The 61,877-nt window shown below is 34.7% G+C and overlaps 5 protein-coding genes and 1 long non-coding RNA gene across 6 annotated transcripts; all 6 read right to left on the bottom strand.

Annotated features, from left to right (window-relative positions):
• Positions 1–2,981: 2,981 nt before the first annotated feature.
• LOC145952316 (uncharacterized) lies at positions 2,982–3,575 on the bottom strand. Its single transcript, XM_083064658.1, has one exon. It carries the CDS (start codon positions 3,573–3,575, stop codon positions 2,982–2,984), a length of 594 nt encoding a protein of 197 aa, XP_082920784.1.
• Positions 3,576–5,570: 1,995 nt separating this feature from the next.
• On the bottom strand, positions 5,571–21,783 carry LOC145952753 (uncharacterized). The gene is made up of 4 exons (XR_014430244.1): positions 21,740–21,783; positions 20,170–20,264; positions 18,966–19,032; positions 5,571–5,889 (listed from the first exon to the last, which is right to left on the bottom strand). It is a non-coding gene; the product is annotated as an uncharacterized LOC145952753 (long non-coding RNA).
• LOC109788231 (F-box/LRR-repeat protein At4g14096) lies at positions 20,682–24,101 on the bottom strand. The gene is given in 5 exon segments (XM_083064657.1): positions 20,682–22,852; positions 22,854–22,934; positions 23,176–23,322; positions 23,404–23,480; positions 23,756–24,101. Coding segments are annotated over 5 exon segments (726 nt in total). The 3' UTR covers positions 20,682–22,777.
• A 9,314-nt stretch (positions 24,102–33,415) lies between these two features.
• On the bottom strand, positions 33,416–37,212 carry LOC114915094 (uncharacterized). The gene is made up of 3 exons (XM_083065904.1): positions 37,069–37,212; positions 36,168–36,327; positions 33,416–36,087 (listed from the first exon to the last, which is right to left on the bottom strand). The coding sequence occupies exon 3, from the start codon at positions 36,080–36,082 to the stop codon at positions 35,705–35,707; it is 378 nt and encodes a 125-aa protein (XP_082922030.1). The 5' UTR covers positions 36,083–36,087; positions 36,168–36,327; positions 37,069–37,212; the 3' UTR covers positions 33,416–35,704.
• Positions 37,213–39,489: 2,277 nt separating this feature from the next.
• LOC114915093 (FBD-associated F-box protein At4g10400) lies at positions 39,490–40,780 on the bottom strand. The gene is made up of 3 exons (XM_029269213.2): positions 40,097–40,780; positions 39,863–40,015; positions 39,490–39,777 (listed from the first exon to the last, which is right to left on the bottom strand). Exons 1-3 carry the CDS (start codon positions 40,778–40,780, stop codon positions 39,490–39,492), a joined length of 1,125 nt encoding a protein of 374 aa, XP_029125046.1.
• A 12,416-nt stretch (positions 40,781–53,196) lies between these two features.
• Positions 53,197–55,443, bottom strand: LOC145952853 (uncharacterized). The gene is made up of 2 exons (XM_083065905.1): positions 54,077–55,443; positions 53,197–53,993 (listed from the first exon to the last, which is right to left on the bottom strand). The coding sequence occupies exons 1-2, from the start codon at positions 54,918–54,920 to the stop codon at positions 53,932–53,934; spliced, it is 906 nt and encodes a 301-aa protein (XP_082922031.1). The 5' UTR covers positions 54,921–55,443; the 3' UTR covers positions 53,197–53,931.
• Positions 55,444–61,877: the final 6,434 nt, after the last annotated feature.

The raw sequence follows: 61,877 nt of genomic DNA, 5'->3' as shown, positions 1-61,877 counted from the left end.
CCCATGATACAGCCCCTGATCCTATTATGAATACTGCTCTAGAAGTGGTTCTTCGTCTGTCATCCAAATCCCCAGCATAGTTACTGTCACTATAGGCTGTGATTTCAGTCTTTCCTCCCTTTTGATATAGAATACTGTACTCAATGGTACCTTTTACATACCTCAGAATACGTTTTGTGGCAGCCAAATGTGATGCCTTTGGAGTAGCCATGTACCTGCTAATTAGACTCACTCCGAACATTAGGTCTGGCCGAGTGACTGTTAGGTACATGAGACTGCCAATAACTTGTTTAAATTTGGTGGCATCAACTGCTCCTTCATCATCTTTGGATAGTACAGTGCCTGGCACAATTGGATTGCGAACGGGGTTGCATTCTGTCATGTTGAACCGAGCTAACATCTCATGGGCATAACGTCTTTGGCAAATGAAAATTCCCATATCACTTTGTATAACTTCAATTCCTAGGAAGTACCTCATTCTTCCCAAATCCGTCATGTCAAATTCTAATTGCATCGAACTCTTGAACTCTTCACACATTTGACGACTATTGCCAGTAAAAATTATGTCATCAACATATAAGCTAACAATTAAAATATTACCATCAAACCTTTTAATGAACAAGGTGTGTTCACTAGAGCACCGATCAAAGTGTTCTTTTGCAAAATATGCTTCAATCCTGCTATACCAAGCTCGTGGAGCTTGTTTAAGCCCGTAGAGAGCTTTCTTGAGACGATACACTTGATTTTCTCTACCCCGTTTGATAAACCCTTCAGGCTGCTGGACAAACACCTCTTCTAGAAGTTCACCATGTAAAAATGCACTCTTTACGTCAAGCTGAAAGACTTCCCATGTTCCTTGAGCTGCCAAGGCTAGTAAGACTCACATTGTATCAAGTCGAGCGACTGGGGCAAAAACCTTAGTATAGTTGATTCCGAATCTTTGAGCGTAACCTTTAGCAACCAATCTGGCCTTGTATTTCTCTATCAAACCTCTTTCATTGAATTTGGTCTTAAATATCCATTTCACACCGATAGGTGTAGCTTTTTTTGGAAGATCCACGAGTTCCCAAGTGTTATTCCTTTCTATTGCTTCGATTTCAGCGTTCATTGCATCTCTCCATTTTGGATTTGTATGGGCTTCTTCAAATGAGAGAGGATCTTCAGATGCACACATCATCATGGCTAGTAAGCTCTCTTCTTCTTCTGTTAGGTTCGTTTCATAATCGGTCATCCATGCAGGTGGTCGTCTCTGTCTTGCTGCCCTCCCTTCAGTTGGAGGATGATGAGATTCTGACCCTGAATCAAAATTAATCAGTGGGTCTAAGTTGGTGTCATGACTGACTGGAAGTTCGTGTGGGGTAGAGTCTACCGGTGTCTCTTCTAGGACTGGGGTTTCACCTTCTTGAGTATCATCCTTTGCACTGCCATGGCAGTTCCAGCTTTTGTCCTCCTCAAACACTACATCCCTGCTTATGATGACTTTGTTGTTAGTGGGATTGTATAGTTTGTAAGCTTTTGATTCTTCACTTACCCCTAAGAGTATACATGGTTGACTTTTATCATCTAATTTGTTGCGCTTCTGATATGGAATATGAACGTGACCAATGCAACCAAATATTCGAAAGTAGCCAACATGTGGTTTGACTCCACTCCAAAGTGCTTCTGGAGTTTGGTGATCTATTGCTGATGATGGACTTCGGTTTTGGACGTGAACGCACCACCGGACAGCATCAGGCCAATATGATTTTGGAACACATTTCTCATGTAAAACTGCTCGAACTGCATTCATGATGGTGCAATTCTTTCTTTCTGCAACTCCGTTTTGTTGCGGAGTGTAAGCTGTGGTCTTTTGTCTTGAAATCCCTTGATGGTTGCAGTAATTTTCAAACTCCTCAAAGGTAAATTCACCACCTCTATCATTCCTTAGACAGATAATGGAGGCGTTGGCTTCTTTTTCCACACGGGCTTTGAAACTTTTGAATGCACTAAATACTTCAGATTTTGCATGCAGAAAGTAAACCCATGTTTTACGAGTGTAATCATCAATAAAACTCAGAATGTACCTTTTGTTGCTGTGAGATGAGGGTGAAATGGGACCACACACATCAGCATGAATTAGTTGGAGTTTCTTCAAGGCTCTCCAAGGACTTTGTCTGGGTATGGTGTCCCTATGTTGTTTTCCAGTGAGACATGAGGTGCATGTTTCTTTGGACGCCTTTAGAGGTGGAAGGCCGGTTACCAAATGCTTGTTGGCAAGTGTGCAAAGTCCCTGAAAGTTCAGATGAGCAAACCTTTTATGCCAAAGTTGTACTTCTCGTTCAGAAGATTCATTTACATGAAGGCACTGTGATTCGCGAGGATTCATTGAGGATGTTAGATAAAACATCCTATTTCCTTTCATGCTAGAATGTAGAAGTAATCCACGATCTGGATGGAAAATTTTGCAAGTGCCATTTTGAATCAATACAGCCAAGTTGCCCTAAACTTAGAAGATTGGTTCTAAGTTCTGGGACGTAATATACATCTGTTATGGTATATGAGCAGCCATTAATACAAACTCGAATGTCCCCTTTTGCTTCTACCGCCATAGTGGTGTCATTTCCAAGCTTGACGGTCTTGCACAATCCCTGTTTGTGTATCTTGGTAAACCACCGTTTATTTCCGGTCATATGGTTACTGCAACCAGAATCAAGAAACCAATCTTCTTGCTGCACAGATTGATGATTTGTTTCTTCATATGCTACCAATAGTACTTCATCTTCTACCCTTGATGATTCCTCGTACATTGAATAATGCACTTGTTTTTCCACTTGTGGGCACTCGTATTGGAAGTGTCCTAGTTTGTGACACCGAAAACACTCTACAATCACTTTATTCAGTGATTGTCTTCCGTGACCTCTTCCATGACCACGACCTATTTTTGATCTACTATCATGAGTAATTTTCAGAACTTGTTCATCGGGTTGAGAGTCCTGCATTCGCTACTCATGAACCAGTAAGCTTCCATGGAGTTCATCAAGACTTAGTTTACTCAAATCATTAGATTCCTCTATTGAACAAACCACATAGTTGAATTTTGGGGTCAGTGATCTGAGTATTTTGCTAACCACAGTACTTGAGTCCATCACCTCTCCATTCGACTTCATCTTGTTGACAGTACTGAGTGTACGTTCCAGGTACTGATCAATGGTTTCAGCATCTTTCATAGTGAGTAATTCAAACTCACGTCTCAAGGCTTGGAGCTGTGCTCGCTTGACCCTGGTTGAGCCTTGGAATTTTTGTTGCATGGATTGCCAAATCTTCTTGGACGTACTCTTGTCCAAAATAGTGTCTAATACCTCCCTGTCAATGGCTTGAAACAGGTAATTTTTTACCTTCAAGTCCTTCAATATAGCGTCAGCTACAACTTTTTCTTGAGCTTCAGTGGGGTGGGTACCTAACAGCGGTATCCCATCTTGAATAATCTGCCACATATCCTTGCTACGTAAGAAATTTTCCATGGTCATAGACCAAAACTCATAATGACCATCAAATTTCGGGATGGCAGGTTGAACAAATTTCTCTGAGCCAGACATCCTTCTTTCTTCTGTTTATGCACTCACACTGTTTCCCTTTCTTTTGTATATGCACTCACACTGTTTCCCAGACCCTACACTCTTTTCACTCCTTTCACTCACGTCATACCAGTTCACACTGTATCAGGCCCCGTATGGAGCTTTGATACCAATTGTTAAAAACTCAGAGCACAATTTATGCACACACTATTTGTGAATAGAAAATATTCTGATGTTTATTCAATTGAAAGAGCACGACTTTTATAAGCCTTTACATGGATAAGATAAAGTTGCTGCAATGGCTGGAACGCATGTAGCATTTGACATGGATGATACTGGTGCAGTCGGGAATGAGTCGGCTGGTCCTAAAAATGGTGCAGCAGCTGCTGCTGGGCATGATCATGATGATACACAAGCAGGTGCGGGCCCAGGCGGTGCTGCCATTAAAGCAGCTGACGCAGTTGCTGTGTTAAATTTTCCTGCAGTTGGTGCCTTGGTGGTCACGGCTGATGCACTAAAGCATGGTGATGCAGCAGCTGTTGCTTTTGATGCACCTGCACTGGCTGAGACAGCTGCATGTGATACAGCTGGTGCTGGCGCTGAAGCTCCTGGGGCAGCACCACGTGAAGCTCCTGGGCCTTTGATCAGCGTTAAAAATCCAAGGAAAAAGAAGAAAGCAGCTGATGCCGCAAATTTGATATCGAAGCAAGGTGCTGATGCAGCAGCTGTTGAGCTTTACGCAACTGCACTAACCGTGGCAGCCACTACACCGTTAGGGGCTGTGGCAGGTGCTGACTTTGCACATAATCCGAGTCCCAATCATGCAGGATCAGTTCAGCATATTGGTGATGATGCATTAAGCACCAATTCACGGGTGCATGGGAAAGATGGAGATGGTTCTCCTGTGATAGAACCAGCTACTGGGCTGGTCGGTGCATTGGAAGAAGCAGCTGATGCAGCTGCGGTTGTAACTTTAATGACCGCCTCGGTGAAAGAAGATCTTCATGATGCATCTGGTGCCTTGCTGGTCACGGATGCTGCATTCGCCCCAGCTGCTGATCCAGCTGCTTCACAATCAGCTACTGATGCAGCCGAGATGGAAGCACTTAATGCTAGTTGGATCAAGTACTTTCAAGCTCGTGACGCTGCAAAAGGAAGAACAGCTGGCTTAAAAGCTGCTCAGCTATGGCACAAAGCTATTGAGGCTGATGCTGCATATGTGGAGCGCCAAAATAACTCAGCTGCGACAGAGGCTGGCAGTCATGCTAGTGCCTCAACAAAATCTGCAAACAGGGTCAAGGGGGTTGCAACAGTCACGAGTAGTGTTGGAACAGCAACAGAAATTAAAAGCACCCCCCGGGCAAGCCCAAGCAAACCTGTGCTGATTATCAGCTAAGGTCCAAAGCTAAGGCCGTCAAGCCTGCTAAATTCTCTTAAATTGGAACATTTAGGAATCCTGCTTGAATATACTGCTATAGTTTGAATGATTTGTTTCTTGAAATATGCATATTGCTGTGGCACTGTCTAGCTACGTAGTTTTTTCTTTACTTTGTTTGATGGGTTTTGGTCTGGTCCCCCATCTGTACTTTTACATTCTTTTATATTTTAGCTCTTTTTGATATGCTGCAGATGAATGGTGTGGGCTGAGGTGTTAACTTAGTTAGGATCTCTTGCCCACATAGTGATGCATTAGCATATCTATCTTCTTTCAAAAAAAGATAAAAACTGAATCTACGTACATGGCTATAAAATAGGCCACGCACACCTACGCACACCTAAACAATAGCTAACTGACATACTAGTTTAACCCTGAGAAATAGGGCTTTATTTAAAATGCAAAACTAATCCAACAAATTTTACCGTAATTTATGAAACCTTGAATCAAATGAATGAATTAGTCACACATCTTTATCAAGGTATTGTATTTCCTTTATGTAGAAAAATGTAAAGAGAAAACTTTGAGAGAGAGATAGTAGAGAATTTTGAAAAACTTGTAGAGGAAACAACTCTAAAATCTGAAGAAAAAAAATGAGTGTAAAGTGTATATAACAAGTCTAACAACACTTATTAATAGAGAAATATAGTGGGCCTAATCAGAATATTTACAAGGACCAATCCATCAAATCAATTAATTACATCATTAAACAAATCCTAACATTACATTCTAAAAATAAAAAGAAAATACTATGCAAGACTATAACTTTGCAACGCATTTCTGGGTCGTTTAACATCCTAAATGGCATTTACTCTCAATAGAGAAGTTCTTTAACTCTCTCTTATCTTTTTAGCGACATCAAGAATGTCCAAATCTGATTTTGGGAGCTCTAGATACAACCTGCACAAGAAATAATATCAAAATAGGAAAAACAATTATGAAAAATAACTGAAATTTACAATTAAGACCAAAATGACTCACTAGAACAAATCAAAACTATTATATCACAATGTAATACTAATAAAATTCAAATAAACAAAAAATAATGCATAGAAAGATATACAAATTTGGTCTATCAAATACCCTCATACTTATTCTTTTGCACTCTAAGGCAAAACTTACTAATAAACCTAAAACTAAAAAGAAAATAAATACAAAATTTCAACACTTTTTAATGAATTTCCAATGTATTGAAAAAGAGAAAGAGTACAATTATTCCTAGATTCAAGGCTACAAACAATCTATGAGACATAAATGACATTAAAAGCAAGCAAGTTAACAAGTCAAATTAAAGAATGATTCAAAAACTCATAGGACTGCACAAGATGATGTATAACTCTTAACTCTCAAGTGTTTAAAATTGTATTTACACTTAAACCTATCATGAAAACTAGCACATCCAAGTTTTAACAAGCCTCTAATTTCCACAACTTGAAACATATACAATTAAAGATTAGAAGGACTTTTATTTAGCTTGTAATGTGGTCGTGGTAAAGGTAGGATAAAAGAAGGATTTTTAAGCTACAAGTAGCCTCCTTGATCTTGATGAAATGCAATTAATGCAAGCATTTAATACATCAACGGATACTTCTTATTTTAAGGAACTCGTAATAGACAAATGGAGCAAGTTTGTAAGGAGCCCTTAAGGTTTTGCAATAGTGATCTTCATCCAAGATATTATATAAGGAACTTCAAGATCAAAAAGAATAATTTTGTATAAATTATTATTCCTTCATTCTTTCTATAATGACTTTTGTTCTTAACTAGTTGTATCACATCTTGTCAATAAGACAACAACATTTGTAAAACTTTACCCATAATAATTGTTGATATAGGATTGAGCCTGAAGAAGTTTGTCTATAAAAGAATACTTGTTTGAGCTTGAAGAAACTTGATTCTGAAAGAATACTTGGCGTTGAAGATTGGATAGGCTTTATGTTAAAAGAATACTTGGGTAGATTGCTTAAAGAGGCAATTCAAAGAACACTTAAGTTTAATAAAGAAGTACCTTGTTGAAAGAATAATTGTATCTTGTTTAAGATAATGGAACTCAATCTAGTTAGATTGAGAACTAGATGTAATATCGGTGGTTAAGACAAACCAACATAAAAATTATCGTGTATTTTGTCTGCCTCTTCTCTTACACTTTTTACTGTTAGCAGTACTACTTTATTGCTCAAAAAAGTGCGAGGTTTTAATTGACATTCAACTCTCTTTCTAGTGTCCGTGTTTTCTCCACATTTCAGTATAAGCTCAACCTTTGACGGGGTTGAGCATCTAACTGTCCAAAAAGAGAAAAATTTATTATGGGAAATAGTGAAAGCCAATACCTACCAAGGGGAGCTTCTCTTACAAAGTCACCAGCCGTTAATGGAGAAGCCTACCCATATTGGAAGGGTAAAATGGAAATGTTCATTAAATCCACCTAATACCACCTCTAGAAGATCATCACACAAGGAGATGTAGATTTTACTAAGCCTAAGAGCCATTACACTCAAAAGGATTATAACATTCTACAACTCAATACAAAAGCCAGATACATTTTGGCTTGCTTCTTATCTAGAATCGAGAACAACAAATTTTATAGCTACTCTACGACCAAAGAAAATGGGAAGCCATCAGAGTAATTCATGAGGGTACTATAAGGATGTCAGACTCAAATGAGCTACCATTCTTCAAAGAAATTAAGTTGTTTTCCATAAAGGAGAATGAGACCATAGGCAAAATGTTTGGAGGATTCTAAAATTTTTTTAATGGGTTAACATTCATGGAAATTGAGTTTTCAAAAGGTCAAAACAATCTCAAGATCTTAGATAGCCTTCCAAAGATCTCAAAGACCAAAGCCACCACAATCTCAAAGGCTCATGACTTGAAAGCTCTTTCTCTTGATGAACTTCTTAAAGCTCTACCAATCCATGAAGTTCACCTGAACAACAAAGATTAACTTAAAGCTAACCAATCCATTACTTTGAGAAGTGTTGAAACCAATAAGAGAAGAGATAAAGTGAAGGCATTGAAGTTTGAGTCTAAGCCCAATAGCTTAGATGGTAGCTTTGAGAACTCGATAGATGATTTTTCATGTCTAAAAATTTCAAGGACATGCTGAAAAAGAAAGGAAAACTGAGGAGTTTCCACAAGAAAAAGGACAAGTTCAAGAAACTTGGTCAAAGAGACAACAAGAGGTCGTCTACTAAATCATAAATCCTAAATCTTAAACTCTAAATGAAACGATACAAAGATTGAGGTAAATTCTGATTCCAACTCCTATTCATCTGATTTTGATCAAGAAAAGATGTCTTATGAGAATCTTCTTGCAAAATCTCATATGATCTCTCTAGAGTATAATAATTTAATAGAGAAATGTAAAATTTTACAAAGTGAGAATGATAAACTCAATATAGACATGTTAGACACTACAAGAAAGATTTAGACTTTTAAAGAAAAGATTAATAGCAGCGTCCCACTTGAGGTTACAACATTAAAAGCTAAAAACGTACAACTTAGAAGGGACCTAGCTAAATTTGTTGATGGGTCTTCTAAATTAAACATGCTTTTGAAACATAGAAGGCTTTAATAAAAAAAAAAATTGGTCTTGACTTTGACTCTTGATCTAAGACATCTTAATTCATACCTAGACTACTTTTTGCAAAGTTAGTGGAAAAGGAGGACAAGCTTGAAGTAAATGGAAAGATAAGTCTAAGGTCATGGGTACTAACAAGAAAGAACCCAAAATGATTTGGGTGCCAAACTCATAGATAATCTCCGTTACAAGTATCCTTGGTGGGAAAAAGGAAGGACTCACACTAGTACCTAGATAATGGGTGCTAACGATACATGATGGAGGTCTATGCTCCTAGACATTTAACCTTATGAGGGATTTGTCTCCTTTGAAGGAAAAGGAAAAAGAAAGATTAAAGGTATAGGTAAGATAGGTAAAAATTTTATACCTACTATAAATAATGTTTTGTATGTTGAAGGCTCAAAGTATAATCTGCTTAGCATAATAAATCAATTTTGTGACAATGGATTGACAAAGATGCATGCGTAGTCAAACAAGACAATGAGTCTTTTTTTTTTTACTTCCCATAGAAAGAATAATCTCTATAAGATTAATTTGGAAAATGTAGGAAAACAAAATATAACATGCTTAGTTTCTAGAGAAGATGAAAAATGGATTTGGCACAAAAAGCCTTGGGCATGCCAATATGAAACACATTAGAAAATTAACTAAAAAGGGTATAGTAAAAGGATTGTCTGAGGTTTCATGGAACACTTATCTTCTCTATGCAGTATGTCAGAAGGGGAAACAAATTAAACCATCTTTTAAATCCAAGAAAGTTTTTTTTTTCACTTCTAAACCCTTAGAACTATTACATATGGATCTGTTTGGTTCTACTAAAACTTTAAGTTTGGGTGATAAGAAGTATGGATTTGTCATTGTAGATAATTATTCTAGATACACATGGGTTTACTTCCTAACCCACAAACACGCGTCTTTCAAAGTATTTGAAATATTTTGTAAATATGTTCAAAATGAAAAAGGCTTTTCCATCTCTACTGTCAGAAGTGATCATAGAACTGAATTTAAAAATTATGATTTCAAAACCTTTTGTGAAAAGAATGCTCTTTAGAGAATGGTGTCTTTCACAACTTCTATTCACCAAGAACACCTCAATAAAATTGGGTAGTTGATAGAAAGAACCAAACCTTACAAGAAATAGAGAGAACTTTGCTTTGTGAAAAATCTTTGCCAAAACACTTCTAGCAGAAGTAGTGAACACGAGTTGTTATATTCAAAAAAAATTGATAAGACCATTGTTAAATAAGACTTCATATGAATTATGGAAGGGAGAAAACTTAGCATATCATACTTTCATCCATTTGAATGTGAGTGTTATGTCTTGAACACTAACGATCAACTTAGAAAGTTTGATTCAAAAGTGGAAATAGGGATCTTCCTTGGATACTCAAATACCTCAAAGGCATATAGAGTTTTTAACTGTAGAACCTCTATGGTAGAGGAATCTATCCATGTGAAGTTTAATGATGCATTAATGAATAATAGGAAATTGTCAAATTTGGAAGATGAATTTGTATATTTGTAGATTGATGCAGAGAAGTCAAAGGAGCCAAACGCTAGTAATCATATGATGACTATGCCAGAAGGGTAGATGAATCAGTTAGATGAAGTTGCCAAATATCTCACAAAGATTGGAAGTTCGTCAATCATCACCCACAAGATCAAATTCTCGATGATAAGACTGAAAGGGCCAAAACAAGGTCTACTCTCAAAGGCAGTGCCTCATATGTTTTGGTGTCAGACATTGAACCAAAAAGCATAAACAAAGCAAGGTAAAATGGTAAGAAATAAGGCTAGATTAGTAGCACAAGGCTATAATCAGGAGATGGGATTGAGAGAAAAAAATAAGTGAAAGATGTCACTTCTTGGGCAACTATCTCATTTCATGGGCCAACAAAAAGCAAAACTCAGTACCTTTTTCTACTTTAGAGGTAAAATACAATTTTGCAGTAGGGTATTGCTCGTAGCTCCTATGGGTGAAATATCAATTAGAAGACTACTCTAATCTTGAAAATCATATACCTATTTTCTATGATAACACAAGTGCTAAAAATCCTATTCAATATTCTAAGGCTAAATACATTGAGATAAGTTATCATTTCATTCGTGGTTATGTTCAAAAAAGAGTTTTGGATATAAAATTTATAGACATATATCACTAATGGGCTGATATTTTTACTAATATTTTAGTTGAGGAACATTTTAGATTCAATAGAGATCATATTTTCTTAAAATGTCTTTCAAAATATAAATAGTGCATCGTGTTACTCTATTGCATCATCTTACCATGCTTCATCTAAAATGCATCATCTTATGCATAGACAGACACACATATTAGTTTGTGCAAATTTTATATTCATATATGTACACTAACGTATCGTCTTATTCTGAAATGATATCTTTGCATTTCATGTCATTCAGTGTGTTAAAATGATTAAAGAATAGGATTCGGTAAAGTGTTATGTGGAGAAGAGAAATTGATAGAGGTACGTCATGTCAACTGTAGTTTTTCTCTCACTCTTATTTCTCTAAACCCTAATCTTTCCAACTCAAACACTTCACCTTTAAAACCACAAATGGCACCTGAGATGCAAACTATCCATAACAATAAGGTTCCCATGGAAGAACACCCTGAGTTTGCCTTTCTTTTAGGGAAGACCATTGCAACATAGAAGCTTTAGGATGAATAGTATCATGTGAAGCACTACCTAGACAAGGTTGGATGAACATCGTTCACTAAGATAGAGTGTGACTGGTTTCACGCTGCCTATGCCTACTTCTAGGCATTAACAAGACAAGACGCTTCTGCCTTTGTTGGATAGGTGCACAGAACCACAATGAGGATTAACCTTATCATAAGAGAAATCATTTTGGGTTGTAGGGAGGAAGGGATCTTCTATTCTAGTGACTGGGAGGCTACCATCATGACATGCACTTTGGATATGATACTATACTCCACTCTTTTCCCCATGGAGAAGATAGAGTTGAAGAAATACCTCCACTTGAACAACTTGGAGCCCTTGTGTGGGCTATTCCACAATCTTTTGTTCAACACATTCATCCTTCATTTTGGTTATAGGGATAATATTTTTAATATGGATAGGTTTTTCATGTATCATTTGTGCATGGGTGTGAAGATTAACTTGCCTAGTTTGGTCTACAACTATTGGAAGTCCTATCTCGACAACGAGATTAGAATCAGAGTAAGAGAGCACTCATTCCCCATGGGATGGCCACAAAGATAATCCAAGAGATCGACATGGACACCATTAGCATGGAGAAAAGGGAAAGAGGATGGTGAAATCACAACAACCACCTTGAAGAGAATGGGGATTGCCCATTTGTTTCCTCAAGTGAAGAGGTTTGTAGTGGAAGTGAAGATGGAGCCATCTAAGGAATCTCCTTTGAAAAAGGCCATAACCAGCCATAGAACCACCAGGAGCCACCCTCATCCACAACCTTTCTCCCTCAGACCCAAACACAAACCTCTCCACCACCAAAAGTTAAAACAAAATCCCACGTCCCTAAACCGCTCCACATCCATGTCCATGACTCTTCTTTGACTCAGATGACAAATCCATCTCTTTTCATCTTTCTTGCCCAGCTCCCAAACCTAAGTCACCATCATCTCCACCTTAACCATATGTAGCACCTCTTTCCCCAAATTCCAAGAAAATAAGGTTGGTTTAAGGTCTCATTGAGCCTCAAACAACAAAGGAGTAGCAAGGGTCTTTAAGCATGCCACGACATTGTCTCAAATGGAGGTAGAAGAGTAAAGATGGAAAGATGAAGAGTTGGCCACTAAAGAAGCAAAAATTCTTGAAGAAACATTGCATCTGTCCACAAAAGATCTAATCAATCCAATAACTTTATCTGATTGAGTCGGTTATAGACTCTGGTCTTCGTTTGCTCAACCATCATCTAATGAAGATGCGAGTTTATGACCAACTCAGAATGATGAGTCTACTATGTAGATGATGTTGCTAGAAGCTATACTCCTGCTTCAACAATCCAAGTTGAAGCACCAACTATCCTAGTTGTCTCTCCCTTTGATCTACCAATAATTTTTGTTGAACTTGATGTGCCCACATTCCCCATTGGTGGAAACTTCTCGCATTTCCAATGACATTGCACCTCTATCTATTGAGGTCATAATCGAGCAATGCCCTTGCAAGTATACACATCGTTGGTGGAGTTGGAAGACTATTTATCCTCTATGGCCCTAATTGAAAATCTTGAGTCTGAGAGCATAAACTCTAAGGAGGAGAGAGAACTACAACGACTATAAGAAGAGCGTACCACAAAAGATGATTAGGTACTCATATTCCTTGATGCCACTAAAAGGTCTTCTTGCTTCAACTAAAAATAGTACGTCATCATGCACTATTGTGAAGCCCTTGGGATTGGCGTTAAGCTAAACACTACCTTGCAAATTGTATTGAGGCTTATTAATCTCAATGACCCACCATATCTGGATGCCTAAACAACTCAACTTATCCAGCAACACTATCATGAAGTTTAAAATATCATCCACTCGCGAGCTATTTTGGAGCTAATTTGTGAAAGAACTTCTCATCATCTATCCCAGATGCTTGGTGACGTATACAGTCGTGGATGATCTAGTCATAGACCAAGTTTTTCATTCCTGATACTCGTCCTAAGACTACTCTCCACTCCGTCTATAAGGGTAAGGAGAAGTTGAAGCCATACTTGGAAGATGTGCGCTACATGCGATATGCTAAGTGTCATAAGTTTGGTGCCTCCAACAAAGTCAAAATAAAAAGTTTACCCTACACTATTGCAAGAAGCATGTAAACCCCCCCAATCCCTTCCAATGTTATTCCCACTGTCTCCAATACTTTTCACTCATTGTAGGATTTATCATTATTTCTCCTTTTTTTGTTCGTTAATTTTCACATATTTTTACCTATTAACATTATTTATTTGTATAGAAATTTTTTTTTTCTCCTATTTTTGAACAACTAGGTTCATCGACTCCACCCTAGACTCCTCCCCTTTTAATAAAAAATGATCAGAACAACCTTCTTGTTGGTTTCTTCAAAGCTTTTTTTTTTGCTTATAAGTGGAAAGCATGTTATGAAAGAAAAATTCCACAAGTTGCATAGCCGTTTAAACATTGAGTTGAGATTTGATTAGAAGGAAGACTACTCTTAGGGGGGACGCACTTCTGCATAATGTTTTTTCTAGTGCTAAAAGAGGGAGTAGACATTATGTTTTTGAATATTTTTTTAAAACATTTTTATGTATAATATGCTCTGATTGTTGGTATTGCTAAATTTTGTTTTACTCTACACAAATATAATGCCTTTCAAATCATGCATGTTTTCAAGAGGAGCCCCCTATGCATTTTATCTTATACTTATATATGCTCTAGTATGAATACCATTAATTAGTAATGTTCTGAAAAATAGGCTCTTCCATAAAAAAATACATGATATACTCTGAACATATGATCTAATAAACATATTAGGCTCTGATATACATGATACATAACATATGCCTTGATAGACACCTAAGGCTATGATGTGCAATGTATGCTCTAATGCAAATAATTCAATATGTCCACTCTGATAGGTTCTAAAATGAATAACCATGCTAATATACATAATTGCTTAGTCATCAATAATGCTTTGAAATGATCAATAAGATCAAAAGAACATGCCAATATACATATCTTAAATCAATGTATGTGTAAAATTAAATTGCTCGTATGATCTTATACACAATGTCTAATAGATGTGTTCTTATATTATTCTAATAGTTTTATAATACTTCCATGTCTTAAAGAAAATTAAGCAATTTTCTACGATTAAGTTATCTTCGCAAAAATCACTTCGTCTTAATCAACAAAACTATTTTCTAAGACAAGAAAAACCTTAGTTTCAAAAACGTGTTTGTCACCATCAAGAAGGGAGAGATTTTTAAGTCAAAAGACAATCTTGGATCCCTCAAACATCCATGTTTTAATGATAATAAACAAACCATTTTTTTAAAAGAAAAATATTTTTACAAAATACAAATCAAACGAAGCATAAGATGTAAACCTTTAGACAAACGAAGCATAAGATGTAAACCTTTAGACAAACGATGTGTCATTAGGCAAAGCATACATTCTTACTTAATAATGTCTTAAATATGTATGAAGCCATGATGTACAAAAGAAACAAAGACAAACAAATCCTAAAATCATGAAGAAAGTTAGCAAAAGTTGATATAGAACCTACTCTTCACCGACACATCTCCTAGAAAGTTCATTTTGTATCCTAAGGTTGATAAGTAGCCTCCTTGATTAGATAAGAAGAGATAGTTTGGTGTTAATGCAAGCATTTAACACATCAATGGACACTTCTAATCTCAAGGAACTCATAATAAAGATAGATGAAGCAAGATTGTGGTGAACCCTGAAGGTTTTGCAATAGTCATATTCATCCGGGCTACCATATAAAGAACTCCAAGATCATAAAGAGGAAGAACTTTTGTACAAATTATTATTCATTCATTCTTTGTGTAAAAACTTCTATTCTTAAATAGTTGTATCGCGTCTTGTCAGTAAGATTAAACGACATTTATAAATTTTTACCCACATATAATTGTTTTTATAAGATTTGTGGAAGGTTTTATACACAAAAGTTTTGATGATGCCAAAGTGATTATAAAGCATTGAAGAAGAATCAAAGTTGAGCTAAAGAAAGTTGATGCAAGAACAAGATCTCAAGTGTTACATAGATAAGTTTGGTCAACTTAGCTAAAAATATAAAAGAATCTTTTAGAATTGCAAGTATGTTTGGCCTTAAAAATAAGTTTTCAAAAAACCTCAATTTAATCTCTTTAAATTTAAGCAAATTTTTGAATCTTTTGGAAGTAAGTAAAAATATTTTCAAAAGACTTAACAAAAGTTTTAAAGAATAGTTCAAATCATTTCTTAAAAAAGATTTGTGAAAGAAATTATTGATATGAAGTTTTCTACATAATTTTTTTTTGAAACATTGTAACAATATGTTCTAGTAATCGATTACCAGCACTTGGAATCAATTACTAGGAGAGAGTACTTCAAAATTTGAATAATAAGATACAACGTTTCAATTATATTCAAATTTATAACTATTGTAATCGATTACCAAATCCTTGTAATCGATTACCAGTGTATCTTTTTAGAAGAACACAAATAGTTACACCTTTTCATGAAAGGATACAACCATGGGATTTTTATCTATAAATATGTGTGATTTTTCTTTCAAAAGGTTACAAACTTAAGTGTGAAAAACTATTACAAAAACTCATTGGCCATAATCACTTGCAAATTCTTTAAAAGTTCTTTTAGTATCTTTAACTTGTAATACATACTCTTTAAGAGAGATATTTACTAAAATTATTCTATCATTCAATATGTAAAGGAGAAAGTGTTTTCTCTCCTAGGTGTTGATGGATCTCAATTGACACAAGGAAAGGAAATTCCAAAGTGTTGGAGGATTCATGTCTTGTAAGGATTACAAGAATAGTGAAATCTCAAGTGGGAGACTTGAGGACTGGACGTAGGCAAGATTGGCCGAACCAGTATAAAATCGAGTTTACAATTTCTTCTCTTTACTCTTTTATTTATTCCTTTTGATTGTGTTTAAGTAGCGTGCATCTTCATTTTCTACATACAAATTTATCTAACGAATTGAATTTATAAGAAAGTAATTAGGAAAATTTCCATTATTAAGAAAACCTAGAAAACTTAATTCACCCCTCCCCTCTTAAGTTGTATGAAACTACTTGTCTAACAAGTGATATCAAGAGCAAGTATCTTGTATAAGGCTTAAAAGCTTCAAGATTAATAATGATCTCATCAAACTTTCTCTTTCCCGAAGGAAACTATGAATATGAACTGTTTAGAATGAATCAAAATGAAAGTATACAAGATATGCAAAAAGAGATTTACACATAATTAATTATCTTGCATCTCTAGGGAAAGTATTCCCAAATGAAGATATTATTAACAAAGTTTTGAGATGTTTGAGTAGGGAATGGAAACCAAAGGTGACTACAATAGCAGAATCAAAAGATTTCACAACAATGTCTCTTGCTCCATTGTTCGGGAAACTTCAAGAGCATGAAATGGAATTAATGAGACTGAATCAAAATGAAGAAAGTGATAAAAGGAAGAAGGGCATTGCACTTAAAGAATCATCATCTATTCATGAAGTGGATGACAAAGAATATAATATTGAGAAAGATGATTTAGAGGATGATGAGGATTTTGGCCTTTTTGTAAAAAGGTTCAACAAATTCCTTAGAAACAAAGGAAACCGAAGAAGATCTAATTTCAACAATAAGAGAATAGGAGAAGATTCTTCTTCAATCCCAAAATGCTATGAATGTAATCAACTTGGACACTTGAGATTAGAATGTCCAATCTATAAAAGAAAGATGGAAAGATCTAACAAGAAAAGCTTCAAAGAAAAGAAAGGAAAGAAAACATATATCACTTGGGAATAAAATGACATGGATTCTACATGTGAATCAGAAAATGTAATTGTAAACTTGGGTCTTTTAGCCAAGGATTATGAAAGCGAAGAAAACGTAACGTCTTCTAACAATGATATCTCTATTTCATTTGATGAACTTCAAGATGCATTGAATGACTTGCATAAAGAATCTCTCAAACTCGCAAAATTAGTATCATCGTATAAGAAAACAATTTCAAACTTAGAAAAAGAAATTTAAAAATTAAATAAAGAATTAGATAATCTTAAATATAAAAGAATACTTGTATTTTGTTTAAGATAGTGGAACTCAATCTAGTTGGATTGAGAACTAAATGTATTATTGATGGTTGAGACGAACCAGTATAAAAATTGTCGTGTGTTTCATCTACCTCTTCTTCTGCACTTTACTATTAACATTACTACTTCATTACTCGAAAAAGATGAGTTTTTGATTGATACTATTCAACTCCCCTTCTAGTGTCTGCCTTTTTTTCACATTTTTGTGTTAGTTCGAAAGGGGTTTAACAAGACCCTAATAAAATAAAAATCATTAAGGATAGACCCATCACATACCTAGCAAGGATGCAAGGTGACCTAGGATAGATTCCCTTAAGTTGCAAGAATACGATATCTCTAACACTTGTAAAATACTTGCTTTTGCAGGTGTTAAGGTAGAAGAAAGAGATTTAGATTTGAGGACAAATCCTTTTAGAGAGAGAGGGGTGATGGAATCATGCCTAGGGGTCCGATCCAAAAGGAACCAAGAGAATACTAGACTTGGGTTATCTTTAAGTCCATTTCCTTTTCTTTGTTAATATTTACCTATAATATAATTTTTTTTATTTTGACCTTGTACTATGGGTCAAATACTACATGCAATCTATAAAACTAAAATTAAACATCACATACAACTCAAAAGCCATTTGCAACAACATATCACCAAGGGTTAAGAATCTTTTAGGCTTTTGGCTCAGCACACTAAAAAACCCCAACTTCCACCAACATCTTCCAACAACAAGAATTCAACATAGATTCCTCTAATGGGCTAAATCTACGACAAAATCAATGTAGTACAACTTAAATGACCAACTAACAAACTTCACTTATCTTAATTGCTTTAGGAAATAGAGGAATCAATGGGGAACAGGAATAACCATAAGATCTTTAAAGGTTGACTTCTTTCTAAGATTAATTTCAAGCTCATTAGTCTTGAATATCTACTTCTACTTATTAATCTCAATCTCAGGGAAGGATAAGGAAGTTCTCAACAAAATAAAAAAGAAAAATTGACTTTGTTAACTCTAGAGCCTTCTTTCTAAAAACTTATCTTTAGAATTAAAAGAAATGAACTTATGAAATTCATATCTTTCTAAATCAAATATACTTTTTCCCATATTCTTGGTCAACTCAAATATTAACTCAAACAACTCTAAAAAGCTCAGCCCTCAAAGATTCCTTAACTCTTTGAACACTTATAAATCTCATAAAACACAAATACAACAATTTTAAACATCATAAATCATTAATACATAACATAGCATGCATAAAAGCATAAACACACAATGTTATAATTAATCACTACAAAGCCCCTTGAAAAAATTGAAATCAATCCCTTACACAACCTTAAATCAATCCCTAAACCAACCACAATCGACACTAACCACAATTACCCACAAATCAATCCTTGAAACAACCTTAATCAAGCCAAAAAAAAATGAAAGCATTTCATCAAACATATATGTGCATATATTAAAAATATGTAAACCATAACAATGTGGGCATGTTAAACTCAACCCATCCAAAGAACCAACAACAAAAGCAAATATCTAACAGCAACAATCATATATACATTTGCGAGATTGGCAAGAAAAATGAAATCGTGTGAAAACGAAAACGAGCCATACCTAGGAGCTTGAAGAAGACACCATTTGAAAAGTGCTCTCATTGGATAGATAAGTCGTCCGAGGAAACCTTATCGTTGAGGGTGCAAAAAGGTGGGTAAGAAGTTGTATCATCATTGAAAGAAACAGAAAAGGAAGTGGAATGTGAGAATAAAAATGAGAACACTGACGTGAAGTGTTCGTGTCTATTAAAAGGTTCTATATGTCGGTTACTTATTTAACCAACATACAAAAGACATTTTAAGTTGGGTAAGCTAGCATCAGACATAAAAAAAAGTAGTCTAAATTACAATTATATCATCGCCTCACATATAATGTTTGGTGGATAACATTCAACATGAAATTTTATCATTGTATCACTAATTTGCACTAGTGTTAATACCCATTTACCACATATTAGTAAAATTTTCAAAAAAAGATTACCTCATTTTTTTTGTCGATGCCTCTCTAATGAAGTTATCATTGACACTTTTTTGTTTTTTAATTTAACAACTTTTTTCTTCTAATAATGTAATTCTAACAAACATTATTAAATAGATTCTAGAAATCATCATACATCCGGTAAAAAAAAAAAACAGAAGAAATCATTATGACCAAGGTCTGTCACTGATTGTGAAACACATAAACGTAGACTTATAAAAAATGCATTGTCTTGTTAAAAAAAACACAGATTACACATAATATTTCCATGTAAAATTTTATTTTTTGCTTTAGTTTACTGGAAATCAAAAAATTTGTGGATTCCACAATTTATTTAATGAGTCCCTTCTAATTTAGTACTATGATTTATCAAAATTTGTGATTTTTAACTAATAGAAGGAGGTAGGAAGAGAGTGAGTGTCACTTACATTTTTCTTTTCCATAGTTTCCGTTAAGGTATTTTCATTCTACAGTGTATCACATTCCTAGCACCAAACAGTAATAACTAACTAGATCTTGGGATATCAGATAGAAAATTGGGATGCACACCTCTGAAGTAGATGCATAAATCTAATTTGTAGAAATAAGACAATTGACATGCCTACAACGTGATCAGATGAATTAATTCTAGCCAATCACATTTTCACCCAAGGAAAAATGCAACTGCATGGTCCAAAAGTCATGTATATACATCCCTCTGCTAGCACTAACACAATAGTTTCATCAAAAGGCATGTGAAAGAAGAAGTTGAATCAGGACAGTAGAAGAATAATTAGGAAGATCATACCTTGTAGCAGTCTGACACTTGAGTGAATTTTGACCGAGATAGGAAGAACATTCTCTGGATTCAAATAATGTGAATCAAGCATAAATCGTGTATGACTGCGGATATGAGAGACACAATAAGTGACTCAAAGGTATATCTCAGTCATAATATCTATTTTTTTGCAATTCAATAATAATTTAGTCTATTTCAATTGCCAAAAGATTATATAATTCATAATCAAATGAGTTGCTACATATATAACTAAAACTCCCAACAGGGGAGCATCAAATATGTATAAAATGTATAATATATATTATAATTCGGTAGTTGATACAGGATATACATTCACAAGTTTTTTTAACCCGTAAAGCATGACGGAATATACATTCATATCATTTAACCAAATTGCAAGTATCAATAAATACTTACTATACAAATATGATTATATGATACTAAAAAGTCAAAACCAATTCCAAAATTTCCGCCTCTCTGAACTGGAGGCAGAAATCTCATTCGAAGAAATAAGACCCATGTCAAGACTAAAACTCTGATAAAAATGGTTTTCTTTGTATGAAAACATGCTCAATGCATTTTGTACAATTTCTAGAGCTAATTCAGCTCTAGGAAACTCATCTTTAAATTCTACACATGCTAATCAGATTCAGAAAGCATTTAAATTCACCTTTAAATCATATTCCGAAACTCGCCTTAAAATTCTATTGCTAAACTCAAACAAACGAAAAATATTCTTCTCTGAGTAGTCTTTCAAACTCACTCAACCCCAACACCTTATCAGTTAAATATTTCCATACATCAAAATTATACCATTTGATGAATCTGCACAAATTATTCAATAAGAAAAAAATGAAAGTGTCATTGTTTTACGTCACTGTTTAACAGTGTTTCAGTAATATCAAATCCATGTAAAACATGTAGAAATCGATAGTTATCCAATCACTTGCAACAAATATGAAACTATATAAAGCAGCAATCATTTACAATAAATTGCAAACCATGGTCAAAGAGTCAATCACACAAGACCTTGTGACAGAAATTGAGAAGTGTGGTTCAAATGGAAGATACAATTGATGATAATAGTAGGAGTAAAGACATTCGTTTTGACAACTATAAAATACCGTTTGATTAAGGACATGAAAATATGTAATGCTTCATCTTCACAATGATCAATAAGGTGAAGTCTTTGACACAAGGAAGGGGAGAAAAAAAAAATAAACGGCAGCCACGAAAATTTCCCAAGCATGAGAAATTCAAATATTTCATGGAATCCAAGAATCGGATTCTATTTGTAGAAATTAACATGAGTATTTCTCTATCAAAAGTGGATTGTTCTAATCCAAGAAATTTCTCATGCTCTCATATTTTGTGACTGTCATGGATTATTTGACAACATAACATTATTGCGAAGATGAAGCACTACACAACTGTCATTTTCTTAATCAAATTAACACATGTATTTCATCGTGATGACTACACTCTTAGTATCATCATCATCAATTGTCTCTGCCGTTTAAACCACAGATTCCGGATTCATTTTTCTGGAAATATTCTTCAAATTTGGTTTGGTACCTACATTGTGGCTTTCTCTGATAAGAAGAGAAGAGGATGATTCATGGGTCATGGCTGCACATAGTGCAAGTGTTTTGGGAGTATATTTATAGGTAGGGATGGATATACGAAATAACAGGGCCTTTAGTCTAACCTTAATCAGGCCCAATTAGAAGATAACTCAGAACTGAACTTTCATTAAGGTCCATAAACTAACCTATTTAAATAAAAATAAATAAATAAATAAATTTAATGATCATGCAGGTGTAAAATAATTTTATATGATTAATTAATTTTTTGATATAAATTTTTATTTATTACTTATAAATGTTAATAATTTAACATAAATAATAATCTGTAATTAAAATATAAAACTACTTTATACCATTATTGTTATATTAAATTTGGTATGATTTATTACAATCTTATATTTACTTATCTTTTTAAATATTAAACATTTGTGAAACTTATAATAATAAATTTATATTTTATTTAGAATTTATACTATAAAATATTTTAAATAGGTTGATAGGTTGCACTCAACTTTTATAAAAATTTGAACATCAAATTACTACTTGTACATTGCAACTACCCAAGCTTGCTTGGGAGTATCAATTAAATGAAAGTTTACAAGTTGAACAGATTCTTGTGCACAGTAAATTAAATCATTATAATGTTTAATATATACATCATACTTAAAATTTATACAAATAAATATTGGTAAATATATAAATCATATTTAAAATAAAAAAAATATATAAAAATAAGTTATCAATAAATAAAAAAAATATTGTTTTTAATAAAAAAAAATATTAAAATTTAATTTATAAATAATTATGTAAATAAAATTCAAATAAATGAATTAAAATTTTTTAAAAACCTTCTGCTCAAAAGAAAAATTTATAAAAATTTAATATATAAGAATTTGATTATATAAAAACTTATTACTTCAAAGAAAAAAATAAACTAAGAAGTCCATTCGACCAATTCGATATATACACATTAAAATCAGATCGTCAAGCCATCAAAATGAAAACATCAAATTACTACTTGTACGTTGCAACTACCCTAAGCTTTGCATGAGAGTATCAATTAAATGATAGTTTACAAGTTGAAGAGATTCTTCTGCACAACGATAGTTCTTTTATCATTTCAAGTTTTTCCTTTTCCTCTTCATCTTCACAATTGCAGATCGTCATGTCCCGCAAAACTCTTGCATTCTGCAGGATATACTTTGCAAATTCAAACCCCCCAACAGTGCCAGTGTACTTGTTAAGGCAACATGATTTAAGGTGAAATGAGATGCATTTGGGAACACGTGGTGGACATGACCAATATTCTTTTAGACCGCGATCAGGTGCACTGTCTAGAATCTCCTGTTAACATGCATTAACAAACAACATAAATGCAAGCATGTGAAGAAAACAAAATATAAATTATTATTATAGTAACTCAACAAACCATGTCAATAGAGAGATTTCGAAGCTTGGGGCAATATTCAAGTATTTTAAACACATCAATCCAGTACCGAGTATAATCAAAATAACACAATTCAATGTGAGTTAAATTGTGAAACTTCGGAATCTGGTCTTCAATGTCTTCATCATCCTAAGAGTTGCAGCACAATCAAACCATTAGAAACCTTAATTTCCTTGAATATTGAAAGTAATTACCAAAGCATCACATTACCATTTCCTCTATTCGCAGAAATTGAACATTATAAAGAACATCCAGTGGAACTGCATCTTTGACTATGACAGCTCTAACTAATTTGGGAAGTCTTCTAAATATTTCTTTTTAGTTTCATAGTCACGAAACCTTACACCCTTGGTTTCCAAGTCCTCAAGATTAGGAGTCCCACAAAGAAACACTACTAGATGTGTACGCTCTAAAAATTTAACATTATTCAAATGCAGGATTTTAAGTGATGGCAAATGAACAGATGAAAGACCACTCATTTCTAGGAATGTCAACTTGAGAACCACTAGGGTTCTGCAGTTAAGCAAGATTGGGGGTAAGACAATTATTTTAAAATACAAACAAAGGTCGATATGTTCAACTCTGGATTGCGCAGCAGTGGTAAGCCATGCATTGAAAAAGGCAGAATCAAAAACAGAAGAGCGGCATCTGATGAGGAATTTTTTGAGGGGTTGGTTCAAATCACGGGAGAGGATAAATGTAGAGACAGACTGAACAAAGTGAAAACGGGCATTATCGTTCATGACTGAGTAGTAGCCCCAGTAGTCGAAGTCGAGAGCAGGAACTGAACGCCAAAGGGGTTTCCATCTCTTGGATAGAACACTTGTCGCAACTACTTCTTTGGTTGGAACGAAAGAGAGAATGTGGCATAGTACATCGTCCGGCAAAATGTTGATTCTGTTGCCCATATTTTGATTTTAGAAAGCTTATACCAAACACGAAAACAATGTTTCAAAATATAACAGCGAATGCAAATATTTTATACACTCAACAAAGTGATCCTAAGCGTCGAAACTCGTTTCAGAGGTTTATGTTTGCATTGAAGTTGATGCACTTTCCATGGAAAAGCCATACGTCACGAATATGAAACGGCTCATGTTGACGGTTGAATTCTATGAATACATTATGTATTAAATAAAAATATATATTTAATGTATTAAAAATTGCAAAATTGTTTAATGCATTTTTCATCTAATAAATGTGAAGATTATTAAAATATGTTATAAGTAGGGGTTTTCCACGTGAATGGATTAAATTTCTTTTTAGGGAAACGTGAATGGATTAAATAAAAACATTAATTATAGAATTAGTGTATAAATAATTTCATATATATAAAAATCCACGTAGTCATCCTCCATTTATTTAAATATGCTTTTATTAAAATAAAATATTCTTTCTCTTGACACTAAAAATCGATAATGTCGATGTTTATTTTTATTTAATTAAAAAATTGACATAAACAATGACATTGTCTGATTTGTTTTGGTTTTCTTGAAATTTTAAATCAATTATGATATTGTCTATTTTAAATATTAAAGTAGATATTAATGTAGTTCTTTATAATGTTTTAAAAATTGGACTAGTGATTAAATCGGCTCGGGTACTTAGTCATGGAAACAAAAGTCAAATTAATGGATTACTAATTGAGTTATGTGATTTTGAGTCTCTTAAATTTATTTTTAATATATATATATATATATATATATAAATTTCAATAAAATTATACTATATCTTAAATAAATTCTTTAAAAATTGTAGTCATATTAGAACAATGAAATTATAAATTGATTTAAATCAAATAAAATAATATCTAATATAATATATAATTTTAAATTAAAAATAATATAATATATATAAATTATTTAAATAAATTAATAACAATAAAATATGTTAATATTGTAGTCATTAAAACATTAAATAATTATATTCAACTAAGTGTCGGTTCAAGTCAATTATTGATGTTTAATTAATAAAATTAAATATTTAATTATAAATTTGTTATAAAATTAAATTAAGTCAATTGCATAGAATGTAATAAGCATGGTATAATGGTTAGGTGTACGAGTGTAAACAGGTATAGGTAATTCGTAAACACGAATTGATCCAAACTAATCTAATAAGTTTAGATTGAATTTTTTCGATGTTTGGGTCAAATCTGACTCAACCCGATTAAAACCTAGTACTGTGCGGGTTGGGTAATATTTTTGTGTTTTCAACTCGTTATTGAACTGATCCAACCCGGTCATATATTATTATTATTATTATCATTATATTTGAATGATTATTTGTTTATGATAATACTCACTGTCATTCTTACTAGTAATAAGTTTTGTCTTTTAGGTTGATAGTTGTACCAACCTAACTCGAGCCGAGATTAACCGAGGTCACAGGTCAACTCGACCGAGGTAATTACTCAGACAAGCTAAGGTAAATACATGAAACACTAACACGTCATATCGGACAAGAGATATTAGCAAGGCACCTCTCGACAAGTGGACGACCTCAAACACATTCAACCGCAGACTACTCTCATCAAGATAACCATACAGCAGTTACACGGTTACAGAGGAAACCACGATAGGTAATGATATAAGCAACACATGAGAGAGGATAGACAACTAACTTGATCGTCAGAGTCTTTTTTGCAGGTACATCCGAGACGCGTGAGAGAGGGATCGACCAGGAAGACTTGTTAAGCAGGCCAACTTCATCAGATTCCTTATCGGACCAACATGGACAAGGTGAATCATCCGAGCTAAAAGTCCGACCTCAGTCTTGTAAGAACATTTGGCGCTAGAAGGAGGGCCTGATAAAACTTTTCCTCCTTCACCCTTATGGTTTCGACCCGAAGTCAGACCAACAGAGCAACGAGTATACCACATTGAAGCACGCCGAATATGGAATACAACCCGACCTTACAAAGGTTACTTGAACAGATCAAATTGATGCAACAACAACATGCAGCGGCGATGGAAAACCTTCGTAAACAGCACGAAGCCGACTTGCAACAGTTACGTGCCAAACAGGCCGCATTCCGAGCCCAGTGGCAACAAAATCAACAACCACATCACACGCATCATGCTAGCCATGTTCCTCCCACCGCGGGTGAACATGAGTCTTCTCCTGATCCCACGTACCCGCGAGAACCCACACGAACTCACCGATCTGTACATACTCATATCAGCCGTCCTGAGCACGACCTTCATTCCACTCGACGACATCCTTTCGTCGATGGAATTATGGAAGTTCCTCTTCCCCCTACTTGGAAACCGTTAAACATTGACAGATACGACGGAACCACTGACCCTGATGAGAACATTGATGCATATGTTACTCAGATCAACCAGAAACTTGTTGATCCCATGGCAAGTGTACCAGAGTCAACTTGTAACAATGATGAGTAAGGTCGTCTCCTCAGGGACTAGGTAGATTGATTGATTCTCAATTAATTTAGAAAAGCACAAAATAAATATATATTATATATTCACACATACTCAACATCTGATTCATTAAACTCAAAGTTAAAATTAATAAAACTTAAAACAAGTGAGAAATATGCAAATTCAAATAAGTATTAGAGAAATTCATATATGAGATGCTTGGGACTGGATTTCACCTACTACACCTCTTTGTAATCTTAATAAGCATACGTATGTTAATCCCTCTCCTACAATATTATCTAGGATTACAATCACTCAATACTAATTCCTTAGTAAAGAGATTCTAAGTTTTCCCCTTTAAATATCAATTCCTTGCATATTTAAATAAGGGAAAACCTGCATTAAGAAAATCCTTTAAAGACTAATGATTTTAGCTCTATTCCTAGCAACTTAAACCATTAGGTGATTCATTTTAAATCATGATCTAGAAAACATTTTCCAATCGAGTTCTAAATCAAAGCTCCAAATACGAGTGATCAAAACGTAAAGGCATTAAGAACGAAAATGAATCACTAATAAGTAGAAGAGATCATAACATATATGTGAAAATCAAGAGTTACATTAAGGTGTAAGAGGTTACATCCAATCCCAAAAGGAAAAGATTAGCTATTCATTTCCATGAGAGCCAACCAACAAAAGAAGAAGAAGAAGAAGAAAAGTCCAGTAGAAATTGTAGTCGTTCCGTTCCCGAAACGTCGGAATCACCACCAAAATCTTCAACTTGGATGATCTTCGAGGCTAGAAAGAAAGAGATGGTTCAGGTGTGTTGTTTCTTCCCAAGCTCCTCATGTCTCCTCTTTTTCCCCCTTTTATATGTTATGATTTATAACAAGGGGTCATTTACTGCCACAAATTGGCTTAAGCTATTTCTAATCGGCTCAAGCCCTTTTTTAAATACTTAACCATGAAGGAATTGAAATGGATTAAGCCTTTCTGAAATAGCTTAAGCCTTTTTTAAATACTTCACCCTGAAGGAATTGAGATAGCTTAAGCCTTTCTGGAATGGCTTAAGCCTTTTTTTGGCAGATTGTAATCTTAATTTCTCTGGAATGGCTTAAGCCCTTCTGATATAGCTTAAGCCTTGTTGAATTGATAGAGATAAACATATTTTCTTCCATGAGTCTTTGTGAACTTCATTTCTTCTCTCTGTCTTGATTTCTCTTCTCTTAACCTACAAAGCAAAACCATCATAATTAACCAAAAAATTACTATAATTTGATTGGATTGGATTTCTATAACATAATTTACATATTTATATATAATATTCACATCCTTGGGCAATTTAAAAGGCGAAAAATGAAAGCATGCCAATTTTTACACAATAATATTCATGAAATTCAAGTAAAAATGACAACTAACAGTTACTCAGATCAACCTTTACACGAATGATGACGCCATCATGTGCCGTGTATTTCCAACATCACTCAAGGGAGCCGCTCTTAGTTGGTACACACAATTACCACTCAGATCGGTAGACAGTTTTTATACTCTGGTCTGTCTTTTCTTTGCCCAATACGCCACTAGCAGGCCTCATCATATCACCTCTACAGCGTTATCTAACTTGCGGCAACAAGATGATGAATCTCTCAGGCATTTTATGGAACGTTTTGCCAATGTCTCCATCAAAATCTGAAATCTAAACCCAGAGGTCGCCCTCCATTCCATGCTGATGGCACTCAAACCTGGACCCTTTGTTGACAGCCTGTGCCGACACCAGCTAGCTAGTATGGACGACCTGAGAGCACGCATCGCCGGATACATACAAATGGAAGAACATGCTGAATTCCGTAACACTATCCGAGATGGTCTCACTATCAAGGGAGAATCCAGTAACAGGGAGAAGCAAAAGAATCATTTCGATCAAAGATCCAAAAGACCTTGTCAAGCACGAGGCCCCAGGTATGATTTTTATACACCCCTTAATGCTCCTCGAGTCAATATTTTGGAGGAAGCTAACCATGTAGATCTAATCTCCCTGCCCCCTCCGGCCTACAACTCGGCTAATGCCGACAAGAGCAAACATTGCCGATATCACAGAAATCATGGGCACACAACGGAGGAATGTTGGAGCCTCAAAGACAAAATTGAAGAATTTATTCAGGCTGGTCACCTTGGACAATACATCCAACGAAGTCAAGCTTCTCGCGGAGGTTTCTTAGGACGCGGTAGAGGACGAGGTCGGTATTCAAACCAATATCAAGGACGATACTAAGGTCACCAAGGTCGATCTGAGCAAGGCAACTACCAACAAGCACCTACGCGTGAAGAAAATAAACCCAGTGCAAACAGTGCCGATCCACAACACGGAGACAAACCCTCTGCCGAGAATAACTTGTGTGGGATCATCAATACCATTTTGGGGGGCTTCGCTGGAGGAGAAAGTTCTAACTCCGCCAGAAAGCGGCATTTACGCAATGTTCACAACATCAACGATTACCACAACTCGGATTCCACAATGAACCCATCAACTCCTCCCATCGTTTTCACCGATGACGATTATGAAGGCATAAGCCTCAACCAAGATGACCCCATGGTCATCTCAGTCGAGGTGGCTAACTAGGAGGTTCAGAAAACACTAATCGACCAAGGAAGCTCTGTCGATGTGCTCTATTAGCCCATTTTCTTGAAGCTTGACATCCCTCATAACATGATCCAACCATATTCCAAACCTCTTGTGGGGTTCGCAGGTGAGCGAGTTCATACTCGTGGTTTCATTGAACTATTAACCTCTTTTGGTACAACTTAAACTTCCAGAAGAGTATTGGTGAAGTACTTGTTGGTTGACGCTGTCACCTCCTACAATATTCATATTGGGAGATCGACATTAAATTAGCTAGGAGCGATCGTGTCAACACCCCATTTGACTATGAAATTCCCAAGTATAGACAGACATATTATAACTATCAAAGCTAATCAGCAGGTAGCAAGGCGATGTTATGCCGAGAGCCTGAAAATTGCATCTTCCAATCTTTAACATGAGAAATCAACTCCTGTTGTTGTCGCCCATCTCGGTACAAAGGAAATGGCCGACCTGGATCCCTGAGTTGATATGCATGATCGCTGACCTGATCCTATTGATGAACTAATTGAGTTCCAAATTGGCAAGAAACCAAACCAGTGCACCAAAATCGGAAAGCACGTTGAAGCTCATGTTCAAGGTAAAATCATGTCAATACTTACTGAAAATGCTAATCTCTTTGCTTGGAACAGTACAAACATGCCCGGGATAGATCCGAATTTCATTTGTCACAGATTAGCTATATACAGGGAAGCAAAGTTTGTATCTCAGAAACAAAGAAAAATCGGAGGTGAAAGAAGAGAAGCTGTCAAAGCTGAAACACAAAAATTTTTGAGTGCAGGGTTTATCCGAGAAATTAACTACACCACTTGGTTAGCCAATGTGGTGATGGTTAAAAAAATCTAATGGCAAATGGCGCATGTGTGTCGACTACACTGACTTAAATAAAGCCTGCCCAAAAGATGCTTATCCACTTCCCAGCATTGATAGATTGGTTGATGGAGCTTCAGGATATGCCATGCTCAGTTTCTCAAACGCCTACTCAGGCTATAACCAAATATTGATGTATCCTCCAGATGAAGAGCACACTGCTTTCATCATAGAGCAAGCCAATTACTGCTACCATGTCATGCCTTTTGGACTCAAGAATGCAGGAGCCACCTATCAGAGACTCATGGACAAGGTCTTCGCCAATCAGATCGGTCGTAACCTTGAAGTGTACGTTGACGATATGGTTATCAAGACGAAATCCGTTGAGCATCATGTCCAAGACCTTGCAAAAAATTCTGGCCAAATACGAAAACATAACATGAGGTTAAACCCAGAAAAATGTGTCTTTGGAGTTCAAGGAGGCAAATTCTTAGGTTTCATGATCACTTGCCGAGGAATTGAACCAAACCTCGACAAGTGCCAAGCTCTGATAAACATGAGAAGTCCCAAGAATCACAAAGAAGTACAGAGGTTGGCAGGGCGACTTGCTTCGTTATCTCGGTTCATTACCAAGCTGGCAGAGAAGGCCAAGCCAATATTCAATTTACTTAGAAAGCCAAAAGAGTTCTGCTGGAGTGACCAATGTGAACAAGCCTTTACCAACTTCAAGCAATTCTTATCGAGTCCACCCATCTTGTCAAAACCACACGGCCAAGCTGATCTCCTATTATATCTTGCAGTGGTTGATAACGCTCTTAGTGTCGCACTTGTGCAAGCAAATGACAAAAAACAAACTCCAATTTATTTCATCAGCCGAGTACTACAAGACACCTAGAGAAGATATCAGACAATAGAGAAGTTAGTTTTGGCACTGGTAGTAGCATCTCGCCGACTTCGCCCCTATTTCCAAAGTCATCAGGTTATTATGAAGTCAGATTACCCGATCAAGCAAATACTCAGAAAGCCCGACCTGGCCGGACGGATGATAGCTTGGTCAGTCTAGCTGTCCGAGTACGGTATCAAGTACAAAAGCCGAGGACCATTAAAAGCCCAATGTCTAGCTGATTTTGTTGTTGAGCTCACCCCTGTTCCACCTTTGGATGAACAGATTTGGACGTTGCACGTAGATGGATCCTCCAATGTGAAAGGCAGTGGTGCTGGCATTATCCTTGAAGGGCCAAATAACATGATGCTTGAACTTGCCATTAAATTTGATTTCAAAGCCACTAATAATCAAGCTGAATATGAAGCTTTGTTAGCAGGTTTAACACTGGCCAAAGACGTTGGAGTCAGAAGATTAAAATGTTGCAGTGATTCCAAGCTAATTACTGAACAAGTAGGAGGAAGTTATCAGACCAAAGATCCCCAACTTCAAAGGTATAATCTCATGGTATCTCGTCTTATAGATTTTTTCGATGTTTTCCAGATAGAACACATCCCCAGAGCTCAGAACGTCAGAGCCGATTTGTTGTCGAAGCTTGCTAGCACTAAACGTCCCGGCCAACATAAGACTATCATCCAAGAAACCATAGCTGCCCCTAGTTGTCAAGTCACAACGATTTTTGCTAACAATCCTTGTCAGCAAGGTTGGATGGCCGATATATGGAGATACCTCAAAGATGGGATCTTGCCGGATAGCAAGGTGGAAGCATCTAAGATTAAAAACAAGTCATGCCACTTCACCATTGAAGCTGACGAACTGTTGAGGTTTCTCCATGCCTCTCCTCAAGTGCTTAGACGCAGATCAGGCTAAATACGTAATGGATGAGATTCATCGTGGCATTTGTGGTATGCATTATGGAGCTCGGTCCATGGTGCCCGAGTTATTCGAGCTGGGTACTACTGGCCAACTATGAGATCGGATTGTAAGTCATATGTACAGAGATGCAAGGCTTGCCAAGAGTTTGGAAATCTCCACCGATTACCCCCAACATCTTTACAGTCCATGCAGTCAGCGTGGCCCTTTGCCTGGTGGGGGATGGATATTCTTGGTCCTTTTCCAATAGCGAAAGACCAACTAAAGTTTCTATTAGTTGGAATTGATTATTTCACAAAATGGATTGAAGCTGAAGCCTTAGCAAAGATCACTGCGGCCAATGTCCAAAAATTTACATGGAAGAAAATTATCTGTAGGTACGGCTTACCTAGTGCCATAACCACTGATAATGGGAAGCAGTTCGTTGATAAAAATTTTGAACAATTTTTGGGACAACTCGGAATCAATCACAAAGTTACTTCAATTGAACACCCACAAACCAACGGTCAAGTTGAAGCTGCCAACAAGGTTATCTTCAGAAAACTCAGGAAAAGACTTGACTCATCAAAAGTAGAATGGGTGGACGAGCTCCCAGGTGTTTTGTGGGCTTATCATTGCACACCACAAACTACCACCCAAGAAACCCCATATAAGTTAACTTATGGGTCTGATGCCATGATACCAGTGGAGGTCGGGGAACCAAGTCACCGAAGATTGACTTTTGATACCACTCAGAATACAAAAGCGTTGAAAACCAATCTCGATCTTGTGGATGAAATCAGAAAGTGCGCCCGAGTTCAAGAGGAGGCATGCAAGGTCAGAGCTGCCAGGAGATACAACTCCAAGCTTAAACCGAGATCCTTTCGAGAAGGAGACCTCGTTTGGAGAGCTATTGGAGAAGCTAGAAAAAAAATATCAGCATGAAATTTTGCAGCTAACTGGGAAGGCCCTTTCCGTATTTCAGAATGTCTGCAAAATGGTGCATACAGACTTGTGGAATTGAGTGGCAAAGTCATACCAAGGACTTGGAATGCTACTCATTTGAAATTTTATTATAGTTGAACTGTGTAAACCTAGGTGGTGTACTCTCTTTCCTAATTTAGTCTTTTTTCCCATAAAAAAGAAGGGTTTTGGCTGAAGAGGTTTTAACGAGGCATGCCTGAGGTCAGCAAGAGAGATGTAATGCATATACAACTCTACATTATAAATTCTCTCTTTTTGCAATTTGGTTATTCTCTTTCCCTCCGATATTCTCTCTTCTTACAACTTGGTTATTTTCCTTAATCTCTTATTCTTAATTCGTATGCCAGTTCTTACTCTAAAAGTTGGCCAAGTCTGAGCCAATGTTAACGAACTCGGCCAATTTTGGCTTTTAACTTAAAATTGGCCAAGTCTGAGCCGAACTTAAAATTGGCCAAGTCTGAGCCAATATTAACAAACTCGGCCAAATTTGGCTCTCAACTAAAAATTGGCCAAGTTTGAGCCGAACTTAAAAATTGGCCAAGCCTGAGCCAAACTTTAAAATTGGCCAAGTCTGAGTCAATGTTAATGCACTTAAGCCAATGCGAATTCTAATTCGAAAATTGGCCAAGTCTGAATCAATGATAACCTCAGCCAATTTTGCGCCAACATTAGTTCTAATTTAGCAATTGACCAAGTCTGAGCCAACGATCTCAGCACTAGACCGTCAATGACTTCCATACTCGACCAAATTTGGACCTACATTATCTATATGACTCGTTCCGATTCATACAATGACTGTTATTATTTATGACTCAAGCATTTTATCTTTACGAAAGAAATCCATTGAATGTATAATAACTTGCTTTTCATTGAAACTAAAACGTATATCGTCGAAACACCATTACTCAAAATAAACAAAATATGAGATAAAATGTCTATCATCGAAGTACACCTACTTAAACTGAACAAGTTTTATGAAATCCACTATTACAACTTCATTATCACTTTACTCTTCACCGCTAAAATTATTAGGTAGATCATCTTCACTGATCAATTTTCCATCAAATACATCTTTATTGATGTCTAGATCATGGAGATCGACTTCTGGGGCCACCACTTTGATTTGCCTAAGCGCCTTGGCAAACCCTCTTCTATGTTCTGCCATTAGCTGCAGATCGGCAGTCTCCAGCTCTGAACTTAATTTACTATTTCTCTTCTCTAATTCAGTAGCTTTTTCCACATCCGCAGCTATCACTTCTTGGCAGGCTTTGTTCTGCTCCCTCAACCTTTGCAACTCATCTTGCATTTCCTTATTGATATGATCTTTCTCTTCAAGCTTTATTGATGGAAACCCTCCTTGCATGGATTGAGTTAAGAGCGTGAAAGAGGGATGACCGGACTCCTTGGATCATGGAACTCAAGGTTTCTAGCCTTGGAGATGGAGATGGGCGAATGGTGTTTATGGAGGCTAGGTGTTTGATGAAATGCTAAGGTGGTACTCTAGGGTTTTGGCTCACTTCATTGATGGATGAAGGCCACTCCTAAAGGTGAGAACACTCACGGTGAAGATGAGAAGGATAGGTGGCCGAAATGACCAAGGGGACTAAGGAAGAATATTAAGGCACAAAGGCTCTCTTAATATCATAAATTCCAAAGTATTTACAAGGTGTGGGGTGTTGGATATTTATAGGAGGGGAAGCATCTAGGGTTGCATTTGGAGTAGGCAAATGCATTCCAAATGAAATGCAAATGAACCCTAGATGCAACTTGGTGGCCAAGGATGGAATCTTTGGGTTTAGATTGGCTATATCTAGGTGCATGATAAGACCATGCAACCTTTGCCCTCCACTTGGGCCTAAGCCTTTCTAACACCAAAAATAGACCCAATGACACCAAAAACATGCGTCACCCTCTAATTAACACCCTAGCCCAAAATTAAAAACCTAATTATCTAGAGCACCCCATAATACAAGGGCAAAATGGGAAATACAAGGGAAAATAAATTCTAAGTCCTAAGCACCCCAAAATACAAGGGTAAAATTGGAAAATAAAATAAAAATAAATGCTATAAAAACTTAGGAGCTAAGGCCCAAAAGTAGGCTTACTCCTACTATGATTTTTCAACACTAACCCATTCCTCTTGCCTCCTTCAATATATCACCTCTTGGACTTCTCGGCCTTAGTGTTATTCCATCATTTATCTTCAGCTCCGCATTTTCTTTTTCTCTCTAGACGATTTTCCCCAGTTTCATCCTCAAGTCAGCATTCTCTTTTTCATTTTGTTCTCTCTTTCTCTCCATGCTCTTCACCTTACCCAAGAGTTCTTCCACTTTGGCTGAGTACGATTTGTTTGATCGAATTGATATCTCAAATGCCTTGGTGGATTCTGCCAACTTTGCTTTCACATCATTTAACCCGGCAGTCAATAACCCAATTTTTGAATTTTCCGCCTTCAACTTGTCCATTTGCTCTATGTTTTTCCCCCATCTTTGTCTTCAATGATCTTCCACCGCAATCGACCTCTGCAGAAATACTTCAACTGAATCCAAACCCTGTATGGGACCCACTTTTTCAATCAAGGCCTTGTCGGTAATGCGCGCAGGGTCGTCTTGATAAATAGCATCCGCTGTCACCTTAGCACTCCAAAATGAAGTAACATCTGGAGAAATGCTTACGTGATCTAATCTCCCAAGAGGGTTATTAGAGTCATCGCTGGTGCAATGACCGAGGTCGACTCGTTCAATCACCTTTTGAAGATCTTCCTTGTGGTATTGGAGATGAAAAACCGAGCTAGGCAATTGCTTTTTGCAGTTTGGACATCGTGTCATCAGGCGAAGTCGGATTAGCTGTTTCCTTGGACTTCAATGTCTACAAAACAAACGAAAATCAACATGTTTTATTCTATTATAGTAACTTTGTTCCCAAAAAGTAATAAAACATGCTTATTGTTTCTTCATCAAGAATCACAACGACTAGCTTGCTTCCCTCTTCACGACCGACACCCGATGTGGAGACACAGGGGATGTTCACATCAGCAACAACAATTGGATGACTTGAACTAGCAGTTTGATGAATCGCATCGCCAGCGGGCCGATTTGTGTCGGCACCCTTCTCTTCCTTAATCTCGGCTTGAAGGGGCCCCGGACGACTTGAGTCCACATCCTTATCCCCAACTCGTTGTTTTTTCTTCTTTGCTTCCAATTTTTCTTCTCCCACCTTGGCAATTTCCACATCTTTATCCCCATATTTTTCCTTCAATTCTCGCCACTTACTCTTTCCCATAATACCTACACATAAAACAATGCACAGTACCATCAGTTATACATAAACTTTTCGTTAAGCGTAAATGTTGTTTTATCACACTTACTCTCTAAATCGTCTTGCGGATTTTCTGATCCTGCAAGCAATAGAATAGCTTTACTCTCTACGGCCGAGCTAGCACTTCCAATTTCTCTATATCTTTCTTCTCTGCAACTGATAATACTAAACCCTCTAACCCAGAAAATCTCATGGGTTGTGCCTGCCAACTTAGAGGAAACCTCGCTTCACCATCCCAGTGAAAAATCGGATCCGAGGTTGCATCATTATGTGCAGATTGAACTTTGAAAAACTTTTCTTTAAAATTCTTATACGATTGCGAGAAAATTTGGAATAAACCACCGTTCGAACTCCCACTCAGTGACACCCATCCAAACGGTGGTTCCCCCAATTTTATCTGATAAAAATGCATGAAAACCCCCAAACTTGGCTTCATCCCCATTACTGAAAATAATATTTGAAACGCGCGTACAAAACCCCAGCTATTAGGGTGTAATTGACTATGCGCCACATTAATCTTTCTTAGAAATTCACATTCGAACGGGGTAAAGGGGATTAACACACCCAAATCTCTAAACAGGCATTGGTACATGTATATGTAGGGAGGCGATGTCGACACTTGGAAAAATATACGTTCATCAGACGAACAGGGTTCAATGGAAAGGTGCTCTAAATACGGAGGAAGACAAAATTTCAATCTATGCTATAACACACTCGCCTCCATCGCATTCCTAACCCTACTCTCATACTTACCTACATCCCCCCTCACCCATTCGTACCCAGTCATGAGAATCTTAGGGTGGGAATCTTTCCTGTTGTTCCCACCCCTCTTTGGCACGCCCACCTCCTTCACCCTACTCCCTGTGGCCCTCTCCTTAGGTTTACCCATTTCCCCAATCTTTATACCCAACCCAACACAATATACAGATCAAGAGTAAAGCGCTTGGTACCTGTAATGTGTACGCCCCTGGATATATTCTACCCTCGCGTATCCTATTCTCCACGAATGTCTTCACTTGCAACGAATATAGAGGCCACTCGTATACCACCACCGCTAGCCTTTGTTTATATATCCCACTCCCTACATCCCTTTGTTACCTTGTGAAGCACTGCAACCCTTTTGCCACACGTCTCACACGCTTCGCATTCTTACACATTAAATGCCTCACCTCAAACCACTCAATCGTCATGATTAAATGTCGCCTCCGTTCACGCTTCCCCAGACTACAACTGTTGGACTTACACCGACACACTTCCTGTCCTTACACGTGTAACCCTTCAGTTTGTAACATTTTTTATTCCTTAGATTGCCTTCTACCTTTTATCAAGGGACGAGCTATGTTTCTTTTTCTCAGCTCTTTCATTCCTCCCTCATTCAGAGCTTGGGGGACTTATGTACCAACCTAACTCGAGCCGAGATTAATCGAGGTCACAGGTCAACTCGACCGAGGTGATTACTCAGACAAGCTAAGGTAAATACATCAAACACTAACACGTCATATCGGACAAGAGATATTAGCAAGGCACCTCGGCAAGTGGACGACCTCAAACACATTCAACCGCAAACTACTCTCATCAAGATAACCATATGGCAGTTACATGGTTATAGAGGAAACCACGATAGGTAATGATATAAGCAACACATGAGAGAGGATAGACAACTAACTTGATCGTCAGAGTCTTTTTTGCAGGTACATCCGAGACGCGTGAGAGAGGGATCGACCAAGAAGACTTGTTGAGCAGGCCAACTTCATCAAATTCCTTACAGGACCAACATGGACAAGGTAAATCATCCGAGCTGAAAGTCCGACCTCAGTCTTGTAAGAACAATAGCATTGTAACAATATATTATATTTATTTTAAATATTATTTTATATTAATTAATGTTGATTTTTTGAATTGATAATAATGTAACAAATTAATAAATTTATTTTAGAATTTAATTTGTATCATTGTTTGCTGTATAGGTTAATAACATAAAATTTACAACAATATATCAAATAATTTATATCTATTTTAAAATATTTTAATTTTTATAAAAAATAAATAAATATAATTATGTTAACTCAATTAACTCAATCCAATCTATTTGTGATTAAGTTTAAAAATAAATTATATAAATTCAACTCATTAAATCTTAATCGGACCTAATAACGAATTTTTCCAAATTCAATGCCACGTAACCCACTTACGGTTCTACTTAAGTGTCTTCTGAATATCCAAAGTTGATAAGACTCGAGGCCCAACTTTTTTCAAGTTTCTATTATATGAATTGATACTCGTCACCTCAGCAGCGTTTAATGGACGTGTACAACAACAATACACTGAAAACCGAAACACCGATATCGATTCCATACTCTTTTTTTTTTCCTCTAATTTTACTAGTCGATTCACTACCTTTTTATATTATAAATACACTTTTTATGAAACTATATTTACATTCTTTTTTATTTAAATTTTAGGAGCAGGTTGCACTTTGTATTTATATTATTTTCTTTCAAAATATAAGTAAACAAAGACATTGTCTATTTTTCTTCTATTTTTACACCAGGTGTGAAGTGTGTGATCACTTAATATACTTTTCTTTTTCTAATATTTTATATGGCATGTTATATAATCATAGATATATTATACTACGTGTGTATAAGCCTATCAATAGTGAAATCACATATTTTTTAGGTACACTATTTTAATTTTTTTTATTTTATAAAATTAAATTATTAATTACATTATACTTAGATTATTATATTTAAATTTATTTTTTTCTTAGTTGGCAACAAATAATATTGAAGATTATACTTATGTTCTCTCATTTTTTTTTATTTGACATTTAAGGTTTATGTACAAGAATTAAGAAAATAATTGATATTTTAGTTTTTCAAAATATTTATTACTTATTTTTCTGTTATACCCTTTAGGTAATTGGAGAAAAAATAGGTTTCATTGAAAATGAATAAACACATTGTTCAGTATACACACATTAATTATCAACGATAAAAATGAAAAAGAAAATTAATAAACCATTGATTTTAGAAAAGTGACAAAGAAAAAAGAACAAAAAAATAGTGTCAAAATGACTATGAAAAGAAAAATAGAGGGAGTATCACTTAACTTGGTCAGGTCAAATTGGACTCCTATCTAGCCGAGCATCACAAGGTAAAATTTATAAAAATATTATAAATATTGAGGTTCAAATTTAATATATAAGAATTTGATTATATAAAAGTTTATTAGTTAAAAGAAAAAAAATAAAGTAAGAAGTCCACTCGACCAATTCGATATACATTAAAATCAAATCGTCAAGCCATCAAAATCAAAACATCAAATTACTACTTGTAGGTTGCTATTACCCTAAGCTTTGCATGAGAGTATCAATTAAATGATAGTTTACAAGTTGAAGAGATTCTTATGCACAACGATAGTTCTTTTATCATTTCAAGTTTTTCCTTTTCCTCTTCATCTTCACAAGTGGAGATTGTCATGTCCCGCAAAACTCTTGCATTCTGCAAAATATATTTTGCAAATTCAAACTCCCCAAAAGTGCCACTGTACTTGTTAAGGCAACATGATATAAGGTGAAATGAGATGCATTTGGGAACACGTGGTGGACATGACCAATCTTCTTTTACACCGCGCTCAGGTGCGTTTTCTGGACACTCCTGATAACATGCATTAACAAACAAAATAAATGCAAACATGTGAAGAAAACAAAATATAAATTGTTATTATAGTAACTCAACAAACCATGTAAATAGAGAGATTTTGAAGCTTGGGGCAATATTCAAGTATTTCAAACAGATCAATCCAGTAGTGAGCATAATCAAAATAGCACAATTCAATCTGAGTTAAATTGTGAAACATAGGAATCTGCAGCTGGTCTTCGATGTGTTTATCATCCTAAGAGTTACAGCACAATCAAGCCATTAGAAACCCTAATTTCCTTGAATATTGAAAGTAATGACAAAAGCATCACATTACCATTTTCTCTATTCGCAGGAAGTGAACATTATAAAGAACATCCAATGGAACCGCATCTTTGACTATGACAGCTCTAAGTAATTTGGGAAGTCTTCTAAATATTCCTTTAGTTTCATAGTGACTAAACCTTACACACTTGGTTACCAAGTCCTCAAGATTAGGAGTCCCACAAAGAAACGCCGCTAGATGTGTACGCTCTAAAAATACAACCAAATGCAGGATTTTAAGTGATGGCAAGTGAACAGATGAAAAACCACTCATTTCTTGGCATGTCAACTTGAGAACCACTAGGGTGCTGCAGTTAAGCAAGATTGAGGGTAAGACAATTATTTTAAGATCCATACAAAGGTCGATGTGTTCAACTCTGGATTGCGCTGCAGTGGTAAGCCATGCATTGAAAAAGGCAGAATCAAAAACAGAAGAGCAGCATCTGATGCGGAATCTTTTGAGGGGTTGGTTCAAATCACGGGAGAGGATAAATGTAGAGACAGACTGAACAAAGCGAAAACGGGCTTTATCGTTTGAAGAGTAGTTCCAGCAGGTGAAGTCGAGAGCAGGAACTGAACGCCAAAGGGGTTTCCATCTCTTGGATAGAACACTTGTGGCAACTACTTCTTCGGTTGGAACGAAAGAGAGAATGTGGCATAGGACATCGTCCGGCAAAATGTTGATTCTGTTACCCATATGATGACTTTAGAAAGCTTATACCAAACACGAAAATAATGTTTCGAAATATAACAGGGAATGCAAGTATTTTATACACTCAACAAAGTGATCCTAAGCGTCGAAACTCGTTTCAGAGGTTTATGTTTGCATTGAAGTTGATGCACTTTCCATTGAAAAGCCATACGTCACGAATATGAAACGGCTCATGTTGACTGTTGAATTCTATGAATACATTATGTATTAAATAAATATATATATTTAATGTATTAAAAATAGCAAAAATGTTTAATGCATTTTTCATCTAATAAATGTGAAGATTATTAAAATATGTTATAAGTAGGGTTTTCCACGTGAATGGATTAAATTTTTCTTGAGGGGAACGTGAATGGATTAAATAAAAACATTAATTATAGAATTAGTGTATAAGTAGTTTCATATATATATATAAAAATCCACGTAGTCATTCTCCATTTTTTAAATATGCTTTTATTAAAATAAAATATTCTTTCTCTTGACACTAAAAGTCGATAATGTCATGTTTATTTTTATTTAATTAAAAAATTGACATAAACAATGACATTGTCTGTTTTGTTTTGTTTTTTTTTTTTAAATTTTAAATCAATTACGATATTGTCTGTTTTAAATATTAAAGTAGATACTAATGTAGTTCTCTACAATGTTTTAAAAATTGGGCTAGTGATTAAATCGGCTCGAGTACTTAGTCATGAAAACAAAATTTAAACCAATGGATTACTAATTGAGTTATGTGATTTTGAGTCTCTTAAATTTTTTTTTTAAATATTCATATATATATATATATGTATATATATATAAAAGGAGGGTTTAAATGACACCGGTATAACTTTTATTAAGTGTTATATCACTCCATAATTTTATATTAAATGTGAATTTTGTAAATCTAACCATTAGATTGAAAAAAAATTTCTCTTAGATCATATATACAAAATTTTATATTAATCCAAGATGATGTGATACTTCATTCTGATAAAACAAAATTGAAGTAATATATTTATTTTAAAATATATTAAAATATGAACACTTTAATTACCCTCAAGTTGTTCAATTTTAACAAAATTTGATATACACATATAAAGTGATATGAACTTTAAATCTAACGGTTGGATTTATAAAATTCACATTTAATATAAAGTTATTGAGCAGTGTAACACTTAGTAAAAGTTACACCGGTGTCGTTTGAACCATCCTATATATATATATATATATATATAAATTTCAATAAAATTATACCATATCTTAAATAAATTCTTTAAAAATTGTAATCATATTAGAATAATGAAATTATAACTTGATTTGAATCAAATAAAATTATATCTAATATAATATATAATTTTAAATTAAAAATAATATAATATATATATATATATAAATTATTTAAGTCAATTAAATAACAATAAAATATGTTAATATTGTAGTCATTAAAATATTAAATAATTATATCCAACTAAGTGTCGGTTCAAGTCAATTGATGTTTAATTAATAAAATTAAATATTTAATTATAAATTTGTTATAAAATTAATTTAAGTCAATTGCATAGAATGTAATAAGCATGGTATAATGGGAGTGTAAACAAGTACAGGTAATCCTTGAACTCGAATTGATCCAAACCAATCCAATAAGTTTGGATCGAATTTTTTTGGTGTTTCGATCAAACCTGACCCAACCTGACCAAAACTCGGTACTGTGCGGGTGGGGTTTGTGTTTTCAATTCGTTATTGACCCGATCCAACCCGGTCATTTATTATTATTATTATTATTATTATTATTATTATTATTATTATTATATTTGAATGATTATTTGTTTATGATAATACTCACTCTCATTCTTACTAATAATAAGTTTTGTATTTTAGGTTGATAGCATTGTAACAATATATTATATTTATTTTAAATTTTCTTTTATATTAATTAATATTGACTTTTTGAGTTGATAATAATATAACAAATTAATAAATTTATTTTAGAATTTAATTTATATCATTGTTTATTGTATAGGTTGATAACATATAATTTGTAACAATATATCAAATGATTTACATTTATTTTAAAATATTTAAATTTTTATAAAAAATAAATAAATAAAATTATGTTGACTCGATTAACCTAATCTAATCTATTCGTGATTAGATTTAAAAATAAATTGTATAAATCCAACTCATTAAATCTTAATCTGACCGAATAACAAATTTATCCAAATTGGATGAACCTAACCCACTTACGGTCCTAGTTAAGTGTCTTCTTAATATCCAAAGTTGATAAGACTCGAGGCCCAACTTTTTTCAAGTTTCTATTATATGCATTGGTACTCGTCACCTCAGCAGCGTTTAATGGACGCGTACAACAACCATACACTGAAAACCGAAACACCGATATCGATTCCATACTCTTTTTTCCTCTAATTTTACTAGTCGATTCACTACCTTTTTATATTATAAATACACTTTTTATGAAACAATATTTACTTTCTTTTTTATTTAAATTTTAGGAGCAGGTTACACTTTGCATTTATATTATTTTCTTTCAAAATATAAGTAAACAAAGACATTGTCTATTTTTCTTCTATTTTTACACCAGGTGTGAAGTATGTGATCACTTAATATACTTCTTTTTCTAATATTTTATATGGCATGTTATATAATCATAGATATATTATACTACGTGTGTATAAGCCTATCAATAGTGAAATCACATATTTTTTAGGTACACTATTTTAATCTTTTTTATTTTATCAAATTAAATTATTAATTACATTATACTTAGATTATTATATTTAAATTTATTTTTTTCTTAGTTGGCAAAAAATAATATTGAAGATTGTACTTATGTTCTCTCGTTTTTATTATTTGACATTTAAGGTTTATGTACAAGAATTAAGAAAATAATTGATATTTTAGTTTTTTAAAATATTTATTACTTATTTTTCTGTTATACTCTTTAGGTGATTGAAGAAAAAATAGGTACATTGAAAAAGAATAAACACATTGTTTAGTAAACACACATTAATTATCAACGATAAAAATGAAAAAGAAAATTAATAAACCATTGATTTTAGAAAAGTGACAATAAAAGAAGAACAAAAAAAATAGTGTCAAAACGACTATGAAAAGAAAAATGGAGGGAGTACCATTTAACTTGGTCAGGTCAAATTGGACTCCTATCCAGCCGAGCATCACAAGGTAAAACTCAAGGCGATTAACTTCCAACAATTGACAAAATATCTTGGTGTGAATATCTTGGACCTGAATCCCCTCGATTCAAAAATAACTAGAGAGTATTCAATTTAAGAAATCTCCATCATTAGTTAAAATTAATGATCCAAATTTGTTTAGCAAAATTCATCGTTTCATTAACTCTCAAATTCTCAACTCTAGGATAGCTATCAATGATTTACTTAGAGTATTTTTGAGAAAATTTATTTTCATTTTTTTATGATATTTGGTCAATAGTAATTGATTCTCATGCCCACATTTTTCATTTAAATTCATCTTGCACCTATTATTGTCTAACGAATTTTATGCGAAATTATCTAAGTGTGTTATTGAGGTAACTTCAATGGATTATTTGGGCCATGTGATTTTAACCTATGGTGTCATCCAAATCTAGAGAAAATACAGACAAATTTGGATCGATCGATTCCACTTTCTCTCACAACTTCACATGGATTATTTTGGGCCTAACTATGTTATATCGTCGTTTTGTGAGACATTATGCTATTTTGGGCACTCTACTCTCCATGTTACTCAATTCTCTAGATACTCAATCTACATTGAATTAACAAGCTCAATAGTCCTTTTCAAAGTTAAAAATTAAAATAACTTCAATCCTTATTTTGTTGCTTCCTCATTTCCCATGTTCATTTTTCCTGAAAATTAATGCGCTAGTTACGATCATTGGTGTGTTCCTATCACAACATGACAATCCCATAGCATTTCTTAATAAAAAACTTAGGTCAAAAAATTCAAATAAAGTTTGTATACGTGAGGGAAATGTTTATGGTTATAGAATGGAGGTAGTATCTGTATAAATGGAGCTTGTATTTTATTAGCCAACATCATCAAATTATAGTGGATCAAAATAGTCTCAAAAACTTACTCTCTCAATCCATTAACACTTGACACAACATAAGTGGGTCACTAAGCTTTTAGATTTTGACTTCGACAATGTTTATAGGCCCAACAAAAATAATATTATCGTTAATGCTCTATGTCAGTTAGAATCGCCATTACTTTTGGTGTTGCACTTTTGTTCTCTGATTTCACCCCTTACATAGGGTGGAAACGATATTATACTCTTGTTATTCAATTGTAGGCCCATTAATAGTTTTGTATATGGACCCAAATAAATAAAAAAAGCTAATGGCAGAGCTAGGTACATCACTCCCAAATCTAGAAAGATACAGAAGACTAGTTGGCAAACTCATTTATCTCACAATTACAAGACCTTATATCCCTTTTGTAGTTGGATTGTAAGTTATTTCATGCAAGATCCTCATGTTGAACACTTGAATGTTGTAATTCAACAACTTCCGTGGCCCATTCAGGGGTATGAATTGTATGTTCCAATGTATCTATTGCTTGTGGCTAGAGTAGATTCAATCTTAGGCACTTCCTAGATTGCAAAATTAGGCCTTCGTAGATTATGCAACTTTCACTTTAAAATTTTATCTAGCATGTCAAGTTTATCACCTTACAAGGTGAAAAATCCACTAAACCTGTCCAAGTTCAATTTCATCACTTGAAGAGGATGCACCATACCCATGCTATTGTGGAATTGTTCACAGTTCAACCTACGCAACCATATTGCCCAAAGGACACAATTTTGGAGCTCCCTACTAACATTAATTGCAGTAAATTTAGCAAGCTTGCTTCTTTCTTATAGAGGAGTATTCAAGACACTAATAGGGTTAACTCCTCAAAGAAGCCAAGATCATACTATACCTCTCCAACAGAACTCAAAACCTATGAAAGTCAATCCATATAGATATCCATATAGTTAGAAAGAGCAAATTAAGAAAACGGTACATGAAATGCTTGACCAAGGTACAATCCAACCTAGTAATAGTCCATTTTCTTCTTGAGTTATTCTAGTTAAAAAGAATAATGAAAGTTGGAGATTCTATACTAACTATAGGGCATTGAATGCCAATACAATCAATGATAGTTTCTCTATGCCTATTGTGGATGAATTGTTAGATGAATTGTATGAAGCTAAGTATTTTTCTAAATTAGAACTTCGATTTGGTTACCACCAAAATTTGGTTTAGCTGAAAGATAGACATAAAATTGCTTTTAGGACTCATCATGGACACTATGAATGGTTAGTAATGCCTTTTGGCCTCACTAATACACCAACCAATTTTCAATGCTTGATGAATGAAATTTTCCAACAAGTCCTAAGGAAATATGTGCTACTTTTTTTTAGGATATCCTCATTTATAGCTCTAATTAGGGGTAGAAAGAATGTAATGAAATGAAATAAACTTATAGAAACTATACTAAATTTAAAAGTAGTTCATGTAAACTAAACTTAACTGCATATTAGTTCAGATGAACTGAATTAAACTATTATTTTGTTTCATTGAATTGAACTAAACTACTTTCCTACTTAACAGAATTTTTTTTATTGCTTTGAGGACCAAAAACTGCTTTATGGTTTTTGATTCTAGTCGATTATTGAGATCTTGAGTGTGTGTGTGTGTGTGTGAAGAGGGATTCATTTACTCTAAGAATAAGTCTATCTAGACTTACTTCATTTAATAAATCATATTTTACATCAAATTTCAATAATCCAACCGTTGAATTTAAAGTTCTTAATGCAAAGATTAAGTTTGTAATTTTTTTAAAAATTTGAAAATCATTTGGTACTTCGTTTCATTAATTCAAATCAACGTATAAAATAAATTTATAATTATCCATCCATTTGAATTAATGAAATTAATTATCAAATGGTTTTCAAATATTTTAAAAATTTTGCAAATAATCTATACATTAAGAACTCTAAATTCAACGGTTGGATTGAACATGAGTTATTAAATAAAGTAAGTCTCGGTAAACTTACTCCTAGAGTAAACGGGTCCCTCCCCTCTCTCTCTCTATGTATGCATATATGCATACATACATAGACCATAAAAACATTTTATACGTTGATTTGACTTAATGAAAAGAAGTATCAAATTTTTCAAAAATTTGCAGATTTGATCTATGTATTAAGAACTTTAAATTTAACGGTTGGATCGTTGAAATTTGATATAGAGCATGAGTTATTAAATGGAGTAAGTCTAGGTAGAGTTACTCCTGGAATAAATGGATCCCTTCTATATATATATGATGTCTAGGTTTTGTTGTTTGATAAATCTATGATAAATGATTCCTTTTCTTTGTGTTGCATATTTGATATTTTGTGGTATAGTTGTGTTCATGTGAGACTTACTTGTTCATTACAGTTCACAAGGCAAGAGAAACCACAAAGTTCAACAAGGATACAATTAAATCTTAAAAATGTTTTTTTAATGAAAATACAAACTTAAATTTATAATATAAAATAAATTTTACTGAAAACTTTTAATTTAGAACAAGTAAAGTCAACCTAGTGGTAAGAATGGGAGTAATAACATTGTTGTTAGGATTTTAATTCTTACTAAAAAACATTAATGTCAATTGTCATTGTCACCGTTTTTCAGAAAACTCCTCAAACATTGAAAATTAATCTATATTCTTCTTCTTCTTCTTCCTCTTTTTCCTTTTCCTTTCTTTCCATTAAGTGGTTTATTTTTTCAGAACTATCGTTGCTTTGAACTTTACCTTGGTATTAGCCACGAAAACACCTTCATCATTTTCTTTTATCCTTAAGGATCATCTTTGTTTAGTAGCTTGTAAATAATTTACATGTTTTGAAATTGATATATAAGAAAATTCCTTATTTTCTTCAAGAACAATGATTTTTTACTCAAACCTGACTGGAAAACACTAATATTTTATCCACAACTTGTTGATCACTTAGTTTTTCACCTAATAATATGATTTGTGTAACCATTTTAGAAATTTTGTTAGCAAACTCATTTACTGTTTCAACTTCCTTCATTTTAATTGCTTTAAATTCTCTTCTTAAAATTAGCACCTTCGCCGTCCTTATTTTTCCACTACTTTGGAACTTCGTCTTGAGTTTGTCCCAAACCTCTTTTTGTCATAGAAAACATCATCATGTATTATTTCTTGTATGATGATAAATGGTTTGTCTTCTTTAGCCACTTTATTGGTGTGGAGTCTTATCAAAGCCATTGTTGGTTTGTGTGGTAAAGGAGTTGGATTGCTTCCATTTTCCACCACATACCACAACCTTTAAGCTCTTACATAAGTTCTCATCTTTGTAACCACTAATTATAATTTTCTCTAGAAAATACTAGAGGTGGAGGTAAGAAGCTACTGCCAAAAGCCATTGGTTGAAGGTTTTTGAGTGAGTTTTTTTTACTAGTTTTATCTAACACACATAAACTCTACTTTCTTTCTTTTTTTATTCTTTTCACTCCCTCACTATAACAGATGACTTTGTAAGATAATCAAAATACATGTATTGAATTGCTGTGATTGAGATTTACTTTGTTGAAGACTTCAAAAAGGGAGATGTCTAGAGATCAAGTATGGACTAAAGTAACATTTTTTTTCTCTTAGAGAATCTCATTTTTGACATCATCGAAGAGCTCTATGTAGGTAGGGTTAGTTATTAGAAGTTTTCATAGTGAGTAACTTTTTTTACACATGTGTGGCTCATATTAAGTGTTTGTTGTAATTCTTTTTCTTTAAATGCTTGAAGCAAGGTCATCTGTTGATGGAAACTCTAGGAGAAATAGGATTGGTGCAACTTCTCCTTCAAGCTTCTAGGGAAATGATCTTCACTTCTTGAACTCCTTCAAGCTACTTCAATGGCTTCCATTGATTCTAGAAGCCATTTTCACCATACAAGATGATGAAGAAAGTCTCCTTGATGGCACCACACTCTTGAAGAATGATAAACCTCTTCAAATTCTCACCACACTCAAGAGATGATAAGAGAAAAGGAAGAATTTCAAAGAGAGAAACAAGCTTTGAGAGAGACAATTAGGAGAGAAAATCTCGACCAAGTCATGTATAAATCTCAAAGTTCTTAGGCCAAGGTACAAAGATAATAATATATATATATATATATATAGAGAGAGAGAGAGAGAGATAGAGAGAGAGAGAGAGTTTAGTTGGCTTATGGTGCAAGCTAGATTAACTATGGTTAAATGTAACAATGGTTAACTATCTTTTACTTAAGCTAACTAACACTAGTTAAATGCCTAGAAGTCTAGTTAATTGTTTAAAAGTTTATGAAGCAAGCTAAGCTACTCCTACTTTAATAATAACCTAGGTTAGCTTAAGTTAACTCAAACTACCTAGCCTAATGATTACAACTACTAAACTAATGATTAAATTTAACAAGTTGTTGAGATTTTACTATCAAAGCCATGTGATGGAATCATACTTTGGATATATTTGATGAGTGTTCTCTCTTTGAACTCACCTCCTCCGAAGTCATTACTCCTAGAATCTACCCTACTTGAGAGTTTCTCTTTGTAGAGCTAGGACCCATCACTCTTCTTCGGACTTAGCTTTATGCAAGCCTAGGTCACATTGAAGCTTCATTGGAGTCTTGTGCCTTGAAGTTATTCCAAGGATTTCCGAGAAGCTTGAAGTGTTCATGAGAATTCCAAGTGGAATCTCATCAATTTTGGTATCAAGAGCAAGGTCTTCAAGGAGATAAGTGTTCTTCACTTTGTTTTGTCCGTGTGTGTCTTGTGTTCTTGTGTTCTTATTGTCTTACTTGAGTTTCTTGTCGGATCTACTTGTTTTGAATCAAATTTTGTTCCATAGATCCATTGCTTGATTGTTTTTTATTTTCTTTCACAATCAACATGTTTTAGGACCTATTTGCTTGTACTTGTTTTTGCTTTTATGTGAGTCTCTCCATTTCTTGCATGTGTCCGTGATTGGACCTCATTCATTTGCATTAGATTTTGGTTTTTAATCCTTGTTTTGTCTTAGATTTTGTGTTTAGTCCTTATATGTTACAAATTCCTTGAATAACATGTTTAACCTAGTTTTGATTTGATTTGTTTGTCTACATTTTGGTCTCGGATTGTTTCTCTTTTGCCTACCTATATGTGCTTTTTATTTTACCTTATTGAGTTCATAATTTGCTATTAGTTCTAGAAAATTTCTTTAGAGTTAGGTTTCCATTGTGTACTTAAGTTTTCAAATCACTTTCTATTGAAAATTCTTAAAAAAAATTGTGTTACTTAAAATTTCAAGTATTTAATCCTACTTCTAGTGCACTATCTCTTTTGGATTCAAATTTTAAAAGTATAGAGGCTGAAAAACAGAGGAAAATAAAGAGCCTATTGTTTCAAAATAGTTATAAAAAAAAAAGAGAAAAGTGAACAAAAGAATCCATTACAAAAACCTAAAAACTAGTGCACTAGTTTCATCATTTTTTTCACTTGAAATTTGACAAACTTGTAGTCTCGGTTACTATATCTTGGAATTGTGAAAAATTTGAAAATAAAAGGCAAATACCTTCTCTGGAATCTTAATTTGAATTCAGAAAAAGAAAGAATAAAAAAAAATATATATAACATTTTAAAAGGAAAAAGCCGAGAAGAGTAGAAACTAGAAAATTCACTTGATTCCTTAATTTTCTTTAGACTACTATTTTGTGTATACTTGTTCAAATTACTTCAAATTTTGTGTGTTGTTAATCTACTCTAGTACTTATCTAGGAACCTTTCTAACTGAGTGCTAGCCTTCTTTGGAGTCTTATTTCTCAGTTTTATTTGTTGGACATCTTTGAGTCTTGTCATATACACATTACTCTTCAATTTTTGGTATAAGCTTCTTAAATTGTGCTTTTGTTTCTTGTCTTGTTTTCTTTCATTAAAATTTATGCGCTGGAAGTGGCCTCAAATCCTTGCTTAAGGATCAAGCATTGACTCAACAAAAAGAAGGAAAAGATTTGGACATTAAGACTACAAAATTTGACCTAATTTAGTGACCAAACTTTTCCTAAACCACCTTCACAAGAGTGACCATTCCTTTCACCTTGTGAGCAGCCTACATTAACCATTTTTGTTGTGTTCATTGTGCAGGTCCAGGAGCAACTTAATTCAAGGGTTAGTGGCGGATTGAAACACTTGAACAAGTGTTAGATGTGACACCCTTCTACCCCATAATAGATAAGTAACAACAATAAGAATAATTCAATAAATATAACATCAAGAAGGGTCCACATATTTTAATAAAAACTCATAGGTTCACAAGTCTTGAAATAAATAGAAATAATAATAATAATAATAATAATAAAGTTTTACTCTTAAAAGAAAATTATCAAGGTCTCTAAAGAAAAATGAAAGGGATCCAGAATTTACAAATATAAGGTGAATATAAAACTCCTAAAAATAAGTCTCCTCAAACGACAAATAACAATTCATAACTAAAGCATCCTAAATTCATGCCCCAATGTCACATCCTATCAGAGCAGAACCCTTTCCCTTTAGAACTCAACACTATGAGTGCCTTCATCTTCACCTAAAAGAAAACCACATAAAAACAGGATGGTGAGAGATAGATAACATCATATATGAACATAGAGCTATCCAATTCCCACCCCACACCGTGCACCAAAATATCATCATTAACTATAAACAACAAATACATCTTATATAATTACCAAACATAATTTTTTTTCAATCATACAAGCTTTCATACACATGCTCACTATATGCTCATACACATCTCTTCTCCTAAGAGTCTCAACTTGGCACTCCGCACAATGGGCGTACCTCGTCAATTCCCTTAGTTGTTTCCAATGCGGGCATACCGTTGTCACACCCTCCCAGGGCCGGTATGTTGCACGGTTAAACACCCAGCGGCCCGTGCAAAGGCAATCCACCCACCATTAAACCCTCTGTGGCCAGTGAGCTGCGCAGTTAAACACCCAACGGCCCACGCATGGAATGCCTCCCGTCATGGTCCCCCTGTCTCAACCCCTCTCTGGGCCCAGGGTCCAATGCAATATAGCCACGTCTAGCTTCTCAAGCACCACATGCAACTCATAAGTCTCATGCAACTCATACATCCCACGTAACTCATAATTAATGCATCTCCATTATATAACATCATCACATGTCAATAACAATCCATGCAATATCATCCTCACATGCTAGGTACCTATCATTAAGTTATCAACATCATAGATCACAAATTTCACATAATTCTTCACACACATCACAATATATATGACATTCAGTTAATAATTTAACCATAACTCGAGATATACATATTCTTTCTAAGTGATCCCAACTCCATTAGAATACTAACATCAATATCTAAAACTTTCATGAAGAACACAAATCCTAATAAAGTCGTTTAGGTTACCATTCAGGGCTCACAAAAATTGATGTTGTGGTTCGCACACAGATTGGAAGGCTCAAATTGCAACTCACATAACATGATCAAATATTAATAGTTTTACACGATTCGTGTGTCTAAATGGTAGCCCCAGATGTCTAGTTTCTAACAAAACAAACGGCACTCGATTTGGATAACTACACAGAAAGATATCGCAAAATTACAAACGTATGTCGGGGTCCCGACGCCCGACGCCCAAAACTGGCGCTGAGCGCCCAAATCTCTGCCCAGACTCCCCTCTGTGAAATTAAACCTGCGTTTTACGAGTTTCAACAAGGTTTTTACCAATTTTCACTACTTCTACACCCCGTTGGTTCAGTTTAACTCCATTTATATTCTTCATACGTTTCAAATCAATCCATACATGATATGTATAGAAATAGTTCTAGGTGCTACCAGAACACGAAGAACCAATTAGAACGTGGAATCTTGAGAAAAGAAGAGTTTGAATTCCTTATTGATGATAGAGAGAAGAATACAGAGAGTTTACAAGTTTTCTTTTTTCTGTCGAGAATTCTAACAACAACTTCCTATTTATAATATTCTAACAGTTGAAACTAACTTCTAAATTGACAACTTAACAGACCCTCAATTAACTACAGCTGTTAACATCTTATTCAATTATTTCATAACAATGCCCTTCCCTTGGAAACATTCTTGTCCTCAAGGATGAAATAATGGAAACTTCTTCTTCAAATCATAAAATTCCCACGTGGCATCTTCTGGAAGTTGATGCTTCCATTTAACAAGTATCTTAGTCACTGCAATACCATTTCTTTTCACTATCATCCGATCTAGTATTGTTTCAGGCTCCCTTTCAGCAAAAGCAGTATCAGCTTCATATGGAAGTTTATTGGAATTATTGCATTTCCCACATGTTTTTTAAGCTGGGAAATATGGAAAACATTATGCACTTTAGACTGAACTGGAAGTTCAATTTTGTAAGCTACTGCACCCACACGATCCAGAATTTTGTAGGGACCAAAGAACTTAGGACTGAGTTTCATATTTCCCCTTTGGGCCACTGAAATCTGTCTATAAGGATGTAGTTTGACATAAATTAGATCTCCTATCTGATATTGTCTGTCCTTCCTTGGGCTCTTCTTAAATGAAACTTAAGTAACTTCAGCATCTCTTCTCTTTTTGCCAAGCTTCTGTCTACTAATTCAATCCCGGACTCTCCTGGAAAATATGGAAGATATGCTGGAGCAGGTTGCCCGTATACAATCTCATAAGGATACTCTAGCGGAGCAGACCACAAACCCCATAGAATAATTAAGTGAAGGCAGAGAAGTAGCGTAGAAGAAAGGTTGTTAGAAGGATAGATATTCCAGCACAGCTCCACTCCCACGAACAAAATCAAACGCAGCAATGTTGGGTAATGCGTTCTCCACAATAAGTAAGGTAAGCTATAGAAGTACCATGAATAGAACTGGTAATGCAATGACCGAGCAAATAAAATGCCAATGAAGTTCCCGACAAACATAGTTGTCACAATATGTTCTTTAGTAAGGACCTTGAGGGATGATGAACTGCTCTTGCCAACCTTCTTAGAAAAAGTGGAAGAGAAGAAAAGCGCAAACCTCAGTCTCATAAAGACATATCTAGAATGCAGAAAGTTGCATAGCCCTCCTTCATGTTTGCACCAACTATAATGCGCAAATGCAGCAAGTGATAGGAGGTGGGCAGCCAACAAAAAGATTGCAAATCCCTTGGACACAAATACTAGTTCAGGGATGAATTTGAAGTTAACATACCAGAAATGGATGAAGACACGACCAAGATTAAAGGCACCTGATATGTATGCAACTGATCGAATGCCAGATTTATTTGCCTCAGAATTCTTCCCGAAAGGAATAACAGCTTTCTCTGTCAATCCTGGTTTTGATCCCAATAGCCCTTTCTGTTTGTTCAATGATAACGACGACACCACGAAACTTGGTGCATTAGCAGCTTCATACATCCGAGCTAACGTGAATGCCTTTTGTACCGTAGTGGGTTGGAACATGCGCACCAACATCTGGACATCTTTCTTTAATCCACCTAAAAAACAACTCAAAGTATATTGTTCTGACAAATTCAGTTTATTAATAATGGCATCGAACTCTTCATGATACTCTCCCATCGACTTAGTCTGTCGAAGTTTCATCAACTCTGCCATAGGATCAACACACACATCTCCAAACTTGTCTCTCACCAACCTACTATAAGCATTCCAAGACAGTAAAGAAAAATTCGTAGTTTTTGCAAGAGCTGTGTGCCATTGTAAAGCACGTCCTTCTAAGTGAATTATTGCTAATTGTACACGACTTTCATCAGGTGTTCGGTCAATTAAAAAGAAATTATCACACTGATAAATCCATTGGTCCACATTATCACCATTAAATCGAGGAAAGTCAATTCTTGCCAATCTTGTACCACAAGAATACGCAGAATTACGATGCTCACCGCGGTTAGGGGTTGAATTCAATTCCCCAAGGGCAGATTGTTTCACTATCTCTTGTATCGTATCCTTTAATGACTCACTCAGAGTGCGTTGCATTGCACCCGCTAATTCTACCAACCGCGCTTCCAATCTTGTAGAAATGCGTTCTTCCAAATCTTTCATTGTCGTCGCATGACGTGTAGAGTTTGCCATGGAAACGTGCTCCGAGAAAGATCGAAAGTCTGATACCAATTGATATGTATAGAAATAGTTCTAGGTGCTACCAGAACACGAAGAACCAATTAGAACGTGGAATCTTGAGAAAAGAAGAGTTTGAATTCCTTATTGATGATAGAGAGAAGAATACAGAGAGTTTACAAGTTTTCTTTTTTCTGTCGAGAATTCTAACAACAACTTCCTATTTATAATATTCTAACAGTTGAAACTAACTTCTAAATTGACAACTTAACAGACCCTCAATTAACTACAGCTGTTAACATCTTATTCAATTATTTCATAACAATACACATCTCAAGCCTCAAAAATTGGTTTCCATTGGTTTTAAAAAAAAATCTAACTCTTCTTAACACATAAAATTCAAGTCATCAAATTTAAGGATAAAGAATTAACAAGAAAACCCCAATGGAATTCAAAGACAATTCAAGAAATAAGTTCTTCCAAATGAATTAAGAATTTAGAACATCGATTGCACAGATAATCGTTCAGAATTTTAAATAGAGTTCCTTGAGGGACTTACGGATTGCCCTCACTACTCGAACACCCCTATATTCACATATGAAGAAACCCATCTCCCCCGTACCTGGATGAGCAAAAGATGAATGGTCTTGGTGTGATCTAAGATCGTTCCTGAGTACTCTTCCTTAGAGCTCTTTGTTTCTCCTCTTTTTTTCCCTAACCCTTCAGAACGCAAATGAGGCAGATAGGGTTAACACCACCTGACTCCTTTCTTAAAATTAATCCATTGGACTGGGTCAACCCAACCCATTTTCCTTCTCTTCTAACCCACTTCTAATTTTCCTCAAAATAATTAAATAAAATAAATACATGTATATTATAAAATATTTTTTTCTCTATAATAATAATATATTTCTGACCCTAAATATAATAATATAATTTCAATAACAAAATATCATATAAAATCAACCTTCTCTTAAAACATATAAATATTTATTTAAAAATGCTAATAAAAATACTTATTTAATACGTACAAAATAATTGTCCAAAATAATAATTATTTAAAACGTACAAAATAATATTCCTCTATAATTATTAAAATAATTATGGCCAAATACCATCTAATAATAATAATAATAATAATAATAATAACCTTTTTGAAAATTGGGGTGTTACAATACTCCCATCCTTTAAGAAATTTCGTCCCCGAAATTTTTGTAATGGTAGACTTCTCTCTTCTTACTTTCTAATCCTTATGCAACCTCACTACCTTATTGATGTACAACTCTATCAATTTCACCAAAGGATATCTAAAGGTAAAACAAGTAAACTTGGCGAGTCTATCCACTAAAACACAAATAGAATCGATCTCTTAAGTATCTCAGACAAACCTACAATTAAGGTCTATCCACTCACCATTACAGTTCCAAAATGGGACGTCTAAGTGCTACAAAATTCCAAAAGACTTCTTGCATACTAAACACGAGCATACAATTTCTCTACTCCTCTCTTCACCTTAGGCCACCATGCTTCCGCTGCACCACTCTGATACATCCTCCTAAGGTCCCGATACATCTCAGTAGCTCCTAAATGAATGTCTTTCCTCTAAAATCATCTTTCTTAATTGAAGGTTACTAAGCACCCAAATTTGTTCTTGCACCTCAAAATAACATCGATTCTACTCAAAAAAATTATCTACACTCCTACCAATCTTTTCCACTTGGTTCTCTAAGAAAGGCTCTAACTCCTAGGCTTCTCTAATCTCATCCATTAATTCACTAGTCACTTTCAACATAATCAATTCAATGCTACTAAGGATAATCTCACACACGAAGCATAAGTCTCTAAATTCTTCAATCAAATCCAACCCTTAAATCATCATAAACGATATACCAGAGGTTATCATAATCAAGGCATCTGCTACAACATTGGTTTTACTTTTATGATCATCTCTAAAGATTAAGCACCTAAGCGTAAGTTCACTAGGTATACATATCAGATCTCTAATTTCACCACTCCATCTACACCCAAGTCAAACTCTTATCCATCACCTTATCCTATAGCCTCATATCTTGTCACCAAAATTGTGCTTCTCCAATTTCCTTCAACAATCCATTCGTTACTCAAGTCATACTTAGTCTCACACTACTAAGAGTAACCTTATAAGCCAAACTTAAATCTCTAATTTGAGCTAAAAGGATTCATCTCTCTAATCATAAGGGAAGATAAATATAAAGGTTTCCTACACAAAACATCGGTCACCACAATAGCTTTACTCAATTAACAACTAAGTTTGAAATATTAGTCCTCTAGAAATTAAACTATCTCTTTAGTCACATAATTAACTACTCAGTCAACATATAATTAAAGCTCTAACGATCAAAAAATACTTCAAGCTTAGAATCATATACATAATGTCTCCAAATCTTAGTATAAATATTAAAGCTACTAACTCAAGGTCATAGATAAGAAAATTCCTCTCATGAATTTTCAATTGCCTAAAATCATAACCTACTACCTTTCCTTCTTGTCACAATACTCTTCCCAAACATATCTTTAGAAGCATAACTATATATCACAAAAGGCTTACTAAGATCGGCCAATGCTCACCCTAGCGCACTAGTCGATCTTTCCTTAAGAATTTGGAAACTACTATCACACTTACTATCTCACACAAAAATAACACTCTTCTTACTCAATATGTTCAAAGGTAATGCTATCTTAGAAAGTTACTCAATAAATATCCAACAACAATGAGCTAATCCAAGAAACTCATAACCTCGCTAATAGACTCATGTATCTCTCACTTAAGCACAACTTCTATCTTAGATAGATCTACGTTATACCTCCGCAAGAAAATTACATGGCCTAGAACACTCATCTCATACAGTCAAAAATCATACTTAGATAATCTATCCTAAATTTATCTTGGATATATCTGCACACTTAACTCTTAATATGGTCATATCACATCCTAAGATCAATCTCATTAATACACAAACATCCACTAATTGATCCATAAAGTCATCTATCCTCATATATACATACATGCATATCAAATCATATTAGAATACCTACTTTAAAATCTTCATATATACTATCCCTAAGCATATACGAATCAATCATCGTTTACACCATAAAGCATGAATCAACTTTACCACATAACATCATACAATCTTAAACAACCTCTCAATCCACCTAACATCTTAGAATCATGACAAAAATCAATTTTTATCCTTGCATTGTCTAACGATTCAAAAATATCATGACACCATACATATCCCTTCAACAATGATCAAAGAAAATGATACCTAGAGAGTTATACTCATCCAAATGATCTCAAACCTATCTCAAACGAAAGCTAAGAGAATAAGTTAAAACTCTTATGAAGACATAAAATTCTAAAAGATCCTCTTCTTAGCTAAAAATTTCAAAAACCGCAGCAGATATATTCGGCGCTTACAGCTAGACCTTTGATCACCAAAGTAGCTATAACTGGAGTTCTAGACCTCCGTTTTACCTGATTCTAATTCCATTGGAAAGATAACGTCTAAGGCTACAACTGTTATGAAGATCATAAAATCTAAATCTGTCAATATGGTAGTCATAATGGCACAACAAAACTGCAGCGAAAATATCCTCTACACCAAACAGCAATAGTATATCAATATATCTAAGGCCACAAAAATACATCAACCCTTCCAAACTCACACTTCAACTTCATATTCAAGCTTCCCACTACAATCCTAAACCAAACAACTCACATATTTAGCACAACAGACTTAGAAAATAAAACTCACATGCTACCTAAACCATAAACGGTAAACATGCCAACACCAACACTCAAGGGAATTACCAACATTTCAATCTCTCATCAGGGATACCAAAACTCCAATTCTCATATACAACCTCCTTGGATTCAATCGCTACAACTATAGATTCTAGAAACTCCATTAACTGTAAACTCTCGACAAATCAATGTCTCACCCAAATCTAAGGTCCCAATAATTTCTAGTTGATTAGCAAGGCTTCGTCCACTACTACTGGCACATATGCTTGCAATACGAGCGATACCACTCAACCACTACTTCTTACGTAAGCAAGAAGTATCAAAACAAATAAGCAATCATGAATAGCCTCAACTAAGCTATATCATGTCTTTCAGCCAAATTCTGAGAAAACAATATAAGTGTAAGCACAACACTAACAACACAAGGGAAACATCATCATCATCATCATTATCCTCATCATAAAGCAAAACATATTCCATCATTCATCTACCAAACAAGCATAGTAGACTCATAACTCACGGCCGATTGGATCGACCTGCTCTGATACCACTAAATGTGACACCCTTCTACCCCATAATAGATAAGTAACAACAATAAGAATAATTCAATAAATATAACATCAAGAAGGGTCCACATATTTTAATAAAAATTCATAGGTTCACAAGTCTTGAAATAAATAGAAATAATAATAATAATAATAATAATAATAAAGTTTTACTCTTAAAAGAAAATTATCAAGGTCTCTAAAGAAAAATGAAAGGGATCCAGAATTTACAAATATAAGGTGAATATAAAACTCCTAAAAATAAGTCTCCTCAAACGACAAATAACAATTCATAACTAAAACATCCTAAATTCATGCCCCAATGTCACATCCTATCAGAGCAGAACCCTTTCCCTTTAGAACTCAACACTATGAGTGCCTTCATCTTCACCTAAAAGAAAACCACATAAAAACAGGACGGTGAGAGATAGATAACATCATATATGAACATAGAGCTATCCAATTCCCACCCCACACCGTGCACCAAAATATCATCATTAACTATAAACAACAAATACATCTCATATAATTACCAAACATCATTTTTTTTCAATCATACAAGCTTTCATACACATGCTCACTATATGCTCATACACATCTCCTCTCCTAAGAGTCTCAACTTGGCACTCCGCACAATGGGCGTACCTCGTCAATTCCCTTAGTTGTTTCCAATGCGGGCATACCATTGTCACACCCTCCCAGGGCCGGTATGTTGCACGGTTAAACACCCAGCGGCCCGTGCAAAGGCAATCCACCCACCGTTAAACCCTCTGTGGCTAGTGAGCTGCGCAGTTAAACACCCAACGACCCACGCATGGAATGCCTCCCGTCATGGTCCCCCTGTCTCAACCCCTCTCTGGGCCCAGGGTCCAATGCAATATAGCCACGTCTGACTTCTCAAGCACCACATGCAACTCATAAGTCTCATGCAACTCATGCATCCCACGTAACTCATAATTAATGCATCTCCATTATATAACATCATCACATGTCAATAAAAATCCATGCAATATCATCCTCACATGCTAGGTACCTATCATTAAGTTATCAACATCATAGATCACAAATTTCACATAATTCTTCACACACATCACAATATCTATGACATTCAGTTAATAATTTAACCATAACTCGAGATATACATATCCTTTCTAAGTGATCCCAACTCCATTAGAATCATAACATCAATATCTACAACATTCATGAAGAACACAAATCCTAATAAAGTCGTTTAGGTTACCATTCAGGGCTCACAAAAATTGATGTTGTGGTTCGCACACAGATTGGAAGGCTCAAATTGCAACTCACATAACATGATCAAATATTAATAGTTTTACACTATTCTTGTGTCGAAATGGTAGCCCCAGATGTCTAGTTTCTAACAAAACAAACGGCACTCGATTTGGATAACTACACAGAAAGATATCGCAAAATTACAAACGTATGTCGGGGTCCCGACGCCCGACGCCCAAAACTGGCGCTGAGCGCCCAAATCTCTGCCCAGACTTCCCTCTGTGAAATTAAACCTGCGTTTTACGAGTTTCAACAAGGTTTTTACCAATTTTCACTACTTCTACACCCCGTTGGTTCAGTTTAACTCCATTTATATTCTTCATACGTTCCAAATCAATCCATACACATCTCAAGCCTCAAAAATTGGTTTCCATTGGTTTTAAAAAAAAATCTAAACTCTTCTTAACACATAAAATTCAAGTCATCAAATTTAAGGATAAAGAATTAACAAGAAAGCCCCAATGGAATTCAAAGACAATTCAAGAAATAAGTTCTTCCAAATGAATTAAGAATTTAGAACATCGATTGCACAGATAATCGTTCAGAATTTTAAATAGAGTTCCTAGAGGGACTTAGGGATTGCCCTCACTACTCGAACACCCCTATATTCACATATGAAGAAACTCATCTCCCCCGTACCTGGATGAGCAGAAGATGAATGGTCTTGGTGTGATCTAAGATCGTTCCTGAGTACTCTTCCTTAGAGCTCTTTGTTTCTCCTCTTTTTTTCCCTAACCCTTCAGAACGCAAATGAGGCAGATAGGGTTAACACCACCTGACTCCTTTCTTAAAATTAATCCATTGGACTGGGTCAACCCAACCCATTTTCCTTGTCTTCTAACCCACTTCTAATTTTCCTCAAAATAATTAAATAAAATAAATACATGTATATTATAAAATATTTTTTTCTCTATAATAATAATATATTTCTGACCCTAAATATAATAATATAATTTCAATAACAAAATATCATATAAAATCAACCTTCTCTTAAAACATATAAATATTTATTTAAATATGCTAATAAAAATACTTATTTAATACGTACAAAATAATTGTCCAAAATAATAATTATTTAAAACGTACAAAATAATATTCCTCTATAATTATTAAAATAATTATGACCAAATACCATCTAATAATAATAATAATAATAATAATAATAATAATAACCTTTTTGAAAATTGGGGTGTTACATTAGAAACATTGGACAACAAATCCGTCACTAATTTGGTCACAAAAGCCGCCATTATTTGCTTTCTAGTTTAGTTTAAATTTTGCCAATTCTCTTGTATTTTTAAATCAATTTGTAAAGCTTGGAGGGAGTATTAAGAAGCTGGTCAGGTA

Source organism: Cajanus cajan, chromosome 10 (genome assembly GCF_000230855.2).
Source record: "Cajanus cajan strain Asha chromosome 10, NIPB_CcT2T_4, whole genome shotgun sequence".
NCBI classification, from domain to species: domain Eukaryota; kingdom Viridiplantae; phylum Streptophyta; class Magnoliopsida; order Fabales; family Fabaceae; genus Cajanus; species Cajanus cajan.
The sequence above is the reverse complement of the archived record's forward strand: the minus strand, read 5'-3'. Positions and strand labels throughout refer to the sequence as shown.

What these genes read in the sequence shown, in the direction of transcription:
- LOC145952853 (XM_083065905.1), bottom strand. Translation starts at nt 54,920, where the DNA reads ATGGCAAACTCTACACGTCATGCGACGACAATGAAAGATTTGGAAGAA. An exon ending in ATCAGTTGCATACATATCAG is followed by an intron (nt 53,994 to 54,076) that starts GTGCCTTTAATC and finishes TTTGTGTCCAAG; the next exon opens with GGATTTGCAATCTTTTTGTT.
- LOC114915094 (XM_083065904.1), bottom strand. Translation starts at nt 36,082, where the DNA reads ATGGGAAAGAGTAAGTGGCGAGAATTGAAGGAAAAATATGGGGATAAA.
- LOC145952316 (XM_083064658.1), bottom strand. Translation starts at nt 3,575, where the DNA reads ATGTCTGGCTCAGAGAAATTTGTTCAACCTGCCATCCCGAAATTTGAT.
- LOC114915093 (XM_029269213.2), bottom strand. Translation starts at nt 40,780, where the DNA reads ATGGGTAACAGAATCAACATTTTGCCGGACGATGTCCTATGCCACATT. An exon ending in TCCTGCGAATAGAGAAAATG is followed by an intron (nt 40,016 to 40,096) that starts GTAATGTGATGC and finishes TGTAACTCTTAG; the next exon opens with GATGATAAACACATCGAAGA. An exon ending in AAAATCTCTCTATTTACATG is followed by an intron (nt 39,778 to 39,862) that starts GTTTGTTGAGTT and finishes GCATGTTATCAG; the next exon opens with GAGTGTCCAGAAAACGCACC.